The sequence below is a fragment of the Cupressus sempervirens genome, chromosome 8 (genome assembly GCF_028749045.1).
Source record: "Cupressus sempervirens isolate cs-2001-9-10 chromosome 8, ASM2874904v1, whole genome shotgun sequence".
NCBI classification, from domain to species: domain Eukaryota; kingdom Viridiplantae; phylum Streptophyta; class Pinopsida; order Cupressales; family Cupressaceae; genus Cupressus; species Cupressus sempervirens.
Genome location: NC_143125.1, coordinates 850,162,492 through 850,234,580, shown reverse-complemented (window position 1 = coordinate 850,234,580; position 72,089 = coordinate 850,162,492). Strand labels below are relative to the sequence as shown.

The following is a 72,089-nucleotide window of genomic DNA, read 5'->3' as shown; positions in this document are numbered from 1 at the left end:
AAGCAATGGAAGGCTAAGCCACAAGATGACACATAAAAATCCTCCTCTAAAAAACAATCTTCCTCACATCAATCTTCTTCCACTCAACAATCTTCTCCACAAATAGGCAAGTCTTTTTCCAAAAATAATCAAAAGGGGAACAACTCCAACAAAAGGGAGAAGAAAATTTGTTCCTATTGTAAGAAGAATGGTCATGATGAACATGAGTGTAAAGATAAGTAGATTGATGAATTGGTAAACCTAATGAGGAAACACAAAATTGATGTACCAAATTCTTATTAAGGATAAGGGATCTTATACCACTTCAAAAGGTAAGGGACAAGCTCTGGTAACAAGTACAAACAATGCTGAGGAATGAGTTCTTGATTTAGGAACTAAACATCATATGGGTACTTCAAGGGAGTATTTTTCCTCTTTGAAACTATCAAATATACCTTACATCTATGTGGGCAATGACAGTCAAGTGGAAGTAGAAGGGAAAGGAAATGTTGAGATGGACAATGACATCTTCAAAGATGTTCTTTATGTTCCTAACCTTAGCACCAACCTTCTTTCCATCTACCAAATAACTCACTATGGATGTGGCAACAAAGTGGAGTTCCTTCCTGATATAGTTGTGGCAAAAAATCTCAAAGATGATTTTATGGTGGCGATTGGCAAGGCTAATCATGAGACAAGACTTTATTCTTTCTCTCATTTTGTGCCTAAGTCCACTTCCCTTGCCTTGTTGACTCATTCAAATTCACAAAGTAAACTATGGCATGAGAGATTTGTACATCTCAATTATTGCTACCTTCAACAACTTAGCAGCAAGGATATGGTCATTGGTCTACCTCAAGTCAAGTATTCAGAGGGTGTATGTCTAGGTTGTGAAGCAGGCAAGCATCTCGAAGAGAAATATGGCAAGGGGAAGTCTTGGAAGGCTACTGCTAATCTTGAATTGGTTCATAGTGATGTAGCTGGCCCATTTCTAGTCCCATCCTTTGGTAAGGCTCGCTATGTTCTCACCTTTATTGATGAATTTTCATGCTAGGCTTGGGTTTTCTTTCTTGTTCATAAGAGTGAAGTATTTGATAAGTTTATCAATTTCATAACTCAAGTTGAGAAAAAATCAGAAAACCATCAAGATTCTACAAATAGATAATGGCAGGGAATATGTCAACTCCAAGCTTATAAACTTTTGCACTCATGAGGGTATTGACCTTCAACATTCAGTTGCCTACACGCCACAGCAGAATGATGTTGCTAAAAGGAAGAATAGTTTCCTTAAGGAGATGACCACTGGTATGCTTCAAAATAAGTCTCTAGATCAAATGTTTTGGGTAGAAGCCATGTGTTGTGTTAGTTACATCCAAAACAGAAGTCCGCATAAGGCCTTAGATGGAATCACACCTTTTGAGGCTTGGTGTGGTAGAAAACGAAGTGTAAAGCACTTTAAAGTTTTTGGTTGTCCAGCATGAGCAAGGATACCTCCACAAAAGTGGAAGGCATTAGAACCTCAAAGAAAACCTTGTATATTTATTGGATATCCTTACCATCTTAACACATACAAACTCATGGATCTAGAGACACATGAAATATTTTATGAGAGGGGTGTTCACTTTGAAGAAACTTGTCCAAGTTTAGCTTCTTCAACTCCTCCTTCTTCCTCCTTTATGGGAAGTGATAATAGTGATGATAGTGACTCGGAAGATGAGATTTTTTCAACTTTGACTCGCAGGACACCACCTTTGCAGGGTCCACAAATAGTTGAGGACATTCCTTCTTCTTCCACTAAACCTTGTTGGGCATAGCAAACCCTTGATTCAATAGGTTCATTGGTGGGCAATCCTTTAGACACTCAGAGGACAGGGTCAAAGCACAAATCATTTCCAAATGCTTATATTGCCATTGCTTTAGATCCACAGTCATTTAAGGAAGCATCAGGGATCCCAAAATGGGACAAGGCTATGGAGGAAGAATATAATTCTTTGATGAAAAACAACACTTGGGACTTAGTTCCCCTTCCTAAGGGAAGAAAGTTGGTTTAGTGTAATTGGATCTATCGAACCAAATTTGTAGCATATGGAAGTGTGGATAAGCATAAGGCCAGACTAGTTGTCAAAGGTTTCTCGCAAGTTCCAAGTATTGACTACACAATTTTTTTTTGCACCAATCACCAAGATGAACTCCATTTGCTTGGCATTAGCTATTACTGCAGCTCATGGTTGGGTTGTACATTAGATGAATGTAAAGAGTTCCTTTTTGAATGGTGATCTTCATGAGGATATTTATATGGAGTAGCCATAGGGGTTCATATAGGATTCTACTATGGTTTGCAAATAGAAGAAGTCTATCTATGGTCTTAAGCAGGCTCCTTGGGCTTGGTATGCCAAGATGGATTCCTTCTTACTCTTAGTAAGATTCACCAAGCATCATTTTGATTCAAATGTTTACATTATTTGTAAGGATGACTCACACTTGATACCAGTGCTTTATGTAGATGACTTGATCATTACAGGAAGTACTTCATCCATCATTGCCAGTGTCAAGACCTCTTTGTAGGATAGATTTGCTATGACAAACTTGGGTTTACTACATTATTTCCTCGGTATTAAAATCACATAGTCTTCAGTAGGGATCACACTTTCACAACCCAAGTATGCTCTTCACTTGCTTTCTCGATTTCACATGAGTGATTGCAAGCCTTCTCCTACTCTCTTTCTTTCAAGTGTCAAGTTAGAGGCCACGTGTACCACTCCACTTGTTGATGCTACATTGAGAATCTTATATACTTGACACATACATGCCTTGATATAGCTTTTGTAGTTGGCATGGTTTCTTGCTTCATGTGAGAGCCACGTGAGATTCATTGGAAGGCCACCAAGCACATCTTTCACTACATATAGGGTACACATACACATGGGATACATTATGTAGCAAGTACAAGATTTCAGCTAGTTAGATATATAGACTTAGACTATGCAGGGGATCTTGATTCTCACAAGTCTACTTCAGGTTACATGTTTCACCTTGGTTTTGGCTCCATTTTTTGGTAGAGTAAGAAACAAAATAATACTACTCTTTCTTCGACTGAGGCCGAGTATCGAGGAGCTGTCAATGTAGCTATAGAGGCTCTTTGGTTATAGCACATCCTAGAGGAGTTTGGATTTGATCTACCTAAACCTACAATCATTCATTGTGACAATTAGAGTGTTATTGAGATCTCTAAACATCCAATTCAGCATCAACAAACTAAGTACATTGAGGTTCATATGCACTACATTAGAGAACTGATACATGAGAAAATCATTGCATTACAATATTGTCCTATAGCAGAGCAGGTCACAAATATCTTCACCAAAACCTTCAATGAGCTCAAGTATATTCATTTGCAAGATCTCTGGGGGGTGCAAGATGTTGCAGAAAGGGGAGTCCCTTGACTTCTCTCTCCTTTCTTCTCAGAGTGATCTTTTCCTCATCTGAGGTCTTATTCTCTCCCATCTTCTTTATTGTACTTATCTCTCTTTTTTGAGGAGGGTTTTTCCCATGAGGTTTTCCCTTTTCTCCGCTTTATGAGAGATTTCATTTTATCATTTTATGTAGAGCATTGCTTTTGCACATGGGTACCTAACATGGCCTCGTAGCTGGGACCCATCATGCATATTTGAACTTGAGTGCATTCCCCTAAGTTGCACTTGAGGGGGATTGTTGGTGTAAATAAGTATTCACTATTTACACTTTACTTGGGTTTACTTAGGTTAATGCATTATTTTATTATTTATTAGTTAGTCACCTAGGAGTATGCGTACTCATCTGAGTTGTCATGTTGACAACACAGGAGTTAGCAACTCTTTTATGCACATAGTGTCTACAACACATGAGTTAGCATCTAATTTAAGCACGTGGTGTCTACAACATCTCTACGTGAGATACAACTTGTCATACTTATCCTCTCATTGATGTATGTACATTCATGCACAATGGAGGACGTGTGCTTAGTTGTCATGCTTATCTCCTAGTTCATTCTAGAGACATTCTAGATGCATCTTAGAGGCCTTTATATACAAGCACTCCTAGTGTGTATTGTACAATAGAAAGCATTCCCATTATTGTTATACTGATCATACTTTAGTCCATTTTTGTGCTTGTGTTTGAGCCTCTTAATCTTGGGTGAATTTTTCCCTAAGGCAAATTATTACACAATTCAAACTCTGATCTTTGATAATAATCTTTGTATTCTAACTCTACTTCTTATTCTTCCTTTCTCAATTCTCTTTCTTTTTTCCCCTAAACTTGATCCTAGAACTCCTTAAATACATGGACAACCACAAGTCAACCTATTACAAATTAGACCCTTATATTTAATGTAAAGTGAAGCCCCAAGTCAGCTGACAACAAATGTTAAATACCAATCACAAAATTAACCAGCAAGGTTGGCTCAAACTAGAACTAGACGTAGAAAACTTAGTCAAATAAGACCCAAAACAATACTGGCACTCGACAATGCTTGGTTCATACACAAAATTGACATCCTTAGGAACTTGGCAATTATTGCTAACTTGATAACCACTATGAACTTAGAAAACACCAGGAACTCGATAACCATTATGAACTCAACAAACATCAGGAACTCGATAACCATTATGAACTTGGCAAACAACAAGAACTCAATAACCATTATGAACTCGGCATCAACCAAGAACTTGACAACCATTAGGAACAAGGAAAACATGCAGGATAACAATGCAACCCATAATTCTTTTGCATCAAGCAACAAGGTTGCTTACCATGTTTTGGAATTTATTGACATCAAGATCATTTGACAATAAGGCTTGGGTGAGTATCTCTTTGTGCTTTGGGGAAATTTGCAATAATTCAAAGATGGAGATATGGGTGGGATTTTTTAGTAGTTGGTTAACCAGACTATATTTGGATATGGCATAGCTTGTGGTTGCTTGTTTTGAGCTGGTGGTTGCCCCCCGACATAACCACTTTGGAGGCTTGACCTCGGGTAATGGCATTCAAGGGTTGTTTCTTATGCTTGTCTTTGACAATGATGACATTAACGACATCATTTACTGCAAAGATCATGTTGATTATATTATCATAATTGTGGGCATAATTGACCTTGTAATTGGAGGAAGTGGCTTGGTTGTTTTTAAAAGATTCATTCTTCTCATGGCTCATGAAGGGATTTCTAAAGGTTCTATGGTTCTCATTATTACAAAGATTGTATACTTCAATGGTCTCGCTATTGACCAGTTTTTGAATGGCCCTCTTAAGGGCGTAGTAGTTGTTGGTGATATACCCCTAGTTTCAATGGTAGGCACAAAAGTGTTTGTCACTCCACCATGAGATTTTAACATGCAACTCATAGAGTTTGGCTTCTGGTAGTACAATAAACTCATCTGCTAGGAGTGTTTGCAATGCTCTTTCATATGTTTCACCTATAGGAGTGTATACTCTAGGTGGGTTAACAAACTTATATCTTTTCGGTGGAGGGGCTTGGTTATATGCCTCCTATTGGTTGGGGATAATTTGTGCTGGAGGAGTGGTTGAGCTCCAACGATAGAATGTATGAACATGATCTTGCCCTTGTGTGTCCTGGCAAGTAGGCACATTGGTGTTGTTGATAGTTGGATATTATTGATTTGGAGAGGGATGAAGTTGTGGTTTAACGTGATTTACTTCTACCACCTCGTTATTTACCATGTTTTTATTTTTATTTATCCACTATGATTTATGTTTATTGTTTGATTGATCAGATGAGTTGTGTGGTTGTGGGAAGTTATTGAAGAAACCTTTGCCATCTTTTGATAGTTTGATGATATCAATGCTTAGCACGGTTTCTTCCACTTTGGCTGCGTTCTCCAATGCAGTTTTAAAATATTTAGGACCTTGAAGTTGTAGCTAACAATTCATAGGTTTGGAGAGGCTATTGATGAATATATTAGTTTTCTCTTTGTTTAGGATGTTTAGATGATATTTGGCAAAGGTATGTCTCCATCTTTGTAAGAAAACTTTTAAAGACTCCCTCGAGAGTTGTTTTGTGTTGCATAAGTCAAGCATAGTGATCTCTCTCTCAATGTTATATGAGTATTGCACAATAAAGACTGAAGTTAGTTGATCAAATGATTTAATATTTGATGGGAGATTTGAGAACCACTCCACAACTTGTCCTCCCAGACTTCTAGGGAAGAGACACATAAGGTAGGTCGCAACATGCACAAATTCCATACTTAAAGTATAAAATTGGCAAAGATGGTCTTGGGGATCGGATGTACCAAAATATTTGTCATATTTTGGTATTTGCATATTTTGGGGGAAAGGTGTCAAGATAACACTTCTATCAAATGGGAGAGGGCATACCCTCTCTAGACTGAATTCAGCTAGATTGAATTTTCCTCATTTCATCCTTTCCATTTCCAATTGTAGGTCTTGGAGGTTTTGGGTAATGAACTCTAACGATGAATCTTCTTGATCCCTTTTGAGGTTAGCTATGTCAAAATTAGCAGATAGTTTTGCACGTTGTTGCACCAATGATAACAAGTAGCATTCTTTGTATCATTTTGTTATATTAATAAGTTTTAGGTTTTGTTGAAAATATTCAATCTTTGACTTGAGGCTATTCTTGCCCCACATTTGGGATGAACCCATTTCGTTAGTGGTATTAAATTCTGTTGTTCGAACAGGGGCGGTTCTTTGACAATGGCGGGTGATAAACAATCAATGGGTATTATAGGATCAATGTGTTTGAGGGTTGTACAGATTTTGTGATTCACTTTTCTATTTTGGCACTTACTCGTATGGGTGATCCTTTCAGTTCCTTTTGTTTAGCACTTACATTGGTTTTGCACAATGGCATGAGATGTGAATGGAACTCTTTAATCCTTTTGTGTTCTCATGTTGTGAGGATGATTTGTAGACCAAGTTATAATGAAGCATCAAGCTATCTTTCAAATAGTTTGTATTAATATGAATAGTGATAGAATTTAGCTCCACGAAGTCAGGTGATGAAAGGAAGTGTGTGTCCTTTCGTATTTGACTTGATGTGCGGGGCTAGAGTGGTAATGTTGGTTGGATAAAGTTTGTAGATGAGATAGTTTGAATGGCATTGATGATGAAAAATTGTTGCTTGATCTTAAAGATATTGGTCACTTTCAAATTCCTCAGATTTGTAGAATGTTAAAGGAGGAAAAGGGTATCCAGATACACTCTCTATTTATGGGAATTTTGTGTGCAGATAGCCACTGTTTCATAAATTCTCTCAAATGCATCGTAGAACTGTTCAAATGTGCTATTTAGTTGCTCATATGCTTTATTTTAGGTTATGCTAGATGTTCTTCTACAATGTGGAAGCATTGTTTTAAATGCAAATGTGCTATTATAGTGTTTATATGTGTTATTTTCTTTTTCAAATGCATTATTTTAGGTTTCAAAAGCATTAAAGCAGTGATAAAATGTGTTGTTTCAGGGTTTTAAATGCACTATTTCTAGGTATATTGTAGCATTTGTTTATAGTTCATGCTTGGTTTGCAGTCATGTTTGAATTTTCTTGAAAGTGTTGTAATCCAAAGTTCTTTACCATATAGTAAAACGAACATATTCGAGCACAACAATAATAGAAATGACAATGAGATATTGACATGCACACTTAGAATGTAAAATAAAAATGGTTTCCAGACAATGGCTTGCTAAGGCTAGTAACTAGGGGCTTTAGTGTTTATCCGATTATGTTCAAATTTACCTCTCTGCAAAAAAGAGCTTCTCCCTAATGCGAGGAAGGTTTGGCGTAATCCTTTTCAAGACTACTCGAGGAAGGATATGTTTTGAACACAATCATCTTGTGTTTGATTATTTAATACAAGTTGGAAGGCTTCCCCTCTCACCGACCCAGCTAAGGAAAATCTTGGGAGGTATGCCTTGGAACGACTAAGTATACTACCTATGAAAAAGCATAAGAAATTAGAAATTGAAATTAGGTCAGGGAGTTTGATCACTCTAAAAAAGTTAGAGCATATCCCTACTACTCTGACTTCTCAAATACAACCAACAAGATGTTCGATCATGAGCCTTTAAACTAGAAGAACACGAGGCTCATATTTAGTCTATGTGTTTGTTCATTCTCGAACTGATTCTTATTGACCCTTTTCAAAGGTTTGGGATTCTAATCAACTCAAAGAGTTGAGAGCATAGGCCTAGTTCCAAGTAAAACAAAAAGTCAATTCATTACTTAAACTAGATTGTGAACTTTGAAAAGTTGCAATTTAATTGACAAGGGTTTTAGGCCTACCTAATTTGATGCTAGAAAAAGTTAGGCACATTTTTTATTGTCTTCATTCCCTTCTTGCAACTTCAGTGACTTGGGAGTTCTTGTCTAATTCAAAAGAGATCAGTAAGCGCCCAAAAACTAGATCTACAAATTAGATATGACAAATGTTGGATTTGATCAAATGTGTTACAAAATTATGCATATGCATTATAGGATAGTTCAAATGCATTACAATATATGTTAAAAGTGCCAAATTAAAATGTAAATGCATTAAAAGATCTTGTAAAAGCATTATCACATAATTCAAATGCATTATAAAACACTTCAATTGCATTATAAAACAAGTCAGATGTGTTGAAATAGAGTTCAGAAGTGCTAGAGCACTAAACAAATCTTAGATCCGGTATTTGTGAGTTCAGGAGAGTCTTTGAAAGGTTGTTGTTCCTATCATAGTCTTCTTGAATGCTATTAAACCTGTAACAAGCAAGATCTGCACAAGAAATAAGAATAATACACATATCTACAAAGAGATTCAAAAATTAGAATGAAAAGTTAAAGAACGATGAGGCTTTAATATGAATCCTCACACTGAGCACCAATTTGTACATGGTGGAATCACATATACATGAGACCTCAGTGCAGAGTGCAATCATAAAAATAATGAACTAAGCTAGACCTAAGAAATCATTATTAAATAATGACTCTATGAACATCCTGTGTTTCCCTAACTACAACTGCTAAAATTGCTCTCAAACCAACATCTTAGTGACAGTTTTAGAACGAGAGTATGCTAGTAATGCAGATCTATGAAAATCTATATGAGACCTATGTGAAATGAAAATAATACATGGAAATAATGACACGAAAATGCTAAGATTTGTGCATGCATAAGACTAAAAAATGTTAAAGAATGAGTTAAATAGTACGAAAATGATGCTAGAATGCTACTAAAATGACATTAAATCTCTATAACAATGATGCTAAAAAAAATGATAGAATGATAGTTCTAATGTGCCTATAGTATAGATGCATAAACTTGGGTCTCTTTGCTCTTGATTTTCTCTTCTATTTATAGGATTTTAGAAGGGCGTTGGGGTAAGGATTGAGATTTTAATTTTCTCTGAGGGTAAGAGTGAAGTTGAAAATATCTCATAAAACCCCAAGAGGAATAGTCCAAAGACTTGGTTTGTGAGGATAAATAGGGATTTTAAATTCCAAAAAGGTGAATTTCACTTTTGAGAGGATAAATGATTTTGTTGATTTATTAAATGTTGCATTTATTTTCAACTTTTGTCTTTACCTTTTTCCTTCTTTTAAAAAATTTTGTTTTATGATTTTAAGAATTAGTTTTCCTCTTTAAAAGTGATTTTGGTCTTTTTGAATTTAATGGGTGATATGACTTGATGTTGCAATTGATTTGAAAGTCTGTTGTTTTCCTCATTTATCTAACATGGTCTTTAATTTTTGTTGTTTGATCAAAATTTGCATTGTTTTAGGTCTTTGCCAATTTTAGGGTGTCTACACTTATCATTTATTAAAAATCTTAAAGGGAGTTGTAGCTTTATTCAGAGGGTAACTAATAGTAGTTCATCGAACTGTTGGCTTTAATTTGTTCCTAAAAATGGGTTCAGAAAGTCAAGTATATATGTTAACTATTATTAATGGACAAATCTATCAACCAACATGATTCCACTTAGACAACTTACCCAACATTTTGGTTGAAATATTCTCTCAATTCCTATTATTCTCACATTTAGAAAAAAAATCTCCAAAATAATTTGATCACAATTCATAACACACATGATGAAATAGAGGTGCTCACTCTACGTTTCGACATATTAAGTGATGTGTGGATCATTCATTGATTCCTACAACACACATAAAAATCATAATGATCATAACTTTATAATTTGATGAGGATATTGAAGCCTTTGGAGAGGTCTAAGAAATCAAGGTGTTGGGGGGCGGGGGGTGTTGGGGTCTTGTAAATGCCCACATAACATAAATTGTCATACTTTAGAGGTTTACATGAAGAGATTGGAGGGGTATATAATATTGTGGAGATTTGTGAGAAATGTATTCCTTTACTAAGTTCAGAAGAGAAAAAGGGTTATTAAGATATTGCAAAAATTAAAATGGTAATAGGATGAATGCACAACATGACAAAATATCTAAACATAGGCTAAATTTTTGTAACTTCACAACTTGCTCCAAATTAATCAAAACTTTGTCAATTTTGAAATGTGAACACCCATTCAACTCAAATTCAAGGTGACATCATCACTTGACAAGAACCAATCAAAATTCATAAATAGGCCATTAAATAGTACAAGAAAAACAAGGAAGGAAAAAAGAAAAGAAAAAAAGCAAATACTTATTCATTTTATTGATATAAGACTTTCCTTGCACCTTGGATGCTCCTGCATTTGTAATACACACACCTCAAAATTATTTAGGAAATGTGTAACCAAGTTATTTTTTCATTAGTTAATGTATGAGTTGAGGTAAACAATGGGATCCTTTGTGCAAAGGTACCTTAAAATATGATGACTTTCATATTTGTCATATCTTGTTATATGTAGTTCTAAATGGAGCATCAATGATAGATTTTCCATGTCATTCTACAGGTGCGCCTACATATTTTCTCCACCTCATATAAATATTGCATCATAATTTTATTTATTTATTTATAATAAATAATTAAAATAATTAAGAGAGAAATACTTTGTGAGATAAGGTGAGTCTATAAAAGGAAATAAATATGATAAATAATAGAAGTTGAAGCTTTGCATTATTATTTGCATTGAATGAATCAAATGAAGTTACATGAAAAGAGTAAAATATTTAGCTAATAGGCTTTCCTATTGAGGTTTCTTGCAACCAGTAATTGACTCATACTTGAATACTATACCTGATATTTGTAAACAAGTTGTTTATCAATCATAGTTTCCAATCAATGGTTTTTAGGCTCATAATTTTGGTTGATGCACTAAGTTTAGGGTGGCGTGCAAGTTTATGTCTACTTTTTAGGTTTGTAACAGTACACTAGATGTTGTCAGTAGTACTAAATGCATTCGACCAAGTACATTTTGATCAGTAGATTGCAATCTTTTTGCATCTTTACCACTTACTACGATTTTCTTATATATTATCATTGGGATTGTGCTAGGAAAATATGCACAATTTTGTGAGAATGGTTGTTTGCAACGAAAGTGATGGTTGGGTTACTTTCATTAGAATTTCATTGAGTGCATTTGATCTAATCTGCTAAGGCCCCCTACTAGATGTACGCATTCATCAGGTTCCCCTACCATTGTCAACATTGACAACTCCACCTTGAATTGCTCTTGGTTGACTCCAAGTGATATGAGGGATTGCTCGATCGAAAATCTACTCTCTATGAAGGATTTACCCCATCCCCATGTATAGGTAGGGCCTTCCCTTACTCTTCTCCAAATTGCCACCATCGATTAATTTTGCTACTAATTAGCTGCTTGTGATTCGAATGGTTCACTCACAAGAGAAGACACCAAATCCTCTGTTGTCATACCACTTGAATAAAGGTGTTTGTTGCCAATAGCCATAGAATTTGTAGGGCTTGATAAGGCAACACCTCTTTGGTGTTGATTCAAATTTTAGGTATGTTTGTTGGATTTTTGATTCTCCATTTTTATATGTCGATTTGTGATGATGAGAGTTTGAATCCCTACGACTTTAGGTGGGATGCTACAATGACCAGGGTGGACTCTACTATAATTGCAGTTCTTAGAGGATTATAGTTTTGGTGAGCATTAAGCATGATTGGACAAAGGTGGCTGCACTTTTAAAAAGAATTTAAGTTGTAGTTTTTATGGAATTCAGAGTACTATAATTTATGTCTTGTGCATGTATGCCTTGCAAGATCTTTCAACTTCCCTTCTCCTTTGGCGTATCTTATCTTTTCTGCCTTACCTCATGTGGGTGCCTTTTTCCCAATTTCTTTTTAAAAGAATCATGGATAGAACTTTTGGCACCAATGATCTACTGAATTGTTGAAGACAAAACATGCTTATTGGTGGCAACATGTCAAGAAATGGTACAAAAGATCTGCATATGGGAAAGTCTTTTTGGCTGTTGCAAACAACAATAATATTTACTTTTGCAAAATGTAGGGTTGTGCACTTGGCATGATTCTAACAATCATTTCTTAGATGCCTTTTCATTTAGTACAATCTCAAAATTTATAGTTATTCCTACCTGGTTTTGTTCTTATGTCAGGCAAATTACCCAAGCTATCTAATGGTTCATGAAAGAAAACATGTTACCAGTGCCTAATGATATTTTTGGATAAATGAGTAGCCATAAGGTAGATGTCATTAGGAAGATTTTCATGTTCAGTAGTAGGAAAGTTAAAATTAGGAAGAAGATTTTTATAATATATGTACTAAAATCTCATTGATGAGCTTATCCAAATCTAGAATAGCCACACTCTTATTATTATTATTTATTATTTATATACTGTCATTTAATAATGTTTTTTAGCATGTTAAGAAAATATTAGTAAGCTCGTTGACACTAGAACCAGATGAGTTAATCTTTGGCCTAGCATTATAATCTCATTTTCTTTTGTGTTGAAGGAAAGTTTTAGTACTTATTGTTAGCAATAGTAAAAATGGAAACTAGAATTTGATTTCTACTAAATGAAACCCTAAGATCATTTTAAGGTGAATGCCAATTAAGAAAAGGGATCAAATGAGGCTAGGTAGAAGCTTCCTAATTAAAATGAAGACATCTTGACATTCCAGAAATCAAAGTAATAGCATGACAAGTGTTGGAAAAAATAAATAAAGTAAACATTGAAAAAAAAAAGTATAAATTGCAGATAGAAAAACTCAGACAACATCATGGTAGGCACCAAGTAAAAGTGTGCAATTAACCATGTTTGTCTCACAAATGAGTTATGAATAGTTAAAAAAGATTAAGAAAAAAATTCAAAGTTAGTAAATTCTTGAATGATACTTCCCTATTTTAAATGATCTTTTTTTTTTGTTATTTTCGTGATAGATCATTGAATCCCATAAAAAAAACTAAGAAGAAAAATTTACACAATTAAATCTAAAATATATAGTAAATAATATTCATAGAACAACTAAATTAAAAATGCTATCACACCTTTTCATCTTCATTAACTCTAAATCTATGATTGAATCATATCAATTGATCTCCTAAAGCCTATTAAAATATAACCCCTTGTTATCTCAACCTTCCATAAAATTTACCCAAAAAATAAAATTTGGCATAGCCTACAAACCAATCTATAATACATAATGTCAAATTAGTTTCAACCAACAAAGACATTTATCTTCATACAACAAGAAAATATTTAGACAAGAAGCCACAATAATTAATTCAACATTCAAATAGAGTAATAAGAAATTAATTACATTTAACCCTAATGTATGAAAGTACACAAGTGTCACATAGTGTCTTAGTACTTCCTTTAATTTTTATAAAAAAATAATTTAATTTAATAAATTTATTATAATATATAAAATATTTTAATTAATAATTTTTTTATATAATTATATTTTTCTATAATGATATTAATTTAAATTTAAATTTTATTCATAAATAAATTATACTATGAAAGTAATAATGTTCCTATAATAATAAGAAATCTTAAATGATTATATAATATAAGTAATATTATTTTTAATTGAATGATAAAAAAAAATATTATAGAAAATACAAGGGATACAGGATCACCCCGCGAATGAGTTCAGACGGCCGAAGCCGGAAAAAGCAACAAGGCCTCAGCTATAAACTATTAACTATTCATCAAAAAAACTTTTAAGCTGCCAAGGCAGTGCCAGTAGAGGGAGGATCATCTTTATCATGAAATCCCCACGCATCAGTGGGATTGTGGGGCGGACTGGGAATAGTCCAGCCGTCAGCAGCATCAGTAGGATCTGGGGTAGTCGCAGTCTCTGCATCCTTCTTGTCTGGCCATGGAGGAGAAATTGCCAAGGCCAACCGAGGAAACTTGCTAGAGTGTGCCCATCTAGGGGGAGGAGCTGAGGAACGGCCAGAAGCCTGCCCAGGGGGAGGAGCCGAGGACCAACCAGAACCACCACGTGGTGGGGAAGCAGAGCGACACCTCCAACCGCCATGCCCACCGCTGGGAGAGCGGTGGCGGGGACCTTGGGGGCGCGACGTGTGTGAATGGCAGCCAGAGGACTGGCGTCGGGAATGGTGATCGTAGGACGAAGAGGCATCGATCGAGGCATCCGGAGGCACTCTGGCAATGGTGCATGGAGCATTGCCCCAATGATTTAACAATTCCTGTAAGTGCACAACTTCCAGGGAAACTTTATTAGCTTGCACTTGTATCTGCATAATGACATTGTTACAAATGCATGCCTTAGTGTACATTGCAATGTTAACATCCAAAAAAATGTGAGTGAATAAAACTGCATTCCTATCTTTCCATAGAGAAAACAAAATTTCCATCCTGAAGGTATGCCAAATCTGGGAGAACTTTCGAGGAACTCTGGGGGAATCACCCAGCAGGATCATATGCCATGAAAAAGGTTCGGGCCTGAAAGGCTTGAAAAAATCATGAATCTAGTGCCAATAATTTTGAGCACGCTTGCAAAACCAAAAAATATGCAAAGAGGACTCAGGTTGACCACAGAAGGGGCATCTGGGATCAGGAACCCCAATGTGTTTGAGCCGAGGCCCCAGGGGAAGACCTTGGAAGGCAAGGCACCAAGCAAAGTGGGCAATCTTAGGTTCAGTAATGGCACTCCAAATGATGTCGAAACGTTTTCTCCATTGAGAAAGCGAATATTGCAAATGCCACCGTTGATTAAGTGTGTCCACCATTGGAAGGTGGGGTGAAAGCCATCTGTACCCCATGTTGGGCTTATAATTGGTAAATGGAGTGGCAGGATACCACTTCCAATCATGCCACCAAGGATGAGCAGACTGAATCCCCACTTTATGAACTAAGTGCACAAGGATGGAAGACAACAGAAGGTCAAAAGTCTAGTGATCGAAACTAACAAGGCGGTACTGAACTTGCAAATCGTCCCTGACCTGAAATTCATGATGACTCTTGAAAAAATATCCTTAGTAGTGTGGATGCCACATTTAAAGAAACGTAGAGCACTGGCACCTTGAGTCTTGGCAAGAGGAGTGCCCTGGATGGAAAACAGGGGAGACCATCAAATGTTCTATTGATTTAAGGATAGCCCATTGCGAAACTCATCACCAGCCCAATAAAGCCAAGGTTTAACAACTTTCCAAGCTTTCCAGATGCTCTTTATAACAAAAGAGCCCTATATGACCACTGATTCACACATAGTGAGAAGGGTCTGAAAACCAATCCCCTTCCATGCCGGTTTGTTAACAGGGAAGCCAGAAGAAATGCAATGCCTTACAAGTATCTTCTAGGCTTCATCTCTAGAATAGCTCTGATAATCCATTTATCATAGAGGGCAAGGCCTTGCTTCTGAGTGGAAAGCAGGTCGAGACCCCTAGATTCCCTTGGGAGACAACAGAAATCCCAAGCAACTCTGTGAAAACCATGATGGTCAGAACCAGAGGCCCAAAAAAAATCTCTGAGCAAACATTCTAGCTTGAGATAGGAAGCTTTGGAGGGAGCCCAACAGGAAGGATAGTACACATGGGTGGTAGCCAAAATCTTAGAACAAATCTGGAATTTACCAGCAAGATAAAGCGGCTTAGTGATCCAATAATCAAGCTTTTTGCTAATCTTTGCAAGCACAACATTCCATAGTTCCACAGGGGAAGTCTGGAAAGCAAAGGGAATGCCAAGAAAGCGAAAGATTTCTCCATGAGTAACCCATTTCCATTGAAACTGGCTGAGCCAAGGTGGAGCTGGCAAGAAAGATTGGCGGTAACAGAGCGTTTTATGCCATTGAATGGCAGAGCCAGAGGCTTGACAGAAAGTGTCCAGACAATTTAAAGCATTTTTAATATTTTTTTCATCTTCAAGAAGAGTAAGAAAAGAATCATCAGCAAAATGACCATTGACTAATTGGGAGGAAGAATTAGGCAAGGAAATGCCACAGACCAGTCCTGAACACACAGAGTGAGCAAGTAAATAACCAAAACCTTCAGCAGCAAGGACATAAAGTGCTGGAGCTAGTAGACAACCTTGCCTGATGGAGCGAAAAAGCCCAAAAGCTTCAGATTGCAAATTATTGATGGTGATGCAAGCATTAGTGTCACCAAAGAGCATCTCCACAGACTGAAAGAAATTGGGACCAAAACCCAGAGCCTGAAGCATAGCCAAAATGAAAGGCCATTCAATGCGATCATAGGCTTTAGCAAAATCTATCTTTAAAAAGATAGCCTGCTGCTTGGACTTACGGGCCCATTCCATACCTTCCCAGACAACAATGATATTGTCAATAATATATCTAGATTTGATGAAGCCAGTTTGTTCAGGTCACACAATTAAAGGTAGCATATGGCAGATTTTGAGAGAGAGCACCTTGGCAATGATCTTATAAGACACATTCAGGAGGGTGATGGGGCTCCAGTTGCATATGTCCTCAGGATCACCAGCTTTAGGTGTGAATTTAATATTGCCTTTATTTATGACCGCTCCTAGGCTTTTAGAATGATATGCTTCAAGATAGACTTTGTGCAAATTAGGACCAATTTGCGCCCAAAGATGTTTGTAGAATTCATAGGGAAATCCATCACACCCAGGGGATTTGTCATTCACCATGGAGTAAACTGCCTCTTTAAGGTCTCGGAGGAAAAGAAGTTGCTCACAAAAAGTGCGTTGCTCAACCGCGAGGCAGTTTGGAGTAACAGCAATACACTTTCTAAGAGCCTCCTCCTGAGCAACCGAATTGCCTTGCGAAGCAAAGACGTTCTCATAGTGAAGAAAACAAGTTTATAGGATGTCAGGCAGACTGGAAAGAACATCAGTTCCCTGTTTTATCTTTTTAATCCCAACATCGGTATGACGGGCTCGGAGAGCCTGGAAGAATTCCTTCGAGGCTTTTTCGCCAACCTCCAACCAGTGGAGACGGGCTTTGATTTGGGCTCCTTGGGCAGCATAGTTATCAACAATTTGCTTATCATGGCGAAGCTTGGCAAGCTGAATTTGTAACTCCACATCAAAGGGGTTGAAGGTGAGAGCTTCAGAGGCTTTTTTGAGGGCAAGGGTGTTGGCTTCATAAGACCGTTTTCTAAAGATAGCCAGTTGACGCCTGTAGATGCGCAAAAATTGAGCAGTTCTAGTAATGGCATCGTTCTACCATTGAATCCAACCTCGATGGGAATGCGAGCGTGGCTCCAAGTTTCAGACATGTTGGATGTGGGAGATGGTGGAAGCATGCAACAACACAGACGTGTTGAGGAAGAATTGAGACTTGGCCACCTTGGGGACAGCTGTTTGCCAAGAAATGCCAAAATAAATGGGATAGTGGTCTGACAGCGTCACATATGTCAAGGGAATGACAGGAAAATCACGATCTTCAGAGAAGGAGAAAAAAGATTGCGCCGAGATCATAGCACGATCAAGACGTTTCAATATGCGGTTAGGACCGGCTCGAAAATTGGACCAAGTGTGCTAGGCCCCACAACCATGGCGGCGGTTTGTATTGGGATCAAAAAGGCCCAATTTATGTCATATGTAAAACCAGGCTTCTCTTTCCCCAGTTGTCCAACGGAAAGGCAGAATGCCATCTTTGTCAGAGGCCACTTCAACCATATTGAAGTCCCCACATAGGACCCAAGTACCTGGCGGCAAGTTGTCAGCAAGCCAAACCCACATTTGTGCCCTTTCCATAGCATCATTCAAGGCATAAACATTAATGACTCCAAAAGAATGATTGTTAATGGAGAGCAAAAGCCAAATAATACGGTGTGTGGGGTCAGAACCGTGCAAGATAATAGCAGAATGAAGGCGAGGTGACAGGAGAGTAACTACACCACCTCGACCAGCTTTATGCTGGGAAGAAAACATAACGCTATCCTACCAAATGATGCGGCATGCAGCAGAAAGCATGAAACCAAAAATCTTAACTTCTTGCAGGCAAAGAAAATCTAAATTCCCAAGTCTATGACGGGTATCCTAGACATAGAACTTTCTAGGGAGGTTTGTAAGACCTCGAACATTCCATGAAAGGAAGTTCATGAGAACTCTTCCATATCATCCTCGTCCTCCAGAGAGGAGTAGCTATTATGCAAAAAGGTAGAAACCGGGTGGAAGTCAGACGAGAAATCCTTTGGACTAACAGCCTGCCATTTTACCCCTGATATCTCCGCACGTCCTGGAGGACTGTGAGAATGCCTTGTTGCTGGTGGTACTATGGAAGAAACGACAAGAGGTGTACGAGCTTTAAAAAAAATATTAAACATTAATGAATCACATTCAACTTAATAAAAAACAATTCTTAAAAACTATTAGTTTTATCATCTATCAAATCGCCAATATAAGAGCTAAATGAATTCACCCAATCATAACTTAGAAAAATATTTTTGTAAAAATTGTAAAGTTAAAAATCTTGCATCTATGCTATGCAGCTTATTTGATAAGAAAAATTTAAAATGATTAATTCTTTGTCATAAAAACAGGAAAAAAATTTAATCACTAGTTAAAGCCTAAAATTCAAAAAGTATCATAATAGTAGGAAGTATAATAATTTGGAACTTTTCAAGGGATTAGACAATTTTTATCTTTATAGAAAAATATTTTGTTTAAGATAGATAAGGTATGATATACACTTTGATATTTATTAATTGTTTGATAGACATGGGATACACTCCCATATTTATTTAAATGAAGAAAATCATTTAAAAAGTACAAATAAATAATTACAACCGTCATAAAAGAATTTTTATTTTTGTATATTTGTAACCCATGATAAGTGTTTGATCATATAAGATTAGAGAATCAATTTTTTTAAGGAAGAATCAATATGCTCAATATATGTCCCTCTTTGTCAAATCAATTGTGTGTATTTTGAGAGTACTATTCTAAATGCTCAAAAGCCACTCTTTTTAGGGGTTTCTTATTTTAATTTGAGGCATTAATATAGTTGGAATGAAATCATTTATCTTCAAATCATTTTTTTCAATTTCTTAATTTTACTTATATTCAAAATTATTTCAGTTGATTTGTTATCATTTCTATTTGAATAGATTATCTTAATCTTTGTAGTTTTATAAATCATATAATAAACACAATTGAATATTTAATATTCAAGTATTTCATTGAGAATAAATACTTAATTGAAAATGTTTTGTAATTTGTTTAATATTTTTAAATTGATATAATTCATTTTTTAAAAAATAGAAAAACTTAGCTATAATAGTTAAGGTATTGATTTTGTTTAATTGTTGAGCTTACCTTTTCCACAATAAAAAGATGTTAAATGTTTCTATTGCACTTTGCTCTACAATGAATGCTACACCTACGATTAAGGGAAGTATTATTGATGACAACTAGCCAAAGAAGTTTTATTAAGTAAACTTCAACAAGAAAATTTCAAGCACGTCAAGTTACTTTTGATGCTTTTAAAATTTTGTTATTCTTAAATTTTATAGAAACATGATTCATATGTACTTGGACCACTTGCCAATTAATTTCATTTCTCTTTTATGTACATGTTTTTGCTACCCGTGGCTATACAGCCACGAAAATGCACTTGCTTTACATTGCTTTTTCTAACTTTTCAAAAAGAAATTCTAGGTCCTCTCCTCCGTAAGGAAGTGCATTTTCGTGGCTGTATAGACGTTGCCAGCATAACGGGGTTAACACTGCAAATTTAAGGTTAGGGTTAGAGAGAACAGGTTTCAATGGATTCGAGGGTTAAACGAAGACGGAAGAAAAAATGGAATAACAGAGGAAGAGAAAGAATCGGGAACAGAAGCAGCTTGAATATATATATTTTCTCACCATATATAATCACAGGCACGGAGATTTCAGGCTTGTTTTAATAGTTAGATGACAACTATTTTTTGATTAGGGTTGTTTAATGACGTTGTTTGTCTTTTTTTGCAGTATTGCGCCATCTTAAGAGGATTCGCGAACAGGGAAATGACCAGCCAACTGTTCTAGACAATCTTGGTAAGTATAAATTAATTGTATTTGTTACCCATTAACACAGTTGTCTTTGAACTACTATATTTTTCAATTTCTAATCTTATATCTTGCTTATTGATAGGGATGGTTGACATTGCCCATGGCCTTGCTGTATTTCTCTCCCGATTTTGGGGAATGGGAAAATCTAGATTAACTCTAGAGGTAAAGTAAAAATATTAGTTTTAAACATATATAAGCATTTTTTCATTGTTAATGACCTAACAGTTAGGAGAGAGAACACTTTGCTTCAAACAGCACCTATAATGACATTGTTGCCCCGCCAAAAATGACGAGTTCTGGTTCAGAGATGCCAATTTGCAGTAGCCGATAATTTATTGCATCCTTTTGTGAACAATAGCTTGTGAAATTCTAAGACTTGTTTTCTCAAGAGTATTGCTCTTTGAAGAGACTTTCATTTATGGGTTTTATCAAATCTAAAGTGACAACATAACTCTGCTAAAATTGCAACTGCAAGGGGTATTATGTAATAATCTGATTTAGAGCTGCCAACCTGGATACTCTTAAATGCGTTTTCTGTCGTGCCTGTTGATGGTAAACTATATTTTGTTAATGTACAAAGAGATAGAGATCAAAAGGTGTCTGTCGAAGTTACTATAAGCGTCTAAAATTTGTCTTCTAGTTTAGATGGGGAACTCTCTGTACCTTTGAAACACCCCCAATACAGGTAAAGGACGTAAAGAATCACAGGGACGTGAACATAACTTTTTTCCCTTAATATAATCTATCAATTTTATATTTTTCTGAATTATCTCAAAACATCTCTTCACATTTGCATATAAGTGAAAGAATAGGATGCCCACTCAGATTGTTGGAGGCTGAAATCTTTGGGTTGCACTAAATCCCAAATCTTGAAACCATTAGTACAATATTGCTTTTGTGACTAAACTTGCATTGCTACTCTATTAAATTCTCAATAAATAAACACTAAGTAGCCCTGTTTACATAAAATAAATCATTTTGGCATGCTTACATCCTTCAGATATCATGCCTCCATATGCTTTAGGGAACACTCCAATATCGATTACTCTTGTGTAAGGTTATTTTGTCAGTTTTAGAAAACCCCTCGAAATTGTGCTCTCCGCATTGAAGGCAAATTTCCCGATCTTATCCTATGCTACACCATTTAGTGTCCCTATTTCATTGGGTGCCCTACTAACCGTTCTTCCTGCAGTTATTCTCACTACTAAATCTCATACTAAATGACTGTAGTAACAGATTTGATTCAACTGATATTCATTTAATTTTGACAGGTATTATGATTATAACACTCAGAATAATTGTTTGCATCAGAATATCTGCAGATTACTGCTTTTATCATCAGGATTCATTCGTTATCACTGTTATTTCTCTTAATAATACTAGTACCACTACCACTACCACTACTACTCTTTCACTAATCATTATAGACTGTTGGATTCATGAAATAATCTTACTATTATCAATGATGGCAATACAAGTTTTTATACCAGGACCAATACCGTCTTCAGTCAACCTTGGCTAAATGTTTTAATGGATAGCGTTTTTCACATAATGCAGCTCCTCTTGTTGCATCATTATCCCAAATTTTGTTCAAACAGTTGTCCTTGTCATGTAATATAAAGCACAACTTTTCGCTCCACCACATACTCCCCTCAGCTTCTTTCTCAGATTAGACAGCCTTGAAGAAAAGTTTAATGGTATCTGGCATGATAATTCTGTTAGCATATCAATGAATTCAATGAAATGTTTGAATGTTTCGCCCAACCAAGTTTCGAATGTTCTTAATTAAAATTCCAATAACATTCGTAAAACCGAAGCTCAGTATTCTTCTGTCTAAGAGATCACATTGACAAATAATAACGTATTTGGAAGGAAAGGGTGTGTTTGTTGTATATTATCCCTTGCCAGGTTTAAGTCTGTTTTAACCCTAATTAATCACTTCCAATATATTTAATTGAAATTGGCCAGGAGACAAAACTATCTTAACTTGAATCGATTTGTGATATTCCATAGTTTAATTAGTTTGTGAATTAGTAAATTGTTTATCGGCCATATGAGATGATTAATTGTGTCTATTCTTAATGCAATTGTCAACCTTTGTTACTCTTTCAGTTTCTAAGGACGATGTTTATGTTTTCAAATCACTTAGGGCCTGTTTGGTTACTGGAATACAACAGGAACATATTCCCATTTTAGGCCCAAATTTGAGCTTTTATCCATTCCCAAAAATCCTCTTATTGGAATATGTTATTCCTTTCTCAATCTGACTATCCCAAAATTAATAATCTGGTCAGGTTCATGGTTACGTGCGGGTATGTTGGGTATGTTTTGGGTCAGAAGAATAATTCCTGCTCATTGTTCAAGGATGAAGTGCAGCATTTTATGACAATGTTTTGCATCTGGTTTGGTTTGTGAAAGTTAGGCAGCGCTTTACTACACGGGTATCGTTGAATAGGTATGCTGCTGTGCGCTAAGGTTTCATATTTTTTTGTTTCGTGGAGTGGGTCTATAGATTTCCCTCGAGGAGACTATATAGTTTTGGGAAATTGGGTTTTCTTTACCTTTTCTTCTTCTGCAAACTATCCATTGCTATCTGAAGTTGTTTTATTTCTTTAAAGTGTTTTCCAGCCCTGTGTTGTGCTTATTGCCTCCTGGATTTCAATCAAGATAGTGCAAAAAGGAAGAAAACAATTCCATGTTCTTGCGATTTCTTAGACTTCTCAATGAGTTCTCTAAACTGCTATACTTTTGAACTAAGTTACTGATTCGGATGCGGATTCCGGAAGCGGATATGAGATGCGGGGATTTTTATTTTTTTTGGATGCGGATGCCAGAGGAAACGTGTGTATATATATAATATATGCAAAGAAATATATAATAACAAATGATATTATTATCAGGACCTGTTTGCTAGACAGTCTTCTCAATACACAGGTGCTAATCTGGAACAGCACCAAATCTGCCAGATTCTCCAATATCGATGGTCTCCTAGTACAGATTTCAAATCGGATATAATAATTGTTTTTATTATTGACCTGTATGCTTGCTCTGTTATCGGGACCTGTTTGCTAGACAGTCGTAGAAAACGTTTTTAATTGTTCTTTTTTTTATTTTAATGCCTGGGCAGGCCCGCGGATGCTCCCGGATACATCCGGAAGCCCTGTGGATGCTGGCAGGAAGCCAGCCGCAGGCTCCTGCATGCGTCTTTCTAGACGCATCCAGAAAGACGTATCCAGGAGCCTGCAGCTGGCTTCCTGCCAGCATCCGCAGGGCTTCTGGACGCATCCTGCATCCTTCCGCCTCCAATGCAGAAGCCTCTGCCTCCCAGGACGAATCGGTATCTAAGCTTTTGGATCTCCTTCCTTAGGTGTAACATATTTTTATTTTTATTTTGCATTTTTTTGCCACCTTTTTCAATGGTAAAATTTGTAAGAACCCTTTCAATAGTTCAAGCTGATTCTTATGAAGCTTAGGAGGTAAGTTATCATTCGAAATTTTTTCACAAGATTGAATTCACTCTGACAACTATTAAAAGACACGTATAAGTGGAGTAATAAAATTCCAACTGTATGTGGAATTAGAAGCAGATAATTCTACCTTTCTGGTGTCGAGCCATACTGAATTGAGGGGATAGAAATCAAGAGGAGAAAAGGGGCAATCAAGAATGGCCCATGCTTTAAGCTGTGTTGAAGTAAAGCCAGATATCCTCCCTTTATGATCTCTCCATGTTTCTCCTTCGCTAGGAGTACTGGCTATTAGAACAAGCATTAGTGCTGCTTTCATCGCCATCTTCATTGTTATTGCTGCTACCTTCCATGTTTTATATGGTTGGGAAAGGCCAAATGTGTTTTTGTACAGTTTTCTATGTAAGATCTGGTCCTTCGTTTAAGTCTGACTTTTTGCTTTGGGCCAAACAGGAATGGCATGAGATCATGGATATTTTGATTCATTGTTTTTTGTTGCCATTATGCCAATTATGCACAGGGCTGTTCATAGAACTGAAAACTCATTTTGCAATCTGTAGGGTATCTGCACCATGCTTTGGACTCCTAACTTAAACCTGATTCTAGATTTTGTGTTTTCATGCCTTTTTGGGAATTAGATATTGTTGAATTAATGGTGAACAAACTGGAAATCTTCATTCGTCACTTATTGCATCCCTTTGAGGAACCTCATCATTTACTTGTTACAGATCCAATTTATGCTCAGAACTGTATGAAAGACCTGCTTATACACATATTAGTCCATTCACAAGGTGCTGGAAAATTATGTTGCAGGGGCATGACTTCAGTTCTAACTGGTGGTGAGTGTGGGTTGTGAGTTAGAGGAGTGCACAGTGTTGAATACTTTAGCCATTGCCTGCAGCAGCCATTTTTGGGAGCGTCATCAGATCTGCAGTTCTTTTCATTATTGCCTTTTTATGATATTTCATTTTGGACTTTATATGTTCATTCACTCTATGTATTGAAGTGACATCTGTTAGTCAATTTCTCCAAAATGTTTGCAATAGCAAAATAAGCATATTGGCGTTCAAAACAAAAGCCTTGTCAGGGCCTAAGTGAGACAGCAGCCATGCTTTTCAAAACTTCACAAACATTCCTTCTTGAAGCAGTACAAATATTCCTTCTTGAGGAAGCAATACCAGGATCATAACTTTTTTTGCTTTCTATTGTACTGTTTCTATGTCCAAGACTACTCAAATTCAGCAGCTTGATCTTTCTCCCATCTCATGCCCTGTTTTTTTCTATAAAAAAATTGAGATTTTTTCTCTTGATTTCTTAAGAAAATGTTTAATGTTCTTCTCACTTAATAGTTGTATGGTCTTCTTTTTAGATTCTGACTGAGACAAGGAAGCGGTGGCCTTCTCAACTTCTTCCCAAGTCTCCCTCAAGTCAACTCTCCGATTTGACAGTCTCAAGCATCTTTTCCTAAAACTGCATCATAGATCTTCTTAACTTGTTTTGCTCACTAGATCTGATTGCAAGTCAGATTGAATGTTTAACTGTCACCTGATAAATTTAATAGCTGCTGAAATGATTTAAGCCATTCTTCTGGCAAGTGTTCATTTCCTAAATCAAAAAATGATGTCACAGATGTTCTTCGAATGATTTTTGAGCGATTAATGTAAGCATTATGAGCTCTCATATGAAGCAAGTTGTCTTCGTAATCTGCAGTGCTTAAGCCTTCTTTATCAGTTTTTCCTTTTAAGACCAATCTATTGTTTGAATATCAAGGTTTGTATTATCATGTAGCTTTTCTTGAATGGTATTCTACTCAAAGATTTTCATTCAAAAAATCTTCAGTCAAGGTGATATTGAAATGTGTAAGGTCAGATTTGGAAGATATTGGTTGAGAATAATTGAAGGTTAAGGTGGTTGCTCTGACTCTTCATATGTTTTGAGAATGATTTATGGATAGGGTTGAGGTGGTAGTTAGCTTTGATGTCTTTTGGGAAGTCGCTATCTTACTAGATATGGACCACTTCGTTTGGTCTGCATCGCTAGAACCATTAGAACTCAGAAGCGGGGTTGGGGAAAGTTTTTGTTTCCTACCATAGCCAATCCACCCCACTATTCTATGGGCTGGGCGGGTTGGGTTTTTTTAAAATTTTCTTCTGGCCAACTTATTTCAATGCTTGAGAATTGTATGCATTTTGTATAGTACCATGTTTTCATGATCTTTGTGAGGTAGGTGGGTGGATATTATAGGGAAATGTCTTATCCTTTATGGGGGCTATTTTATGATTGTTTGCCTTATATCCCTTTTAACTAGATTGAGTTGGGTGCATTACCACTTATTGCCAATTGAATATACCTTTTTAATAAATTTTATTACGCCAAATTAGTTTTAGAGAATGTGACTTAATTTTTAGAGAATGTGACTTAATTTCTAATAACCAATTCACTGAATTGGGGAGTAAAATATGTATAAAAAACTAGACAAAATTTCTATTACACAATTCAGAATTGAAGAAGCATAATTGAGTCCATGGGGTCTTTTGTACGGGGTCTTTTGTACTTTTTTCCTGAATTGGCCCATAAAATTGTATCATACAACTGTGTTACATGAAAAGATTTTGGCGAAACTTTATTAGTACTGTCCATTACATTTCTACCTTTGCGAAGGCACGACATAGCATATTGATCAATTACTCTCTACTCTATTACCTCTAAGAACATAAGAGAATGCAACAATGGTTGAAGACCATTATATGTTGCTGATTACAGCATTGTTATAGCTCTTAAGAATAATAAGATCCATGTAACCTAATAGACCGATGTGTTTCCATTGTCAATAATAATGTTTTTACTACATTAACTCCAGTATATATTTGTATATTTTTATGTCATTAAGCCATCAAATAACTCAATTATGTGATTGTAGGTCATTCAATGGATCTTATTGATGATATATAAGTTCAAGGAGCCATAGTTAGGAAGATCAAGGTCATGCGCATACTTGCTGTTTTGCTTATCACCCTTGTAGTATTCATAGTAGCATCTTCCCAAGAAGCTAGAAGACATAGGTGTAAGCAAAGAAGAGCTGCTTGTCCTGTATTTTTCATTCCAATAACATAGATTGCCATGACCAAATATGGATATGACAAACATAACTTTGGAAAAACTAGTGATGTTCTTCCACACCCTTGGCCACAATCTAAGGAATGGAAAGATTTGGCCATAACTTTGGTCATTCAGGAGAGATAGTGAGTTGACACTTACACAAGGTCTTGAAGGCTATCTTAGTGCTTTATAACGATTATCTTTTACACCCCAATTGGAACCACTCCTTCATAAATTATTTCAAGGTAAATATCCTAGTGACATGCATTTCGTTGCTAGAGACTTAATTATATTAATTTGTATTTGATAATAGTATTGCTTATTATAGGATTGTATTGGTGCAATTGATGAAACCCATATGCTAGTTATTGTCGATGTGGACATCCAAGCAAAATATCGCGATAGAAAAGACAAGTTTCAATACATTCTTGCTGGTTGGGAAGGGTCTGCTACAGATAATTGGGTGCTTGCTTCAACTCTTTTTAGATCAGATCCACTTGTGGTTCCCCTTGGTATATTAATTCATATTTTATATGATTATATTAAAAAACTTTTACGTCTATAGATAATTGGGTGCTTGCTTCAACTCTCTCTAGATCAGATCCACTTGTGGTTCCCCCTGGTATATTAATTCATATTTTATATGATTATATTAAAAAACTTTTATATATATTGACTAAAACTTAATATCTATTTGCGTAGGAAAACTTTATTTAGTTGATATCGGGCATCCAAATGTACTAGGATCTCTTTACAGCAAACTCGATCAACACTCCCCAAGAGTTATTTAATCACCAACGCCTTTTCCTTAGGAATATGATAGAGCAAACATTGGGTATTTTCAAGCAATGTTTTCCTATCGTGAAGCATGCGACATCCTATAATATATTTATCCAAGCAAAGATTGTTTTGGCGTGCGACATACTACACAACTTAATTACAATGGAGGAATGTCTTCCATCCGAATTGGAAATTGAAGAGGACAGTGATCGTGCTGGGATAAATGTGCCACTTATTGAGTCTGATGGGATGAATCGACGAGAGAGAGATGACTGAGGGAAATTTTGAGATGAAATAGCCTAAAGGATGTGGGAAGACTACAACTCCCGAACTTAGTTGCCCCACAAAACATGAATTTTATTTGCACTTTGTAGTAAATAGGAATTGCACTTTGTAGTATATGGGTATTACACTCTTTGTTGTGCTAATATTAGACTTAACAGTCCAGAGTTTGTCTGGTATATAGCTCATTATATAGCAGTTTTGAGGTATTTATAATCTGTACTTGGTATTTCTATGAATATGGCTCTTTGGCTTCAGTACATGTCTGGTACTTGTATGAGTAAACTTATCAAACTATGGTATGTGGTTTATGTGATTTGTAGCTCATGAATGCTTATCTCCATTGCTTCTAGATATGTTCTACACCATCAACAAGGAGGCCAAAGAGGAGGAAGCCAACCATGGCTGCTTCTTTGGATGTAATATGTGAAAGTATCCAAAACATAGATGAGGGCATGACTAAGGCTCACATTATCAATGTTGATAAAAGGGAAATTAAGCGTGTGAGTTTAACACATCTAACTAATGCTTTGCAAATGTATTTTCATGACATGCAAAAAAGGCATTTTAATTAATATGTTACCTTCATTATGCTTAATCACAGGAACAAATCCAAGAAATCTGGCAGTTCGATTATTCAAACGAGAGTTGCATGTATAAAGCAAATGAATATTAAGCACTGTCCATTTACTGTGCTGGAATTTACTTTGAAGACTTTATTATGGAAATAATTTTAAAAGAAAAGGTAACCTTACAAGTATGCCAAAAAATGAGGATCATAAAACAATGAAATTGTTCTACAGATCACAACATAACTTCCTTGCTAGACTAATTTAAAGGAAGCCTACAACTTTTGAAGCTTGGAATCCTGGAGATTCTATGGTCAATATTGAAATTTGAAATTAGAATTAATTTAAAAACATCATTTGTTCCACAGTTTTAAATGTTTTTAATTGTGAATTATTTTGAGGGAAAATTTTACAAATAAGCAACACTAGTGAATTTTTATGTATCCACCTTTAAAGTCTTAAAGTCGATGCTAAGATACTTGAGCAAAAGCTTTTCACTGTCATATTATTCCAGCTTTGTTCTTAAGCTCTAGAAAGGTAAATTTAAAAGCCCTTCAGGGTCTCTTCCTTGCGGTGCACAAAAATGGTGACAGGTCTGCCAGAAATCTGTTTGTACAAACTGCAATATTACTATACAGCAAACAATCATTCCTAGCATTCTGCTATTGCATATTACATCATTATAAGACTATATTCTTTGGGTCTGTTTGTAAAATAATGTGTTGGTTGGATTTGCTGTCATCTGAATTTTTGTTGGTACAGCTGCTGTTCTCTGATAGAGGTTTGGGCGTTGGAGGATAGATTCTCATTATATTAAATTTATTATTATAATCAATTGAACTTTTTTCATAAATGTTATTGACAAACTATTAAAATTTATTTGTTTTTTTAAATTTGGTCTCATTACATTTGTTCATTTTTTATATAGGGTCGATGGCTTTGGTAATATTGCCAATGTGCAACTATGGTGGAGACAGTGGAGGTCAAGCAACCAAGCAAAGTAACAATGACACCGTGACTGGTCCAAGCCCTAGTAGAACTAGGTTAGGCAGAATGATAAACAGAATTGGTGAAAGTTGTGATGCATCAAACATGTTCATATTTACAGAAAACAAAGATGAATTCAATGAGGGGCTCCATGCCTCCTGATTAGCGCATCTCCGGGGTGCACCAGCATCACCTTGGAAACAGATCACGAGAGATTCAAATACAATGATCAAAGATGGAGCTATGAGGCTCAAGTGGTCAGATGCATGAGATTGCTTCCATGGCGAAAGTCGAAATGAGAGATTGCTTCAATGATGAAAGTTGAAATCATGTTTCAATAATGTGTTGTGTTCTAATTGTTATAATCACACTATTGGTTATGGTGGTTTGAGACCAAATGTTTATAATTTTTTTTACTTTGTATACCCTTGGAGACTTTATTTAATGATTTTTTTATATAAATGATGAACAAAGTTTACTAGTTTCACGAGTATTTATTGTGTATAACATTTTCATGATTATATCTAGTAGTTTTAAAAAAGTTGAATTAAATTAAATTCTTCATAAAATTCAATAACTTCAACGAATAAAATAATAATGAAAATAAATTAATTTCTTTAAAATTATTAAAATACAAAAACCAATTTTTTTTTTTTAAATTTCAAATTCATTTTAAAACAATATAAACCTAATCTTATTCCAATTACAGTTTTCAAAATGCTCCACAAGATGAAAACTCTTGCATACTTAAGAAGCCTGAAAATGAATTTGAAAAGAAATGTAAAATTGCCGTTTCCCATCCTTGAAACCAAACGAGCCCTTAGACACCAAATTTAAAAAAAATGCTTCCTCGAAGTTTATAGGTCCAAGCCTTTATCTTAGCTTGGTACTATGCTCTCGGGATTTATAGGATGCTAATCCATGCCCCATCTGTGCATTCAACCTAGTGATTGGATTTAGACTGTCCTTTGTTGAGTTCCCCAACTATTTGAATACAGATGTTAGTAACAAAAATTAGGTACTAACATATTCTTAGTTATTAGTTTTTGCATATTAGAAATTCTTGATCACTGTTATTTTACAAACATTCAGCAAAACAACTGACTCCAAGTAAATGATAGCAACATCTCCTATATAGAGGCATGTGAAGAGGATATATAAAGGCTTGGCCTCTCTATTTCTTTTGCTTTCAATGCCCTTTATTTATGCGGACTTGTTTGTTTAGGTTTATGCCGAATATAAGGTCTTACAAGATCCAATTTTATATTTTCTATATGATAATTTTGTTGTCTCTAAGGTAACTTTTTTCCTACTTGTCAAAGAATGACGTACTCGTATCAATAAGAGTCTCTGTACCATGACCAATACCAGTCTCCAGGTAACCTTGGTTAAATGTTTAACGGATAACATTTTTCACATAATGCAGCGCCTCTTATTGCATCATGCTACCAGTTTCTGCTCAAACAGTTGATATAACATATCACTTTCCACTCCACCATGTACTCCCTTCAACTTCTTGCTCGGACAACCTTGGTGCGATGTTGCCTTATGTAAACTCTTGAGCTTAGACTTATTTAATAATAATTGATTTGAAGATTCTCCTCTTATAATAATTGACTTCACTTATAAAGAAATGCAATACCTTGATTCTTTGCTAGACTTATATTGATGCTACCAAGTATTGTAGAATGATAATCTTTCAACTAAAGTACTGTTATATTTTTAAAACACTATAATCTTGATCTCACAATTGACATCTCAGGTAAATATGGGATGTTCAATTAGATTGAAATAATGGATATCGTCTATGTTAAGCTCTGCAATGTATGATTCTTATTGATTTGATATGATGAAGTAACTGCTGCTGCCCCTGATCTGGCTATGTGGATTGGGCTATGAGTACCTCTGATAGATATGCTATACTCTGGTATCATTATGCATATAAACCGGTTCAGCAACAATAATACATATTGAATTCATTTCTGATATCTTTCTTATGACCAACTCTGATATCTCCTTAATCAATATGATGATAGTGAATTTTTCTATACAAATTTGACCTATCGATTTTTTCCGTATTCTTTTGTTTCCAGTTTTCCTCTTCATTATCTCTGGTAGGTACTGAACAGATCTATACCCCTCTATTTGTTATCTCTGTAGTTACTCACGGATTACTTAGCTCACTAGACACTTGATTTGTCTATCTAGTTTAAAAACAAGCAGTTGATTAAAACTCCATAAATTAAGTGGTAAATAACCTGCACCATGATCTGATCAATATAGAGAACCGCGCAATAGTAGACTTTAGCATTTAAAAGATATATGGAATGTACTCAATACTAATGAAGCTAACCAAAAACATAAAATGCGCTCCTGCACAAAGAACCAAATGGTTGGTTGTCGTAGAAGTCAGACTACCAAAGTAATAACACTTATCAACATATATGCATCATTTGATAAATAGTTATTTATGCACATAAATAAATAGCAGAATTATAAATGCAAAAGAGTTCAGTTCATTTGACTTTATGTCTCTCGGCAGGAATTCCTCTTGAATCTGTAATATCAGGTGCCTGAGACTTCTCCATAGCTTTTAACTTTCCACTTTACTGTCAGATTCATCTCCTTATCTATATTTCTGGTTTCAGCTTCTAATTCATCCCATGTTTTACCTTCCTCCTATTCACAATCTGCATCTTCTTCTGCTTCATCATCCTCGTCTTACTCGAGAAGAGATTCATCTTTCGAATCCTCATCTGATTTTGATTCTTCTTAGGTACCAGATGGCTCATATCCTTGATCTGAAATTTTTGAATCACTACCTTCCATATTTAGAAATTCCTAGCAGCCATCTTCAATAAATTCATCTGGTCCTAATTCTTGTATCCATATGTCTGTATGCAAACCTTCCCGTCTGGCCGAGAGATGATAAAATGCGATTAATACCTCAAAAAATGTGAAAAAAGACTGTGATATTGCTATTAGGATTTAACTGTGTGATTTTGAGTCAAACTCATTGACCCATGTTTTATGAGTAGTGATTCAACATGAATCCATCTCTCATGAGAATAAATTGAACACTTAGCACTCATTGGATCTAGGTGATGCTCACAGGGGTGAAGCATCGAGACTTCCCAGGAGGTCGCTCATTCCAGTACTGCTCCAGCCTGAGTGCACTTAAAAATAGAGTTTCTTCCATGGTCAAACCCAAAGCTTGCAACCCCATTTGCAAAACCTCCACCAAGTGTTGTGCATTATGAACCATTCATTAGAAAGCCCCTTAACCTCATCAATTGATAAGTAGGAGATAATTTTCACAAGAAGTCAAATTGTGATATTGCTATCAGGATTTAACTGTGTGGTTTTGAGTCAAACTCATTGACCCATGTTTCATGATTAGTGATTCAACATGAATCCATCTCTCATGAGAATAAATGGAACACTTAGCACTCATTGGATCTAGGTGATGCTCGCAGGGGTGAAGCATCAAGACTTCTCGGAAGGTCACCCATCCTAGTACTACTCCAACCTGAGCACGCTTAACTATAGAGTTTCCTCCATGGTTAAACCCAAAGCTTGCAACCCCATTTGCAAAATCTTCACGAGGTGTTGTGCATTATGAACCATTCATTAGAAAGCCCCTTAAGCTCATCAATTGATAAGTAGGAGATAATTTCCACAGCAAGTCAAATAGTGATATTGCTATAAGGATTTATCTATGTGATTTTGAGTCAAACTCATTGACCCATGTTTCATGAGTAGTGATTCAACATGAATCCATCTATCATGAGAATGTTGAGTATATATCACTCATTGTGAAAGAAGACTTTTATCGCGGGATAGGTATATATCCTTATGAATGTTGAGTAATTTTGAACGATTTTTTTTATACAATTTTGAAGTTAACCAAATTTCCAACCTCATGGCCGAAATTTGGTAATCCCGTGACTAAGTTAATATTCATAGACCTAAGCTCAACATTCTTCTGTCTAAGAGATTAATCCTTAACAAATGAGGACAAATTTGGGAAGAAAGCGTGTGTTTTTTTTGGACTTCTGGAGCAGTTAAAGGCTAAATGACACTTCGTTGTAGATTGTGATGCTTATAGTGACATTATGATAAATTTGTTAACATGTAACATCTCCTATCAAATTTAGGCCTGTTTCAACCCTATTTGATTAGGAGACAAATCTATATTAACATGAATCAATTTGTGATATTCTATTATTCAATTGCTTTATGAATTAAATTAGATTGTTCAACTACCATGTTAGATAAATAATTCTATCCATAATTGTTAATGCAATTGTCAACCTTATGTCTTATATGGAGATTAATCTTTGCCTCTGCTCTTTTTTATTAATTAATTCTATATTTATAAATTCTTGATTGTTGCTATTTGACTAAATAGCCTCCCCCCTGTTATAGCAACTCAACAACCTCCCCCCTCTGAGGGGACCACATCAGCTTATGACAGAAGAGTTCAAAGAAATCCTAGATACAGAGAATAACAAAGGAATAGAACACAACAGAATCGTATCTTGTTGAAGTATGTTGAAATGGTAGGAAAGATTAATAAATAGGATCTCTGAGGAAGGGAAGATGAATGCTGATGAAGAGTACCAGAAATACCTTGATCGATATGTAATTCCTACCTTATTTCCCTTGATTACCATGTTGAAGTATGTATTTCTATTAGAAAGTGATCATCATAAAATTATATATCTGAGTTATGTTTTGGGTACAATAGAACATATTTTGGATTTACCTCATATTTTGAAATGAAACCCTTCAGTCATGTTAGAACGTAACAACATATAAGATATAACAGTTCCTAAGATCCTATGTATATAAATCATGATTTATTAAGACTCAGTCATAGAACAGGAATAGAGCAGAATGACAAAGTGTGGTTGCCAAAGAAACCATCTATTTGATGCAAGGACACAGAGGTGAGAACATAGTCAATTAAGACAACTCAAACACGAGCAGAACTTGGGACTTCCAAGGGTTTTCAAAACCAACTTCACAAGGCAACTCATGGGCTTCCCAATAGAGCTACAAGGGTCATCCTAGGAAAACAATACATCGTACAATGGGGCATTGAAATTTGGGTGATATTAGTATTTACTATTAATTGACAAACAATGTCTGAAAATTAGTATGAGGTGTTTTGTAACAGGTGGGGTAAATTAGCATTTCCCTTTAGTTTCAAGGTCACAATTAGGCCTGTCAAATACCATATGCCAAGTCTAGGGCATCAAATTATTTTCTCCCAGTACCATTTCCTGCTCAACAACCACCGTGATCTGATAGAAGGGTCCCCTGGCTTCCATTCCACCAGTTTCTACGTTTTTCCCACAATGGACATTGGATATAAGGGCGTTTTTCTGTCAAAACCCTTACAAAAGAGGGTTTCCATGCACTTTTACTAAAAACCCTTTAAATGTTTTGCATACACCATGACAGATGCTCAAACCACTTCCAAATGAGTGGTTTCATACCCTACTTTGGATGCATACCAGGGTTGATGCAATATGAAACCATGTGGAACAATGCTAAGCATTAGAATAGCCAAAATACAGTCATGGGTAATCAGGAAACATCAGATTTATTGAATTTCTTCAAAAATAGAACCACCATTTCCTTGACCCACAGGGACAATTTATATTTCTGAACAACCTTCCTCAACCACCTTTAGCTATAATTCAAATTAGGTAACCGTTGTTTTTGTCAAGTTTGCATAATTGACAATTCTTTTTGTAAAGTTGACGACTTTATGCAACTTTTGAAGATTGTTGCGAAATCTCATGCAAACAACCCAAACTGAATCAAAATCATTTTAAACATACTAAAATGGTCTACACAGCCTTATTATATGGATTCCACCCATATTGGACGCCTTTGGTGACCTTGAGCCATGGTTGACCATATGAGGACCATGTTGATCTATCTAGGACAAGCGGCTGAATAGCCTTACAAAGTGTTTTGAAATTGTTACAAATGGTCCTTAGGACCTTGGTCAATCCTTGAGAAGACACCAAAAGAAGAATGTATACAAAAAGCCTTCATGAGGCATCAGATTGACTAAGTGCTTGTGCATCATACACCTAGGGGAGGAGAGCTCTCAAGTCCCATTTGAGATGAGGTCTTGAACAATGGTGCAATTTGTTTGATATCTTCTCTAGTTGTCCAAACAACACCTCACGTTGGAAACCCTGCCATCTTACAATATACTCATTATAGATTTTTTTCTATAGCTCTTTTCCTCCCTTGTATCCAAAATGCTCTCGAGTTCAACCAGTTAGGTGGTGGCAAGTCTTTCACTCTTCATTGAGAATATCTTCATCCTGACCTGTATCCGCAACCATAGAGCTTTTAAAAGGACACAAATTTTCAATGGGCCCTTGGTCTACTAGTGAAGTTGAATGGCTCACAAAGAGCCTACTAGGGATCAAGTCTTGTTGAGTGCAAAGCTCTGACATCATAAGGGATGAGACCGGGATCGTGCCCCTGAGTGGTTTTGATGATGTGGATGCCCCTTAGTCCTTGCCTTAAGCTGAAGAGGTTTCAGGCATGAGTGGGCTTGTATCAAGTCCCTAAAAAGTCTCTATGGTGGTCTTTGTTGATTGGTATCTCGCAGGCTTTGTTTCTCGCTAGGTTGCCTTGTAGGTCTGAACCCTCCATAAAAAGAAAAGGACACAAATCAGAAACATTGAAAATGGATGAGATAGCAACCCCTTGTGTGAGTTCTATCTCATAGGCATCATTCCCATTTTTGTGTAGCACTCTACATGGCCCAATCTTCTTTATAATACACAATACTAAAAGTTAAATCTTTGCCAAGTTTTTCCACAGTTTTTTCTTAAAGTGACCTAAGAATTTAGGGACTCTCTGAAACAATAATGTGTTGATGTTTGATAACTTCAATTGATAAACCTATATATAATTATATATGAGATAAATCAAAATTTTAAAAATATATATAGAGAGGAGGATGTTGCATTGGGACACACCTAATAAGAGAGTGCTGAAAACATTTGCAATAGATTTATAAAAATTCAACATGATATCAAAGCAGGTCTGAATCTTGAAGAAAATATCTGATTTTGTTTGGCCTTGTGATAATTATTCTTGAAATATACCATTGACCCTTCTCAGGAAGAAAAATAAAATGTATAAATGGCAAAGGAGCAAAACAAATACACGGGCAAATGTGAGGAGAAACCCGGCCATCAAATTACAAATTGATCTCCCTCCTAGAGGAAGATAGAATTGGGCTATGAAGGGGAACCAGGTGCAAAAAGGGAGCTATTCGCAGGAGTAGGTAGTAGGTAAAAATAGTGCTCACCATTCTGCTGTTGAAATAGTGCCTTTCTCCAAAGGTCTGAGATCTCATCCAGTTTTGTCTAATGACGATTTCTATAATACCCCTGAAATGATATGCCAGGAGAAGATTGTGCAACCACATGTTTTTAGTCTGGAGGGTAGGACTAGTAACAATCTTTTCTAGCATAGTACAAACCCTTTCATGTCAAATTATTCCCCTAAAAAGGTTAGACCTAGACACTTAGAACCTGAGAGTTTTAATGATGAGAAAACATTTGGGTATGAGTTCACTATCCTTGATCCTGATGAGAATGAAAATTTGAAAGCACAAGTTGCTGAGCAAGAAGCTATAAATAGGATATTTCAAAAGGAAAGGGAAGAAATGATTACAAAGAATTATGAAGAAAAACAAGAATTACTAAGGCAAATTGCTACTCTAAGGAAGAAAAATGAGATAGCAGCTAGTGCATGGCAACCTGAGATTGTGGGACAAGTTGAACAACTTAGGAGGCAAGAGCAAAATTTTCTAGAAACTCATAAAATGAATCTAGAAGGACCTGAGATACAACAAGTTGAGAACTATACTGCTCTACAAGTTGATAACAATAGAGTAAAGAATGTGGAACCTGTTGTAGGGGCTAAGGACAAAGGAAAACAAAAGGAGATTGGTGTTAAGATCAATGAGCCAGTAAAGATAGTTCAGATTCATGATTCTATGTCACTCTCTGATATTGAATTGGAAAAGATAGTTCTGATTCATGATTCTATGTCACTCTCTGATATTGAATTGGAAAAGAGAAGGAAAGAAAGGGATGCTTTAGCCAAGAGATTGGAGATTGCAGAAAATGAGGCTGTTATAGCTGAAATGAACAATAAGATCAAATTCCTGGAGAATACCAAGAAGCAGTCTGCAGCTCTGCCTAAAGATAATAATGGATCTAATGATGCAAATCAGAATACTACTAAGGTGCCCTTTTCTTTCTTGTTTTCATCTTCATAGAAAATTCATAGCAAATAGATCCTAACAAATCTATTGGTGATGCTAGCACTAGTAACACTATGAGTAATAATAAGAAAGTGCTAATCAGCTTAAGATCGATGTACAAAAGAACTGGTGGACATGAGATTTATATTCATGTTGGAGTTTAATTTTACACATTGTGAGCACCTCTTAATAGTGGAGGTGTTTATTATTGATGTGTGTTGAGTTCCTTGTTTTGTGCCCGAGAATTTTGTTTAATATGTCGTAAGAAAAAATAAGGTTTCGTATGTACTTAGAAGGTATATTGAGTTTTGCATCAAATATAGGCAACACTAGTGATTGATGCTTTGATGTACTGTGGGTAGCCGCACATGGATAGTGAGACCCGCATAGGCTTGGGAGGGCTTCTTGGTCATGCGTCTTGTCCTCCTTGGTGTCTAATCACGTCCCTGGGCATGCTTGTGTGTGACGGACTGTGATTTTGTGAGAAAATGGGCGGCTAACTCTTCCATCTTTACCTTGTGATTTATAGCAGCACGGATGATTTGATAAGGCGTTTGACTTGACATACACCCACATACCTTCTTAGCTATGTTTTAACTTTTAGATCTGGTCAATTGCCATCAATGAACACGTTGGCATACTAATGCTTCAATCCAATGGAAAGTTCAGCAAAAGTCCCGTTGGTTCCTAGGAAAGGAATACAAACATGGTAACATAGCATTCTTTACCACCAAGACAACAATGATGGCACTGCTTAAATGCCACAACCTTTTCCTCTGTCATTCTTGCACATTATTGTTGATTTTATGATCTCGTTTCTTCCTTTTTTCTTTTGTAGATGATTCATATAGTGTAATGTTGATTTAGTTTTCTCTTGCAGGATATGGCGGGAAATGAGTTTCTTGTACTTACCCTGGAAGAGGAGGCTGAACCCAACAACACATTATTTGCCTCGACTAGGTATTATAACTTAATCATTCTATCAGTTCTAAAATAATGTATGTGAGATTTATATAATATTTTTTGTCTATGGCAATGTTAATGATGAGTTGAGGTTTTTAGTGTTGTGCCTTTGTATAGACAAGATTAAAAAAGCCTTGGTGTTCCATGAAAATTTGAACACAAACAACAAAACATTCTTGGCGATCCATGAAAATCACACCAAAAAAAAAGATTTGATACTGTCATGCCCAAACTACGGGGGCAAAACACACACACACACACATTTTTTTATAAAAAAGTTAATAATTAAAATTTATTAAGTAGATAAGTTTGCAATCACAGTCAAAGTAAAAGTTCTCTACATTTCATCTCAAATAAGGTTAACATAATAAAAAGAAATTTTAGTCAAGTTCAACTAGATCAAGTTCAATTACAATTCTCTTAGACAATTATCAATTGACAATCTAATCGATATTGAAAAGTCACTTAAGAAAAACAATCAACTAGAATTAAAACATAACATATATATACAATTTATTAACTTAGAATTATTTCGACTACTTTAACATAATCATTAACTATCAAAAACCTACTAAAAATTAACTTGATAATACATTTAGACTAGTTAAAAAAACATATTAGTATAGAACTAAAGTTACACTAATTTAAAAAATGATGGAACCTATAAATTAATATTAATTAATCATGATACCTAATTCATAACAAAACTAAACTTTTTAATATAATGCTAATACAATCATAAATCAAATATCAAAATTTAAAGATCACTAAAATAAAAACTATATATAAAAATACTCACTAATTTAAAATCCAACTATATTATATTTTAAAATAATTTAATACTAAACTAACTTAATTTACAACTAACTTGCTAAAACTATTAACAAATAATACAAAGTAACTAACAAGAAAATAACTTATACTAAACTAAATTTAAAATGATCTAACTATCATAAAACTAGAAATGACTTCTAACAAAATCTAAACTAAACTAATTAAATCCCAATAAAACAACTCAACTTAAACATAGAAACTATCATCATTAAAACCTAAACTAAACAATAGAATTAACCTACATATAATTGTAATAAAATAAAGTTAACATCAAAAAAATTCCTAACTATCCTAACAATTACTATCCTAAACTAACATATCATAACATAATTTAAACTAAACACTAACCTATCCAAACTAACCTATACTAACCCAACATCCCCCTGCACAAGCCCAAAGGCATGAGCGCTTCCCAAGCGCTGCACTTGGGACAGCGCTCTGCCCAAGGTTTGTACAATGGCAGGCCTCCCAACCCCATGCGATCCAATAAAGTGAAGGCATTAAAAAAAACTTAAACACTTTGTTTATATCCACCAAAAGATGGGTGAGCGCCCAAATCAAAAGGGGATGGGACAAGGGGCAGGGTGACGTCACCCCCCCATTATTATTATAGTTGACCAAGCACAACCATATTTTATAAAACTTTTTTTTTTCTTTTAAATATACATTCTAAGGGTAACGTCCAAGGGGAGATGGAGACACATTCAAGTCAAAAAGTTTATTTGGTAAGATTATAGATATTTAGGATATATTTTTCTTTTCTTGTATTTTTTTTTTGATGGATATTTTAATATTGTGTTTAATTTTAAAAATAATAAACAATAAAGCAAAAGGTATAAAGAGAGAATCTTTAGATTCTCTGTTACCAAAAAGGTAACAATAAGTTTCTCCCATACAAATTCCAGAGACTATATGGCTCTTGGATACAACTTTTTTTTTCGTCTAATTTTTCTAAGTGTGGATTTACAAAGCAAAAGTAATATTTTTCTTGGTCTATATTTTTGAATAGAATTAAAACATTGCTACAATATTTTATGTCTTATAAATACATGATTAAATTTTATCTCCTAAACATCCTAAATGGAACTATTAACTATAATCATTTTCTTTTCTTAACATAAATTTTCATATTTATCATATAAGGAAAAACTTAATAGTTTGCTCAATCAAATTGAATCTACATCCATGATATAATTTTCGTTTCCAACATCGAAGTAAACTTGAAATTTGCCTAATTAAAACAACACCATTTCCATCCTGTTTTGATGTGCATCCATCCAATTTAAAATTTACAATTAAATCACAAGATAAACAATTTTACTCAAACACCAATTTTATTGGCAAACCTGATTCAAAGGCTCAGCCGGGAAAGAATCAGGAAGAAAACCCAGCTTCGTTGCCAAACCAACAAAGTTTTGAGATACAAATTACATAGGATTTCAATCCTGAATTACAACACTTAAATGAAATTTCCTTCATGACCCTCAACAAGGGTTCCATATCCAATTCAGCAACACATTTCTACGAACCGTGGAGGAAACAAACATCTAATCGAGTGACAACCAAGCATAACCAAGAGACAATCAAACAAGGATAATCATACGTGGTTTACACAATAGGATTCACAATGAATCAAAACTAGGGAAAGGTGAATTCTTTTAACCAGGAGAAGTCAAGCACAACACCAACAGATGCCCAATCGGGGCTATATACCAAGAACTTTCGTTCTTCTATTTCAACATACCATAATCATACAAGGTTTGTGCTGATAGGTAGGGGCCCATAACACCCTACCCTTTCTCCCTCTTCTCATCTTGAGAAGAGACTCTACACTGGTTGGAGTCCGACTAAACAGATCTTTCCCAAAATTGGTCACTTTTGCCCTCTCCAAGGGTGAGTAATACCAAAACACCCATGCAAGAAAAATCTTAAAATTGCAAACATGAACATGAAAGGAAATCATCCAAAAATAACATGGTTTTCAAAGCTTCCCAACATACCCACAAACATACAAACATTGAAACAACAACAAGGTAGCATAAGCATGAAACAAGAATGAAATCTGAACAAAGGAGATGACAATTCCTACCTGCACAAAGAGGCAATGGCAATGAACAAACTTGAGTAGAGTTTCCACTTCCTTGCTTCAATCTTCAAAACTCCTCTCTAAATGTAGAGATTGAGTAACAACCTCAACTAGTCCAATGAAGGCCTCTAAATAAGCCTCCAACTCAACCACCCAAAAGGAGCAATAACTACTTCCACCCACTAGCAATTCTAGAAACTCCTAACTCAACCTACACTATGGTTAAACCCTAAGTGAAGATGAGGTGAAGTAACTGAAGATACCCATGGTCAATTTTCGCACAAAGGCAAAAAGAGACTTTTTGAGTGACCTCAAAAGTCAATAAAAGGGGCTTAGGGGTTGGAAAAGACCCCTAACCCATACCCATACCCTTTGGGTATAATTATATCATGTTTTAAGCCTTAGGAAAAATGTTTAGAGCCAAACAAAATCTAGGAATAAAATAGGACCTTCCAACTACTCTATCATTGTAGATTAAACACTAATCTAGATTAAGGGAAGACTAACCTCGATTAAGAACCCAAAAGCAAACTGACACCAACTAAACCAACTTGGGTCCAAAGGTTAAACAACTAACCCTAAACAACACATTGAAGCACATAAACAATTTACGAGTGTCAAGCGACACTAAAAGAACATAATTACAAACATTAACATTTACTGAACATAGAAAGATACATACATACATCTCATAATACAATACGTGAATTATGAACAACAAGGTTTCCAAAATTAACACATAGAAATTAGTTCTCTTCCTCCGTCGGTTTCCTCGGCTAAAATATCTGCACACTCATTGTGCACATCAGTAGTCCCAAAAAATCACATGTACATATGTATATATACGTATCAGGAATCACATAATTTAAAACATACATCAATAAGGGTTTCTTCATCCTACTTAATTCTTAATCATAAAGATTCCAAAAATCAATGTGTTAATCCTACATTTTACTTAATTCATCACATACATGTACATAAAATATTTAAATGACAAACATCAATAAATCTGAAAGTAACATCACATAACATGAAATAATATAATATGTTCTAAGTATCAGATAATGTCTCGACATCTCGAATTGTGAGTAACAAAAAGATAAAGTAACAACTAAGGCCACGAAGGGTCGGGGCGAGGCCTCACAGATACCTATTCTTACCGAGAGTGGTTAAATGACGAGGTAAGTTTTATGAAAGTCATTGTGTTCTTGTTTTTAATTTGAGATGTTGTATGTTAAAACCATTCATAAAGTGACACTTTCGTTAGTAATTTTTTCATTCTAACTATGTGGTTTTCACTGGCAGGACGACCAACACAATTTTTGAAATGCCTCTACTGAATACTTTTTTACATACTAAGGGAGATGACTCCATAGTTGAGCACCCTAACTTCACGCTTCTCAAAATCCTTTGTGAAAATTTCAAATCACTTCCATTTTTTTATAGCAGTTTACTTGGCAAGGCCCCTGCTTATAACTAAGGTTTCAGAGCCACATCATCAAATATGATGCCACATCAACATGCTTTTTGCCAAGGTGTCTAAAACAACCCAAAAAAAGTGAGACCAATCATACTACATTAGAGACCCCCATACTTGTGCAGCTGATGTGGTATCACACTATTGGTTATTTTTTGGGAAAAGGGACACATTTCATTCAATTATGGGTAGTCTCATTAACAAGAACAAATTTAAAGTTACAACTATTGGTACAATTTTGTCAAAAATATTGGATATTAAATCAGTAAGTGGCTATTTAGTTAACAACTCCTATAACAACCAGTGGAACATGCTCAAATACTAGGTCCTCTCCCCTAGTAATGTTGTGGTCGGATTTTTATACAAATGCCCAACAAGAAATCGTCTAGTCATAAAAAACTAGGCTATAATTTATTCAATTGCCACTCCATAATGCCTTACTCATATCCCCATTTAAAATTGCTAATGTGCTGCATAATTTTCGCGTTTAAAATTGCTAATATGCTATGTAATTCCAATTTATAGAAGTTTATATTGTCAATGTAAATTGTTATCCTTGATGGCAAGTTTTTTCATTGAATGTGGGCTATAAGAAACATCAAAGATAATATAATTCAATTTTTATTCATTAAATTCAATATATAATCTTGTTAGTGCGTGCCTATTGAACTGTCAATGTTATAATTCTGTCGGATAAATTATATTATATATATGAGATATATAATATATTACAAATATTATATATGAAATAATTGACGTATATATATATATATATATATATATATATATATATATAATACATTAAGAGTATATTAATTGTGTTATAACTATATCTAATTATATCTAATGTAAGTTAATATATTAAAGAGACATGTCTCTTCAAGAGGCATTCCTATTTATTACATATATATATATATATATATATATATATATATATATATATATATATATATATATATATTCATTCAAATAGTAACTTGAAAAACACAAAAATATCTACAAGTGCTATTACAAGTTACAGATTTTATTTCACTAACATGGTATCAGAACAAGTTGGTCTTTAGGGATTTTGTGGGTGCTAAACAGACTGTATAAATAAGTTCATGTTGGAAAATTTTACTGAGTATATAAGTAGACAATGATGTTATGGAAATCCTCATTCCTTCAATCTAAATTTTAATATCAAAGATGAGATGATATCTCACTTTATATTAAATATTGTCAAAATTGCATCTGGATCTTGGAAGTGTAGAAGAAAAAAACCAGATGTGTGAGAGGAGATTATTGTAGGAAGAAGTGAATGATCTGAAACTATTATTCCAAACTATGAGGAGAATGGATGCCAACTCAAGCTTTATGTACATAATGTGTTCGGTTTGGAGCTTGGGCCAATGAGTCAAACCCGACTGCAAAATGTATCAGCATAGAAGTCGATGCCAAAAATATAATCAATACATCAATATTGGAATAGTAAATCTTAAAGCAATAGTTGTAAACTTGCTTTCCTGTCCATATTATTTTATGGTTGCCATACAACAATATCAATACTCAGTATCACTACGACAATAATATGCAAATAACATTAGGAGAAAATGGTGATTGTACATTGTAGAATTCGCAAATCACGATCGAAGAATGGAAAGTGTATTAAATAATATGCATCCATTACGAATGCCTGCTACATGAAATTTGATCGACAAAGAAAGGGCATTTCAAATGGAGCAGTTTGATTAGGGAAAACATCGATGGAAGAGTTAAATATCATTCAAGGCATTCATCAAAGACTCCATCTTAGTTAGCGTACAAACTAGAAATTCATAGGACATGATATTTACGCCGAGAGGCGTTCTATACAATGGCAGCACAAATGCCCAGCACAAGAATATGCCAAGATTCCTTGTCAATAAAAAAGAATTGGGAGCAGTTACAAACTTCCAAATTAAATATTAAAAAAGAATTCCCGAAATAATAGCTGGCCGAAATAATAGGAAGCCAAATGGAGGCCAAAATAATAGGCTCGAAAAAGTAGGGCCCGAAAAAGTAGGACCCGAAAAAATAGGGCTCGAAAAAATAGGGGCGAAATAATTTCAATATGATTTTTTTTTTGTTAAATATAATTTTGCATGCACATTCATGCTTTTTTTTTGTGAGGAGTGGGGGAATTTGAAACAAATTCGTGGAATGTGAAGAGACGTCTGTTGGGGGATATGAGGAGCCTCTCAGAAGTTATAAAACCAAGGCTCCTCATTTCATTTTCATTTTATGTTTTTGCAGGAAGGAAGAGGTGGAGGTTATTGGAGGATTAGATTGGAGTTTTTGAATAGGAGTAAATTGAAGTTTTGGAGTAACATTTTTGCAGGTGAGATTTTTATTTTTTATTTACATTTTCATTTAGATTTAGATGTAGAAGTAAATTGAAATTCAAAATTAGTTATAATATTCTACTTTGATTTATATTTCAATTTTAATTAATTTCATTTAGATTTAGAATTCTGTTCATATGATCGAAATTGAGGCCACTGGAGGACCTGTGCAGAGTTTTTCGTGGAGATAAGCATGTGGGTACTGAATCAAGGCACATTAGGCCTCTTGGAGATGTAATTGCGGTGACTTCCATGGCTTTTTGAATCGAATAGGGCAATCTAAACAATCTCAGATTTGAAATTCTTTTTTTCCTTTTCAGCCGAAGACAGAACAAAGATTGCTTGCAAGAAATTTTGCAGAGTTTAAGATTTGATTGCTTATGGCCAACTATTCTTGGTAACTGATATTTCTATTGTATATTCCCGTGCCCAGCACGGAAAGTTTTAATCTATACAATTTATTTTGTGCATTTAGTGCACAAACTAAAGAATGCATATGCAATCAATTTTTTTATCAATCTTTATGATAGCTTTTTTTTTTAAATAGAAAATAGAAATTATTCTTTTATGTATGTAGAAAAAAATTAGAAGATTTTATGTATGTAAAAAATTAAAAGAATTCTATATACATCTAGATTTATTGAAAAGAATTCTATTTACATCTAGATATTTTGATTGAAATAACCATATTGTAAAAACAAAATATAAAATAGAAATGTTAATATATGTATGTAGAAAAAATTAGAAAGATTGCATGCATCTAAAAAAATTATATTTACATCTAGATTTTTTTAGAATGGAAAAAAATGGATAATAGACATATCAGTTGCATGTTTATAGAAATAAATTAGAAAAACATGTATCTAGAAATTAAAAAGATTCTATATGTGTCTAATTTTTAGATTTTACTTTATTCTAAACTAATTATTGATGGATATATATTTTAAAAATATTTATGTAGTTTAAAGTTTAGATTTTAATTAATTTGTATGCAAATAGGAAAAAGAATAAATATTTTATATATATGTAGATTAATTTCTATTTTTAAAATTTACAAGTAAATGAGTACTTTATTCATTTAAAGTAAACAAGTTTTTAAGTAATATATTTTTATTTTAGAAATATATTAATCATAATGTTCATTTATTATTACTTATTTAATATACTTACTCTCAAATCTAAGACAATAGAAATGATATTTTATTAACTTTGAAATAGGGAAGTGTTAAGCAAGTTCGTTTACAAAAATACCAAAAATATATTTGGTCTTTGATCAAATTGGAGTTAATATTAGAAATATAAATATGATCATTAACAATTAAGCTAAATTTCGTTCAAAACAATAATGTTATTTAAATTTAAATAAATTTTTTTGAAAAGAATTCTATTTAAATCTACATATTTTGATTGAAATAACCATAATGTAAAAACAAAATATAAAATAGAAATGTTAATATATGTATGTAGAAAAAATTAGAAAGATTGCATGCATCTAAAAAAATTCTATTTACATTTAGATTTTTTTAGAATGGAAAAAAATGGATAATAGAAATATCAGTTGCATGTTTGTAGAAATAAATTAGAAAAACATGTATATAGAAATTAAAAAGATTCTATATGTGTCTAATTTTTAGATTTTACTTTATTCTAAACTATTTATTGATGGATATATATTTTAAAAATATTTATGTAGTTTAAAGTTCAGATTTTAATTAATTTGTATGCAAATAGGAAAAAGAATAAATATTTTATATATATGTAGATTAATTTCTAGTTTTAAAATTTACAATTAAATGAGTACTTTATTCATTTAAAGTAAACAAGTTTTTAAGTAATATATTTTTATTTTAGAAATATATTAATCATAATGTTCATTTATTATTACTTATTTAATTTACTTACTCTCAAATCTAAGACAATAGAAATGATATTTTATTAACTTTGAAATAGGGAAGTGTTAAGCAAGTTCGTTTACAAAAATACCAAAAATATATTTGGTCTTTGATCAAATTGGAGTTAATATTAGAAATATAAATATGATCATTAACAATTAAGCTAAATTCAATTCAAAACAATAATATTATTTAAATTTAAATAAAATAAGACATGTTTACTTTGAAACATCAAACAACTAATTAACTAATACAATAATTAAAATAAATGAATCTATTATGACATAGAAAAATATTTTCGAAGTATAATTTCTTTGTTTTTGAATCAATATGAGTTCTTTTTTCTACTTGAAAAGATAAACCATCCTAATTGTCATCCTTAGTTAACCCTAACAACAACCCCTACCTTAGCACTAGCCCCAACACTGATGTACAATATAACTATAATCCAACATTAAACTATAATTATAGCACTAAAACATATCCCTATTGATATAACGAAAATCTCAGTCCAAACCATAATCTAAACCAAAAACCTACACACTAATATTGGTTATAGTCCTAACCCTAAAATCTAACCCTTAACCATAATGTAAAAAAAAACTCCAAAATATTGATCAAAATCCTAAACCTACCTATATGGATAACCATGATATTAAACTCTAAATCCAGTCCCAAGGTCCTAACCATGGTGTAAACCTATAACTGAACTCTTAAAAAATTTACTAATCCTTGATCCTAATCACATTCCCAACTTTAAACTTGAACCATAAACCATAGTTGTAACCATAATCATAAACTTAAACAAAACCCTAACCCTAAAGGTACAATCATAAAATTAATCATAGCTTAGACCCTAATCCTAGAACAAATCACAATCATGACCAAATATAAATCTTCACCTTACCCCTAATCATAATTTCAATGTTAACCCTAACATTAGTTTCAATCCTACCATGATATGAACCCTAATATAGACTTCACCTTGATCCTCACCCTAATCTTAAGTCTAATTAAACCCTGACTAAAACCTAATCTAAATGATATATCTAACTATAATCCTAACTGTATTTATCATACAACCCAATGCTAACCCTCATGTATATTTAATCCCTAATCTTAACTCTAAATATTCTATAAACTCTAGAATTGACCTTGATTCTAACCATAACCCTAAAATCTAAATTGTAACCATAGCACGAAAGGTGGGGACCCCTGCTACATGGCACAATTCTGGGTCTTGGAGCCTTGTGAAAGCACTACAGAGTGAGGAAATGTCATAAAGGTGACATGTAGTAGCATGATGCAATTTTGGGCTTTAGAGCATTGCAGAAACAATGCAGCTTAAGGAGGCGCTAGAATGGAGACTCATGGAAAGAAGAGGAAAGACATTCATGTCGCTGGCAAAAAACTATGAAAAGAGATAACATGATGTCTTAACCTCCCACAAAAAATGCAAGGTTGATCCCAAGGGGGAATTTGGTTTCCCCAAAAATGAATGATGGTCATCGATGAAGGTCTTCCTCTCGAAATAGACGGCATAGATGCATCGTGAATCCTCACCAATGAAGGATTAAGTCGCAACCGTCGATGTAGATTCTCCCCTCAAAAAGGATGACTGAGATGCAACGAGGAAACTCCTCCCAATGAAGGATTAAGTCACATTCGTCGATCAAGATTGGCTTTATTTCCAATGGATGACTAAGATGTAGTGAAGAGATTCCTCCCAACAAACGAAGCAGATAGCACAAAAGGTGTGAACCCCCTCCATGTGGCACAATTTTGGGTCTTAAAGACTCATGAAAGCATTGTGGAGTGAGGAAATGTTGGAAAGGCAATGCATGGTAGCATGATGCAATTTTGGGCTTCAGAGAATTGAAGAAACAATGTAGCATGACGATGCATCAGAATGGAGATGCATGGCAGCATCTTGTGCAATTCTAGGCTTTAGAGTGTTTTGAAGACACTAGCATATAAAGAAACGTTAGAATGGGAATGCATGGCAACATCTTGCACTTTTGGGAAGATGGGAAGATAGCTCGTGAAGAAATAAGAGTTATCGAATCTCGTAGCATGAATCAACCCGACCAAGAAAAAATGATCCAGCGTGGTCAATGAAGAAATCGAGCCAACACAAAATGTTAGCCGCGAACTTTAGCGATGTTAACCCTCTGCAAAGAACCTATCCCATTTAAGGTCTCTCAGATCAGACATCAGTGATGGGTTGAATAGGGGGAAAAAATAGCACACAATGCCCTCCTAAATGAAATTCTAAATGTAACACTAATAACCACAGTCCTACTTCTTTCCCTAACCTTATCCATGAGCGTGGGAATATACATATTATTATATAGGGCACCTTATATAATAATAAATATAATCTAAAATCCCAACCCTTACTCCCCTCCTAACTATAACTGTGACCATAAGAAAACTTCTAACTATAACCCTTCCTCTAACTCTAACCCTAACCCTAACCCTAACTATAATTGTAACCCTATCCCTACCACTAACTGTAACCCTGAATCTAACTCTACCATAATTGGACTTTAACCCTAACTATAACTATAACCCTAAACCTAACTCTAACCTTAATCGTAACCATAACCGTAACCCAAAACCTAACCCTAATCGTAGCTAGGATTCTAATACTCTGTCTACCCCTAACTCAAACTATAGCCCTAACTATACCTCAAACTCTAACTGTAACTCATATTCTAACCCTAAACCTAACCCTAACCTTGACCCTAACCCTAACCCTAAGCCTAAGCCTAACCCTTTGTCTACCCCTATCTCTAACCCTAACCCTAACCCTAACCCTACCCCTAACTCTAACCCTAAATCTAACTCTTTCTGTAAATCTAACTCTACCATAATTAGACTCTAACCCTAACCCTAACTTTAATCCTGACTGAAACCCTAACCCTAACCCTAACTCTAACCTTAACCTTGACTCAATCCCCTTACCCTAACCTTAACATTGATATAACTCTCTCTATATATAACCCTAACTCTAAATATAAACCTAACCCTAACCCTAACCCTAACCCTAAATCTAACTCTAACCCTAACTGTAAGCGTAACCCTACCCCTACCCATAACTCTAACTGTAAATCTAACTCTACCATAATTGGATTTTAATTTTAACCCTAACCCTAACTCTAACCCTAACCTTGACTCAAAACTCTAACCCTAACCCTAACTCTAACATTAACCCAACTGTAAAATTAACTCTATTGGTAACTCAAACCCTAAAACTAACCCTAATTCTAATCCTAACTCTAACTCCAGCTCTAGCTCTAACCCTAACTCTAACCATAACTCAAACTCAAACCCTAAACCTAACCCTAATCCTAACCCAAATTATAATGCTCTGTCTACCCCTAACTCAAACTATAACCCTAACCCTAACTCAAAATCTAACCCTAACTCATACTCTAACCCTAAACCTGACCCTAGCCCTAACCCTAACCTAGAACCTTACCCTAACCCTAACCCTAACCCTATCTATAACCCTAATCCTAACCCTAACTCTAATCCTAATCTTAACCCTAATTCTAATCCTAACACTAACCTTAACCCTACCCCTAACTCTAACCATAAATCTAACTCTACCATAATTAGAATCTAACCCTAACCCTAACCTTAACCCTAGCTCAAACCCTTACCCTAACTTTGTCCCTAAGCATATATCTACGTATGACTATAACATTTTACATTACAATATCCCAAAAATAATATATATATTTTTATCTAAATTAAACTCCTTATATTAAATTTAAAATAATATTTGACTCAAACCTTAACCGTAACCCTAACCTTAACCATGAGCATTACTCTAACCCTAACCTTAACCATAAACATAACTCTACACCTAACTCTAACCCTAATTCTAACTCTACCATAATTGGACTCTAATCCTATCCCTAACCCTAACTATAAGCATAACTCTAACCCTAGCCTTAACCATGAGCATAATTCTAACGTTAGCCTTACTATAACCCTAACACTAACCCTAATCATAACCATAACCATAACTCTAACCCTAACCTTAACCATGACCATAACATTAACCCTAACCTTAACCATAAACATAACTCTAATCTAAACCATAACCATAACTCTAACAATAACCATAACCATAACTCTATCCCTAACCTTAACCATAGCTCAAACCCTAACCCTAACTCCAACCCTAACTCTAATGCTAACCCTAACCCTAATTCTATCCCTAAGGTTAACATTAACTATAATGGTAACTTTGTCCCTAACCATATATCTATGTATGACTATAACATTTTACATTACAATATTCCAAAAATAAAAAAATATATTTTTAATCTATATTAAACTCCTTATATTAAATTTTTAAAAATATTTTGAAGCATAATTTTATACTAACTTCATACAACTCTAATTAAAAATTAATTAACAATTTTATAGTAACCTTATCAAAATAAAAAATAAAAAGTAAATATTTTTCTTATTGCGCCGCGACTGCCACTAGCTATATATACCTCTATATATATTACGCCGAGAGTAATTGTTCTCGAGGCGCCTATTTTTATTTTCATTAATCCCAACTTCGATTAAAATAACTTTGGGATTAAATAAAAATAGGCGCCTCGAGAACGATTACTCTCGACGTAATATATATAGAAGTATATATATCTAGTAGGTTAATAGTTTATAATATTATATGGTGGTGAAATTAACCAATATCTATCAACAGAGTTATGTGATGATAAAAGCAGGATCAGAACATCAACCCTGTGTATTTTGAGTGCATTTGTAAATTTCATTTATTGTATGTTGCAAAGACTTAAGTCACGCCCAAGAAGTATGCCTGGAATTCTAACAAAACCAATGATAGAAAAGACAAAGATCTATGGAGAAGTTGTATATGGACTTGCATATAATTTAAATTAATAGAAACCAGTATACGAAGAATAATTGAAGGCCAAAAGAATGTGTATTTGAAAAGATTGAACTCCCACATGCGTATATAAAGAAAAGGGGTTTCTTGAACCAATCGAAACTTGACGTGTAAGGAAAAGATGATTGCCAACAACAAAAGAAAGCATCCTATTAAATTCTTTAAATGGAGAATACAAGTGACAGGCGTCTAAATGCTTGCCTATATTATGTGCCCCCGAACAAATATATACAAGGAAGTTTGGATGTTGGGTTTGCAAGAGACATGGCTAGAGTGGATGTAAACAAGATAAGAGTGTCTGTCACCCACCTATGTGGCAGAGACATTAATTGTGAAATCAAAAAGTGTTGGAAGAATTCAACAAAGAAAATTGGTCTTGAAGAGACGCGACAATAGAAGAGCCAGTTGTGAGCAAATTACACATCAGTTACAATTGTTTTAAAAGAAGTTAAATATCACTCATATCTTGAATCTAAGGGAGTCAATATGTAAGAGGATTTTACTGCAATGATGTTTAAAGAGATATAATGTTACCCAGATTGAAGGGCTTCGTGGCAGATCATTTCATCCATTGAGCAGAAGGAAGAGAGCTGCGGCAACGATGAACATGTGGTGAGCATAAGAGAGTCTAGGGCCAAGGTCGAGGCCGAGCTTACCAAGATTTGTGCTTCGGTCCTGCGCCTCCTGGACTCTCATCTCATTCCATCCTCTACAACTGGTGAGTCCAAGTTTTTTTTTTTTTTTTTTTGAAGATGAAGGGCGATTACCATCGTTATCTTGCTGAGTTTAAGACCGGAGCAGAGCGCAAGGAAGGCACTGAGAGAACCTTGCTCACTTACAAGGTTGCATAGGATATTGCGGTGGCAAAGCTCACCCTGACGCATCCTATTAGAATTGGTCTGGTGCTTAACTTTTCTATATTTTTACTACAAAATTTTGAATTCTCCAAATTGTGCTTGTGCCCTTGCTAAAATGGTGTGTGGTTTCTATTGTAAATTTGTGAGTTGGATCTGCTAAGAAGGGCATAGGAACCATTAGTGTGATGGATCTGAAGTAGAGATTATGGTTGGGAACAATGTTATGCGTGCAAAGTGATTCATACTTACCCTTTGCTGAGTGTTACTATAAAATGGTATGTTGCGAAAGGTATGAAGATGTTTATAAACACAGCTGGATAAAATTCCAACTAGATATTGTGAAAATGTTGGGAATATTAATCATCAAGCTTTAACATTTACAATGCATAGCTTATACAATCTGAATAAGCAGGAGTGGATGTATTTGGTGGAATGACATTGATGTCTAGATGGTGTGCATATTGATAATGACTTTCTTTCTTGGAAATGGAGAAAGAAATGATGACATGGGTATGGGACATAATGTGGCTTGAGCTACAAGGAGATAGGTTGTGTGTCCAAATATATGCAACTTTGTTGGTGTACCTCTATGTTCAATAATATAAGAGTGGGAATCTAACATTGTAAGGGGGAATGATAACTAATGTTCCTTTCCCATTTGAACCATCCTTATATAGGAGCAGAAAAAATACTCAAATTGTTTGACAAATTCTTACATGGAGGCATTTCCTAATTTGATAAGTATTTATTATCCTCGGGTATTGCAGGTATCTACTAATTGTAGTCTCTCTCTTATTTTGTATTTCTATAATTACTATAAAGAGCTATTTGCCTTGATCTTTTCCTTTGTCTATGAGGATGTTCTTGTAGGAAAAGAAGATTGGTACATTAGGCATGCTACCAAATATTTTGTAGACTCAATCTTATGACAGTAGCTCCAAAGAAGCTGTGATTTAGGATTCACGAATCATCTAATGATTAGGTTGGATAATGTGAGTTTCTTGAAGCAAATATCCTTGATGATTGAAATAATGAGAGGGAGTCTGACAGTTCATTAGAGGCAACCTTGGAGAAAGAGAGGGAGCAGAAAATAGAAATGCTTCAATCAAACTTTTGACAATATTGGTTCAGAAGGAGTAGACCTTGTTGATAGATTCAACACTAGTCAGAAACTATAATAGCTAAAGGACTATGATTCATGGGATAAAGTCTCATGTATGTAGGCTGGAAGGCTTTGTGCTATAAGGATACCCATTGAACTAGGGAAGCATGACATGACTTGCTTCCAAGAGGTTAGAAGGATGATAACAGATTCAGAGGAAGTCCAACACTTCATCGGAGAGAACTTTGTGCTAAGAGGTCAGAAAAGTTGATATCAAACTAAGAGGGAGAAACCTTATTCTTTGATATGTTTTATGGTGAATGTTGTGACAATACCACATGATAGTATTCGTGGAGATTTTATGCGAACTTTTGATGTCATACATGTATGAACTTGTCCCCTGTGTATATCATGAAGAAGTGATGACTTCTAAATGATTATCACTTGTATTAAGAGAAGTTGTTGTAAAGTGACGTCTTTACAATAACTTGTAGCATGATTCATTTTTTGTGAAATTGTTTCATGCAAAAGCTTTATCTTATAAATCAACAACTAGGTGTTTGATATCATTAATTTGATTATCTACAAGTTGCTTGTATAGATATATTTTCAGTATTTGGTGAATATCTTGCCTTGATATTCTGATAGGCCATTACCACATTGAGTACTTGGTGGATATCATTTAGTTGATGTTATGATAGGCCATTACTCAAAGTATTTGGTGAATATCATTTGATTGATGTTCTGATAGGCCAGTGCTCATGTTACCAAATATGATATCAAATAGAAATTGGTGAATATCTTATATTGATATTCTGATAGGCCAATACTTATATGATATCATATACTGGAAATCTTTTGATCAAAGATTTCCTATATGTATTATTTTAAAAATATTACCTATGGTGTAATATCTATGTGTTTTATCCTTCTTCATTAAGAGGGAGTGTTAATGTTATTATTTTGTCGAATAAATTATATTATATATATGAGATATATAATATATTACAAATATTATATATGGAATAATTAACATATATTAAGAGTTTTACACACACACACACACACACACACACATAAAAAATACATTAAGAGTATATTAATTGTGTTATAACTATATCTAATTATATCTAATGTAAGTTAATATATTAAAGAGACATGTCTCTTCAAGAGGCATGCCTATTTATTTCATATATATATATATATATATATATATATATATATATTCATTTGAATGGTAACTTGAAAAACACAAAAATATCCTCAAGTGCTATTACAAGTTATAGATTCTATTTCACTAACATGAACGAATGTTCCAAGTTGCTCCTTTCCATTAATATTTTTATCAAAACTAGCCAACATCTAAAGTTTTAAAAACATTTTATTTTTAAATTAATTTTTAATTGGCTAGAAGTAGTTTTTTGGGATAAAATTAATTTTTTGAAACAGAAATTCAAAAAATAAATTTCTAGAATGTTCAACAAATTCTAGAATTCTCTAGGGATCTTGAATTATATTTGAAAAGTTAATAAGCCAACATTTATTATCCTATTTATTAGTGTTTGTAAGCACAGACAAAGAGTGAGGTACAATATTGGTGTAATAACCCCCTAGTGACATTTGATATCTATTAATTTTAATAAAAACATATATATTGATTCATGAAATAATGAAATTGTCTATAACAATAATAATATTAGATGTCTTTATATTATTCAAATGATAATAATTGACAAAAGAATGCACAATAAAAATAATCCTAATATATCTAACAAATATAAAATAACACTATAATTCATTAAATGGTTGATAAAGTAAGTTATCTACTAAATAGAATCATAATAAAATATATTTATGGTGACCCTTAGAAGGGTTGCAAGGTGGCATGGTCACCATAAATTAAAGAATGAGAACGACTACAAAAGGGGTAGCGAGAAAGGAAGAAAAGGACACGTCATAGAGTTAAGGAAGGAGATCATCACTAAATAGTAAAACAAAGGATGAAAAGGGACACCCTAGAATCACCTCAATCACTGCCGAGTACAAACAGTGCAGAGTGATGTGGGTAAGGGTCAACACGGAGCACCACAGATAATCAATTGGTCACATCGAAGAACTTGGAGGGACTCTCAGGTGTATAAAGACTTTCCACCGTCGATTTAGCAAAGTGTACATGGACGGGGAGCAAGACAAGTGGGTGGTGCAGTCATCGTTGTGGAAAGACAAGGGTCCAGTCTAAGCACACCATCCACCAATCCAAAGAAATTAATTCTCTTGATCATAGAATGAGGATAGTGCGTGGACTGAGGATACCTCATGGAAAGGGGACCCATACCCCAAGGCAAGCTATACATAACACACATGGAGAACAAGAGCTTATACATAAAGAAAGGTATCTATAAAAAAATCTCAATGAAGCAACAAAAAAAGAATAATAAGTTGTCTCCAAGATATTATGGACCTACCAAATCATGCAAAAGATTGGTAGTGTTGCCTACAAGCTTGAGTTGCCACCAACAATAAAGATACATCCAATTTTTCATGTTTTTTGTTTGAAGAAGGTAATTGGGCAGAATATTCCTACTCAAACAATACTCCCAGAACTTGATGAAGAAGGAAGAATAATTTTGGAACCAGAGTGCATTCTTCAAACATGCAAGAAGAAGTTGAGGAACAAAAAATTGACTTAGTATCTCATCCAATGGAAGAATTTACTAGTTGAAGAGGCCACATGGGAGGATGAGGAGTTCATTCAAAAGAATCCACTTGGTTAGCATTAAGGAAAATGCTTCTTTCAAGAGAGGGGGCATGCTATGCCCTTAATATTGTTGTATATAGGGTTATGAATAGTCAATTTGTGGCTATCTTAATCCTTAATTTAAGTCATGTTATCATTATTATATTATTATTTAAGTAGATAGGTCAGCCTAGGTATTATGAAGGGTTGTGTCTATTCAACCTAAGCATAATTAGGTATATACAGGAGGTTGTGAGTCTTATTTCATCATGATATTGTGTTCTCATTAGAGATATTTGGAGGTTGCCCCCTCGAAGTGGCCTATTACTCTCAGTTATTATCATTTATTTATATAATATTTCATATTATGTCTTTTATTGTGCAAGTTATTTCATTACAAGTGGTATTAGAGCATGATCTTGGCACCATAGAGGCAAGATTTTTTCTCAACATTGGGGCGATTTTGGGAAGAGCATAACTTTCCAATTTTAGCAATTTTTTTCAAATGTTTTTAAAGGGTTTTCGAAGACCATATTAAAGAAGCTATAGTCTAAAATTTAGAGGAACTGGAGCATATTTGAGAAAATTATTGCAAAATTACTATATCTACACAATTTTTTGAGATCTTCATATCTCTCACATCCTGCCAAATTGGAGTATAACTTGTATTGGGTTTTTCAATACATAGAAGAGGATCCTAAATTCAAAGCTTGGAGAAATTGAAAAACAAAAATAAACAAGATATTGTAAAATTAGGAAAATTCTCTCTCAAGGTAGCAAATTTGCTTTAAAAAAATTTGGATTTTTTTTGAGTAAGGATTTCTTGGCCCTAGTAAGTTATAGAAAAAACAAACAAATCAGAGAATTTACATTTCATTTGTGTGATTTATTTCAAAAACATTAGTTTTCCATCATGACGGGGCCTCCAACAAGAGGCAAAAATAATTCTACCACACCGGGGAAATCCTCTGATTAGGATTGGGAAGCAACAGAGGATAGTAATCCGAATGAGGAACTTAATAAGTTCAAGGAAGAGGTTAAGAAGGATATGTGTGACCTACGAGGAGATATATCAGATATACGAAGCATGTTAAGAACTTATATAAATGAAAGAAGGAAGGAGATCTCGAGCAATTAAGGTGAAACCATCAAGTCGACTAATAGTGACACAAATTTTATTAATCCTACGAGATCTAGGAATTTTTTTTTCCAAAGGTGGATATGCGCAAATTTGATGACAATGATCCTCTAACATGGATAAATCAAATGCAGATTTTTTTTGAAGTACATCAAATCCCATAAAGGTTACGATGGCTTCCTTATATCTAGAACTAGAGCAATTCATTTGGTATCATTGGCTTTGTACTCATAGGAGGAAAAAGGGTTTCACTGTATCATGGTTGATTTTTACAGAAGAACTCCAAGCACAATATAGAAATAGTGTGACATAAAACTTCTTTAGCCAACTTGCTAAGCTTCAACAAACAAGATCAGTTAAGGACTATATTCAAAAATTCCAAACTCTATCCTTAAGAGTGGATACAATTACAAAGAAGAACTTGAATGATTTATTCCTGGGTGGTCTCAAGGATCACATTCAACATGAGGTACACATGTTTTGTCCCACTTCAGTAAACGAGTCTTTTAGATTGGCACACAGGGTAGAGGAGAAGTTCTTGATTACTAGAAAGCAAGGGGCTAATGTGACAAGAGAAAAATGATATTCAACAACTTATCTTCCTCAACCTACTAGGTTGACTCCACAAAAAATAGGAGAAAAGAGAAAAAGGGTTATGTTTTAATTGTGTTAGAAAATATAGTGAAAAGAAATTTTTCTATATTGAAGGTCCATGTGAGGAAGAAGAGGATGAGACCATATCAGACGAGGATAGGGAGTTAGGTGAGGAATCAGATGATTCTCAACCAATCATTTCTTGTCATGCACTTTCAGGTTTCAGTGCACCACAAACTCTCAAGGTAGTGGGTTTCTTAAAGAAGCAGAAAGTAACAGTGTTGATCGACTTAGGTAGTACTCATAATTTCATCAACAAAAAGTTGGCAACTCTTCAAAATTGTTTTATATATCCAGCCCCAGAGTTTCAAGTTTTGATTGCAGATGGGGGCACAATTAGTTGTTCAGGGAAGTGTCATAGCATCAAATTATCCATGGGAGATTATCAATTTGATACCCCAATGTATGCGATATCCATGGGTGCAGCGGATATTGTTTTGGGAGTACAATGGCTTACTACATTGGTAACAATTGAGATGAACTTCCAAGAACTATTCATGTGATTTCAATCACAAGGAAAGGTAGTGGAGCTAAGGGGATTGAAGGAAAAATCCCCACAGATGGTAAGCTCTCATCAAATGCAAAAGCTTCTTAAGAAAGGTGCGGATGGATTTGTGGCCCAACTATGTTCATTAGAAGTCTCTCAATCTTCTGCTCTTACTCATCCATATTTACAAGCAATAATTGATCGTCACTCATTGATTCTTGGAGATATGCCTAAAGGACTTCCTCCTAAGAGGGATCATGACCGTGCCATACAACTAGTTCTAGGGAGTCAGCCACCAAACATTAGGCCTTATAGGTACCCACACATACAAAAAAGTGAGATAGAAAAAATTGTTGAGGAAATGCTAGAGGCAGGAATTATCAGGCATAGCCAAAGTGCTTATTCCTCACCTATTGTGCTGGTGCGTAAGAAGGATGAAACTTGGCACATGTGTCCAAATTATAGAGTGCTCAACAAGTACACCATTAAAGATAAGTTTCCTATTCCAGTCATTGATGATCTTCTAGATGAATTAAATGGAGTTATGTATTTTACCAAGTTAGATCGGGTTATCACCAAATTCGAATTAAGGAGGAAGATATTTGTAAGACAACATTTCAAACTCATGAAGGTCATTATGAATTTTTGGTGATGCCATTCAGTCTTACCAATGCACCATCTACATTCCAAAGTTTGATGAATTCAATTTTTAAGAAGTTCTTGAGAAAGTTTGTGTTAATGTTTTTTGATGATATATTAATTTATAGCAAGACTTGGGAAGAACATTTGTAGCATGTAGATCAAGCATTAAAATTACTCAAAGATCATTGACTCTATGCTAAGCCATCTAAGTGTGCTTTTGGTCTTAAGGAGGTGGAGTATTTGGGACACATAGTTTCACATGAAGGAGTAAAGGTGGACCCTAAAAAAATTAAGGCTATCATGGAATGGCCTATTCCAAAAACTATTAAGAAATTGAGGGGTCTCTTGGGATTGACATGATACTATAGAAGGTTTGTGAAGAATTATGGTCATATAGCAACACCCTTACAACTCTATTGAAGAAGGGTTCTTTTCATTGGAATGAATATGCTAATGTATCATTTGAGCAATTGAAGAAGGCTATGTGTACAACTCCAGTGCTTGCCACTCTAGACTTCATGAAGGAATTCATTGTGGAATGTGATGCTTCTAGAAATGGGATAGGACCAGTTCTAATGCAAGAAGTTCGACCAATTTCTTTTGAGATTCATCAATTAAAATTTAAAAATCAACTCAAACCTCTTTATGAGAAGGAAATGTTAGCAATCCTTCATGCAGTTTAAAAATGGAGGCTTCATTTAATGGGTTGAAATTTCAAGGTTAAGATAGATCATGATAGCCTAAAATATTTTTTGGAACAAAGACTATCATCAGAAGAGCAACAAAAATGGGTCACTAAGATGTTGGGATATGACTTTGAAATTGTATACGAGAAAGGGAAGGAAAATATTGTGGCTGATGCACTTTCTAGGAAGGATGTAAAAGGTAAAGCCTCATTGTGTGCCCTTTTAATATTACAAGAAAATTGGGTGGTAGAAGCCAAAGAAGAGGGGGAAAATGATGTTGCAATAAGTAATCTCATCCAGAAAATAAAAAGTGACCCTAGTAGTTCAGATAAGTTTTGTTTAAAGGGGGATATTCTTTGGTATAAAGAGCGCTTGTATCTCTACAAGAATTCCACTCTTAAACACAAGATTCTCAAAGAACTAAATGAGTCCCCAATTGGTGATCGTTCGATATTTTTGAAGACATATCATCAAGTCAAGAAAGATTTTTTTTGGGAAGGGCTAAAAGGTGATGTTCAAAAATTTGAGGCTGAATGTTTGGTTTTTCAAAGAAATAAGGGGGAAACAATAAAGACACCAGGTCTCTTGCAGCCTTTATCTATTCCTAGCCAACATTGGGAAGAGGTATCCATGGACTTCATCACAGGGCTCCCCAAATCTAAAGGTCATAATGTCATCATGGTAGTAGTTGATTGCCTCACTAAATATGCACATTTTATTGCATTATCACATCCTTGCACAACAAGTATAGTGGCAAAAGTTTTCTTGGAGAATATCCAAAAGATACATGGTACACCTAAGGTTATTGTTAGTGATTGTGACCCTATCTTTGCCAGTCACTTTTGGAAAGATTTATCCTCATGTTTGGGTACTCAATTGGCTCATAGTTCTTCATACCATCCGCAATCAGATGGGAAAATTGAGGTGGTTAATAAATGTTTGGAAGGATATCTACGCTGTTTCACTTCATAAAAACAATCTCAATGGGTAGATTGGCTACCTTTTGTAGAATGGTGGTACAATACTTCTTTTCTTGGCTCATCAAAAATGTCTCCATTTTTGGCACTTTATGGATATCATCCTCCTTCCATCACATCATCATTAAAGGTGTCACCAAGAGTTCAAGCACCAGAGGATCACTTGCTTCATCAACAACAAGTACTTTCAGGACTCAAGGAGAATTTAGCTATGGCACAAAATTGAATGAAACAACAAGCAGACCAACATCGTAGTCAAAGAAATTTTGAAGTTGGGGACTAGGTCTTCTTGAGATTATAGCCTTATAAACAAATCTCAATGAAGCAACAAAAAAAGAATAATAAGTTGTCTCCAAGATATTATGGACCATACCAAATCATGCAAAAGATTGGTAGTGTTGCCTACAAGCTTGAGTTGCCACCAATAACAAAGATACATCCAGTTTTTCATGTTTCTTGTAATTGGGTAGAATATTCCTACTCAAATAGTACTACCAAAACTTGATGAAGAAGGAATAATAATTTTGGAAGTAGAGTGCATTCTTCAAACACACACGAAGAAGCTGAGGAACAAAACCCTAACTTGGTATCTCATCCAATGGAAGAATTTACTAGTTGAAGAGGCCACATGGGAGGATGAGGAGTTCATTCAAAAGAATCCACACTTTGTTAGCATTGAGGACAATGCTTCTTTCAAGAGAGGGGGGCACGCTACGCCCTTAATATTGTTGTATACAGGGTTATGAATAGTCAACTTCTGGCTATCTTAATCCTTAATTAAGTCATCATTAATATATTTAATTAAGTAGGTAAGTCGGCCTAGGTGTTATGAAGGGTTGTGTCTATTCAACTTAAGAATAATTAGGTATATATAGGAGGTTGTGAGTCTTATTTCATCACGATATTGTGAAGTGTGGTCTCACTGGAGATATTTGGAGGTTGCCCCCTCGAAGTGGCCTATTATTCTCAGCTATTATCAAATATTTATATAATATTTCATATTATTTATTCTATTGTGAAAGTTATTTCATTACATATCCACTAAATATAATCATAATAAAATATATTTATGATGACCCTTAGAAGTGTCACAAGGTGGCATGGTCACCATATATTAAAGATTGAGAATGACTACAAAAGGGGTAGCGAGAAAGGAAGAAAAGGAGGATACGTCATAGAGTTAAGGGATGAGATCATCACTAAATAATAAAACAAAGGACAAAAAAGGATGCCCTATCATCACCACAATCACCGCCGAGTACAAACAATGTAGGGTGACATGGGTAAGGGTCAACCTAGAGCACCAAAAATAATCAAATGGTCACATCGAAGAACTCGGAGGGACTATCGAGCGTATAAAGACTTTCCATCGCCGATTCAACAAAGTCTACATGGACGAGGAGCAGGACAAGTGGGTGACACAACCATCACCATGGAAAGACAAGGGTTCGGTCTAAGCACAGCATCCACCAATCCAAAGTAGTTAATTCCTTTGATCGTAGAACAAGGATAGCTCATAGACCAAGGATAGCTCATGGAAAGGGGACCCATACCCCAAGGCAAGCTGTAGATAGCACACGTGGAGAACAAGAGCTCATACATAAAGAAAGGTATACTAAGGTAATGGACACTCGTATGACATTATGAGTGGGAGATTAAATAATGAGGATATCCATTTATACTGAGATATTAAATATGTGTGTGTGTGTGTGTGTGTGTGTGAGAGAGAGAGAGAGAGAGAGAGAGAGAGAGAGAGAGAGAGATTGATTAAAAGATATTATAATTCAATTTTAATTGGTATTTAGAAATATAAATAAATAAATTATTTGGTTTGTATATTTCTCACAAAATGAATGAAAGGACCCATGGTGCCAGTATAAGGACATTGCTCGCCTATATAAATGGCTTCAGACCACTATAGAGTCAAGACTCTTTATATAAATGGCTAGGATAGGATTAAAAATAAATCTTCTAGTGCTAGTGCAAGAGGTGAGATCCTCGTATAAATGGCTAACATGCCAGTGCGAGAAATGTGTAGCTCTGTATAAATGGCTAGATGAGAAAAAGATAATGGCTAGAAATAAGGAGAAAATAATATACTTATAATTTTTAGTATTTAATTCTAACCTTTATTTTTCAAGTATTATTGTCCCAATCTAACCCTCATACTGGGGACATTACAATTGGTGGCCCTTTTTTTTTCCCTACACAGAAATGGAAAAGAATAAATCCCAATAACACCATGACTATTATGCCTGTGGCTTTCAAATTTTGTTTTGACCACTAAAAAGCAGAAGCTAATCTTTTCTTCCCATTCACACAAACACCAAATTCTGAAATCTCCGCTAATGGAAACACTATGCTTCAAGGGCTAAAACTCTCGTTGCCTTTTAGGCAAAATTATCGTAGAAACTTGGAATCTGACAGAGGACTCTCAAAATCTAGCAAATCAAAATGCAATGATTTAAAAAAACTTTTATTTGTCACATTACAATAAAGAGAGCTAACCATAAATAATTTATTTTTCATTATTATTAAAGAAAATATATTACTAAATTTCAAATAGTTGATTCACAAAAATAAAATGATTTAAACAAATAAGAAATTTTCATTATCAAATTTCAAACAAATAAGACTATAAAGTCAAATAATTATAAGATAAGATTACACATATGCACATGCTTTGAATGCATACCAATATAATTGTCTATTTTATGATTTTAATATATTTTTTTATTTTTAAATTTATTTTTTTATCATTGATCCATATTTAATTATGTTTTTGATTAAGTAAAACAAGTTTTACAGGGATCCTGATACCCAAAAGTTTACAACATTTAAAGATAGAAAATTAAAAAAGTCTAGCTAACATGATACTGCTACGAAAAGCCAAAACCAACAAAAGGCACAAGGTCAGGAGGCAAAAGCCAACAACCTAATGTATAAGAAAAACAAAAAGCAAAACAAACTATTGGTTGTCCTTATCCAGGTCCTGTAGAGTTTTTGCAGCTTTGTTGTCCTTCTGATTGTCTGCTCCTTCCTGGTTCTTGTTCTGGGCATCCACCTGGTCCACCTGGTTCACCTGGTCCCTAGCTTCTTTCAGAGAAAACTCATCCTGTCCAATATCCATCCTGGTCTTCTACACCGTATCCCCACCGAAGCCGGCTTTCATCAGAGAGTCCCCCAGGTTAACAATGTTCTCATTCAAAGTGTGCAAGGTATCCACAATTTGTTTTGTCAGGATCTGGTGGATGGATTCAAACCTATGGACTTTCTGTGCAATCAAGGATAGTCTATCCTCTTGTCCATCCTTGGTGTCCTAGCCACAACTGTTCTTCTGGCTACCATCCTGATCTTCCTTCTTTCCTAAGATCTCCTTATCCTTGTGGGTGTTCTGGATGCTATCCTGGTTTTTCTTGTCCTTTAGAGCCTCAATTTCCTGAAACAACCATTTGATAAATCAGAAGTTATCTATCAAGTAATTCTTTGTGTTGTTCAAGAGGTTGAAGCCAGTTTCTCGTGCATTGTCAAAAATGACCTACAGAGCAAGGTCAATTAGCTCGTCAAAGTGGGTTATGCCATCAAGGTCCTCCAACACCTAGATGTTCATCAGTTCTTTGACAATACCCAACCTAGCAATATCCATGTTGAAATTCCTCCAAGCCCTCCTCCTGCTCTTCCTTATCACCTCCTCACTTTTCTCCACCATAATTTCAATCATCTCCTTAGGTGGGGATATGGGCAAGTCAGGGCTAGGGGTTTCAAAAATCTGGGCTTTGGGGTCTTCTTGAAGCAGGGCTTGGTCAGCTTTTCTTTTCTTGGGGTTTCCAGGGGGAGCATCAAGGGCAAACCCCTCCTTGTCGCTATCCATCCCCTTCTCCTATTCCTTCACATTATCCTTCCCCAGCTCCTTGTCCTCATCCTTAGAGTCAATGTTAGTCTCATATTCTTCCTCACTATCCATTTTCTCCTCTTGAGGCTCAGGCTTGGGGGGAGGGGGACGGTGGCTTCTAGGGCTCTTTCTATTGGGAATGATGGGATTGCGAGCAATAGAAATGGCTTTGGTGGAGTTTTCCTCATCCTTCGTTTTAACAACTTGGACATCCTCCGAATTCAAGTTGGTAGTATCCTCCGAAACACTACTCTGGTCACCAAAGGATTTTTCCTTGGTTTGAATTTTTAAAAAATCGTAAACCAGGAGAAGAATGCCTTCGTGGAGGGCAGGATTAGTAACAGGTTTTTTCTTGAAACCCTCAATACCCTTAGACATGGAAGTGTAAAGATAGAAAGGAATTTTTTTTTAACACCATGCCTAAAGTGGTTTAACAAAGCAAAATGGTGCATTCTTATCTTGTCGAACCTGGGATCAAGTGTGATATACTCAATGAGAATCCTGAGAACATACCTCCATAATTTTTTGATGGATTCCATCTCGTAGTAGGTGTCAACCTTGATAAGCTTGTCTCTCTCCTTGTCATCCTTGATGAATTCGTTTACAGCATTGGCCGACATCTTTTTGTCCCTGTAGAATTTTATGCCATCCCGAGGGATATCCGCCACCTCTGTGATCAAGCCCTCAAAAATTTGGTGGGTGACTCCATCAATTTTGACTCTCCTGTTGCTCCAAGTTTCCACCATGAACTTTGTGACCCCAGCGTCAAAACTGTGAAGCTTCTCCATGAACTTGGTTATTTTGCCTTTTTTGAGCTTGTGCCAAACCTTCTCCTTCTCCTTCCAACTCTCTGACTCCCCTAAAGGCTCTCTTCTGATCCTTTCTCCAACCATGGTAGTCTTCGGCTCTACAAACCCTATACCACTAGCTATTTTACAGAGCTCTAATTTGCTTGGGACGCAAAAAATGAAAACATTTTTACAATTTTTAGTGGTTCTGTTCATGCCAGCCCTTGAAGTGTGCCTTCTGTATGCGCAATTATGTCTTGAAAAAGGCTCTGCATAACTTCTAATTACTTCCCTTCCACGTGCAATTTGGAAAATACTTTCATAATTAAAATGGGATTATATTTGTACCCTAGATTCGGTCTAGCCAGAGCAACTCAGTCGCCATTGCCGAAATTTCGTCACCATTCCTCCACGTCATCACCAAGTTTCTAGTGACGACATCATTGGCAAACCAGTCAGCAACCGGGTTGGCTTCTCAGAAAGTATGGTTGACGTAAGTCTTTTTGAACTTGCCCAGGTTGAATTTGAAGTCCTTAATGACGTTGGCAATCATCCATATTTAATTATGTTATATATCAAAATATAATTTGATTTATTCTACTTATAAGAGGAATTTTATTGATTTTACAATTGGATGATATAATAATAAAAAATATCAAATTAATTTTGTTAATAGAAACATTACCATAAAATATTAGTTAGATAATTCATGATTTAATAAATTAAATTACATTTTTACAAGATAGATTATGAGTATTTCAATTGTAAAATGTACACTGCAATAAATGAAGTCTAAGATTTAGTAAGAAGGGTTATATCATGATTAGTTTAGAATGGAATATAAGGCAAGAGGTGGATATCATAGTAAATCAAAGCTGCCTTTATTGGAGATAAGGGTTTTATCAAGACAAGTGTTTAAGATGAAATTAGTATTAGAAATGATATCTTTATGTATTTCACTATATTAAATATCCACATATGTTCTCCATTAGGAGTCTAAGTGGGAAACATATTTATATGATGCTAAGCAATCATTTTGTCTCTTTCTTAATGTTACAAAATTATAGATGTATGTTTTTATAAGTAAAATTAGATTTATATTTAAGATTAAGATTATAATTAATTAAAAAATTAAAGACAAATACTTTGCCACTAAAAATAAAAGTTTTCTTCACTCATCTTAGCAACAATTCTTGTTGTGTAACCATGTTGGAGTAGGTGTGCTCTTCGGTGAAATTTAGTAACTGTGAAGCAATTGACAATTGTGAAGCCAAATTCAACAACAATATTCAACATCTACTTTATTGAATTAAATATCTTTACAAATTATTTAACAAACTAAAGGAAAAATTCTTACAAAATCTCACCCACAAAACAAATTATTCTATGAAATGTCTTATAATAAGTGAGTAAAATAACTAATGTGAGAAAATATGGAAGTCAATATAATAGAAAAGTGATGAGAAATTATAATAAAGGATGGCTTTGCAAATGTTACATCCAACATGGTTATGCAAAGTTTAAAGGAATTGGTACTTGATCTTTTGTCCTTGTCCTTTTTGGGAACAGTACCAAGTACAACGTTGGTTAAGATTTTTGTTTTTATTGGATCCAAAGATGATTGTAATGTAATCCCAACTGCAGATCCTCATTAAAGTAAATCCAAGGTGTTTCCATTGTATGTAAACTTTATGTTATTAATAAATTTTTTAAAAAATATTATTGAGAAAAAAATACACACATGCATGCACACACACACATTTAATTATAATATAAAAATAAAATATTATATTATCAACATAATAATCATATCACAATAATTATGTTATCTATGTCATATGGAAGGAACCCAACCATAGGTACAACAACATTAACGCTCTATTTAAACGAGGGAGGAGTCCTTTTCAATATCTGACTATGGTTACTCATAGAGGGTGGTTTCATCATGGCTACTCCCATTAATGGAAATGAAAATGAACACAAGTGCTCATCATGAAATCACAATAGGGTGTTGTTATCTTATCATGACGTTCATGGATACTCCTAGAAGGTGAATCAACACACATCGAGTCATGAAGTTTATTACATTATCTCCACCATGACTACTCTCACAAATAGAAATGTGAATAAAACCAAGTGTTAAGTAACAATTTATTCATTCTCTCAAATGACCTCCATCATGGCTACTCCCGTAGGATGAATGCACCATAGATGCTCCCAAAGGGTGGAACAAGGGTCTTCATCTCGAATTGCTGCCTTAAAAAGTAAGTGCAAAGAAGTAGAGATAAGATGTGAACCCAAGAAAACAAAAGAGGAGAGCTACTTGAAGACTTATTTTCTACCTATCGGGGACATAAAATGACCTAATTTTTGTACCTTACGGCCAAAAACCTATCAATCTTGAAATGGGAAACTTTTCATTTTGGTCTGGGTATAGGTTAGCCTCAACCTATACCTAACTATTTCAGACTCAAACTAGATTTGGGTTTGAAAGATCTTATGCCTTAGATCCTCAACTAGAACCTACACTACTAAAAGTTGGGGTATATGTTGAACTCGACCTATACCTGCAATGTGTCAGAGATCAAATAAAAAGTGGATAAGAGAAATTCTTCTAAATAGGTCCTTGGATATGCAACTTAACCTTTAGTTTGAAACCTACAAGTTTGAAAGTGTGTGGGTGGCTATGTAGGAATTTTTTGGTATCTCTAACTATTGTTGTCTATTAGTGTCCAACACTTAGTCATTTGCTAGGAAGATTCAAGACGGTCATTACTGCGATCGAGCTACTCTATATAGGCCGAGTCATGTATATAAACTTGTATATACCGAGCTCTATAGAAGCTGAGAAAGTATGTGGTCATCGAGTATTTTCCATACAAGATGAGTTCAACACCTACTGATTAAGCTCAAGCATGTAAGTGCCGAGTTACATAGTAAGTACCAAGCACAGTAGAGATCGAGCATCAACAACATGTCGAGTATCAGGGAATAGTAAGTTTCGAGCAATGCAGAGTTTACATAAAAGTAAAAAATGATACAGACTTTGAGGTAAATTGTTTTCAAGCTAACATGAAAGGGACATTTAATTGTAGAGGTTGTTATAGAGAGTTTTATGTGTTTATGACGTAGATCACAGATTTGTATGTTTTTTGATCAACTATATAGATGAAGAGGCAAAAAATGGAAGTATTTAGAAAACTCTTTACGTAACTCCTTAAATAGAGAAGGTTTTAACATAGATAGTGGTGATGAAAAGTGATGCAAACAATGTGATAGACAAGGAGTAATATGTGAACGGTGAAGTGAAGGATTAAGATTAGACCAAAAATCAGTGGACGTGTTCTATTATCTCTTAGCAGAGTAGGTGACCTAATCAGCGCAGTGAAGAGGATAAGATAAGATAAGATAATTTAATTAATGTCCAACAAAAGACCACAACGTAGGTCCATGGGACAGGAAGCTTACACCGAGAAGAAAGCAGACAAATGGTGTCCAAAAAAGAACAAGTACAACAGAAGAAGAATAAAATAAGAGACATCATAGAAAAGATTAGGTATCTATCCTCATAGGCAAAAAGTCCAACAACGACTAATCTGTGTAGCTACTAGAGGCCTTGTGATGAAGTTGAGTGCTACAAGAGGAGTGTCGCTAGTGAAGAGATCCCTTGTAGGGTCTCACGGATCTAGAATGGCTCTTGTTAGGGAAATTGTACAATCGCTTCACACCTTGAGTGAGAGTTAAGGGTGAGAAGAAGGTCGTAATAGGCTGTGCCTAGGTCTGACTCTTGGGAAATGAAAGCTATAAAGTATGGTCACAAAGTTGTAAGGACTTACAGAGATAGAGCGTAATGTAATGTTGATTTGTGTACCTGAAAAAATTTGAGAGGGATCTGTAATCTCTAAACAAACAATAAAGTCTCCCTCTAATCTCGTAGTATATGGGGCATCTAAAAAGGAATTGGATCTTAGATTTTACCTCTGCTAAGATACAAAATCTACACACCCAATCCTCTCTAGCAATATGGCGATCGACCTAGATCTAGAGTCTGTGCGAGCCAACCTTGAAGGGGCCAAGGGAGACATGTAGTGTGTGTGTCCAATATTTGTGTAAGTACTTAGGATGCACAATAATCCCATCCTCAATATCTAAGAAGTGCTCAACGTAGAAATCCATCCTCGGACGTAGTCTCCCTAGAGGATCCACCCAGGTCCGTATGATATACTACCTATAAATTTCAAGTGTGACATGCCCGTTCAACTCCTGCTGATAGGGGAGTAGATGAGCAGGAGCATGCAATGAGAACTAATAGGGAGGGAGACGGTCAATGTCAATCCAAACTAAACTCAGCAGGATAGTAGCCTGAGCATACAAATAATGGGCTCTACTAGCTATATCAAAGTCTACAATAGCAACTGAGGAGCAATAGGCTAAGTAAGGGTATCTGTGTTGGCCTTCAGTCAAGTCTACAAAGCCACAAAAGCAGTGGAGAAACCAGATCAGGTCAAAAATAGATGTGAGCCTGAATGGGTGAGCTTCAAACTCATCCAAAATAATATTGTAAACGGCAGATCTATGACATTTAATAATACTAAGGAGGAGTAGAGTTTGGGTATGCTCAATTATGGCCTAATCCATGTCTAAAAGGGAAGGACCAAACCACCAAACCATAGAGCACTATGGGTCATACGAAGGAATCCAGGAGGGATAGCTTAGCTGATGTGTCCTGAAAGTGGTGTTTGAAGCACTGTCTCTTGAGCATGGCAAGGGAACCTAGCCCTTTACTGATCCAAGCCTGAATGGCTAGTCTCAAGCTAAAATGAGGTCCAGAAAACTTAACCTCGAGGTATGTGCAAGATGATCAAAAGAGAGGATTAGTTTGCAAAGAGAAGACTCAAAATCAACTTACAAAGCATACCAAGTATCAGGTACTAAATTAGTTTTAATCAACTTGAATCGGGGTATATCTTTTAACTAAGTGGTCTTAATAAATCTTTGTAAATCTCCTAATAGAGTTCTTACTTTATTGTAAGTGTTAAATCATCTAAAAAAGTGAGACCTAACAGTCTAAAAATATTTTAATACGGCATACCCATCACAAGGTAGATCATACATTATGATCAAACATTGTAACCCTAATAGGTTAACTTTATTATTATAGTAGTGAAGATTTGTGGGTGTTATCCCCACCCTAGTTTTACCTTCATCTTGGAGGGTTTCTGGGAAACAAATATTGTGTTATGTGTTTATTTTCATGGATGTGATAGATTAGATTTACATGTTACAACAATTTTACTCTTACAAGTTTTACATGCATAAGGCAACTGATGAATGTGTGAATGAATTGCTGAAAAGTAAAAGTGTTTAAGATCCTGATTCAACCCCCCCCGGAAGTATCTTGTTATCCTATTTTTATACCTCCATCAATCAAAAATTGGTATTAGAGCATTGGTTCTTTGAGAGAAGCTTAATCACTTTGAGATTAGATCTTGGAGATGGAGGCTTATAAACTAGACAAGGTTATTGATAATCAAGTGATTGATATGCAACTCATACTACAAAAACTTGAGAAAGAAAGACAAGGTCTAAAGAAATCCCAAAATAAGAATAAAGGAATTGGCTATCTAGGATAAACAATTTTCCTATGAAGAAGTTGAAACTGAAGGGCTATTTGAATTAATCAATCTAAATAACAAAGCATATGTATATCTACTTGAAAA

At 34.9% G+C, this 72,089-nt stretch overlaps 3 long non-coding RNA genes and 1 pseudogene across 3 annotated transcripts; all 4 read left to right on the top strand.

Moving 5' to 3' along the window:
- Positions 1 to 19,931: 19,931 nt before the first annotated feature.
- On the top strand, positions 19,932 to 30,029 carry LOC149545089 (uncharacterized). The gene is made up of 4 exons (XR_016355097.1): positions 19,932 to 20,192; positions 20,283 to 20,348; positions 20,446 to 20,525; positions 29,486 to 30,029. It is a non-coding gene; the product is annotated as an uncharacterized LOC149545089 (long non-coding RNA).
- LOC149545090 (uncharacterized) lies at positions 27,306 to 30,029 on the top strand. The gene is made up of 2 exons (XR_016355098.1): positions 27,306 to 28,491; positions 28,593 to 30,029. It is a non-coding gene; the product is annotated as an uncharacterized LOC149545090 (long non-coding RNA).
- A 4,020-nt stretch (positions 30,030 to 34,049) lies between these two features.
- LOC149545088 (uncharacterized) lies at positions 34,050 to 45,905 on the top strand. The gene is made up of 4 exons (XR_016355308.1): positions 34,050 to 34,188; positions 38,739 to 38,818; positions 45,493 to 45,577; positions 45,755 to 45,905. It is a non-coding gene; the product is annotated as an uncharacterized LOC149545088 (long non-coding RNA).
- A 6,669-nt stretch (positions 45,906 to 52,574) lies between these two features.
- Positions 52,575 to 64,782, top strand: LOC149545087 (14-3-3-like protein GF14-C; annotated as a pseudogene).
- Positions 64,783 to 72,089: the final 7,307 nt, after the last annotated feature.